This window comes from Delphinapterus leucas, chromosome X (assembly GCF_059928025.1).
Source record: "Delphinapterus leucas isolate spDelLeu-1000000601 "Yukka" chromosome X, BTC_Dleu_Yukka2, whole genome shotgun sequence".
NCBI classification, from domain to species: Eukaryota; Metazoa; Chordata; class Mammalia; order Artiodactyla; family Monodontidae; genus Delphinapterus; species Delphinapterus leucas.
In genome coordinates, this window is record NC_143150.1 from 73288198 (window position 1) to 73359817 (window position 71620).

Genomic DNA, 71620 nt, shown 5'->3' on the forward strand with positions numbered 1-71620 from the left:
TCTCTCTATACCTTCTCCCTAGCTAGCTTCATACCAAGGAGTCCTCAAACTCTCAGTCCAGTCAAGCCTCTCGGCTGAGCTCTAGACCTATATATCCAGTTGTCTGTTGGATCTCGCTTCTTCCTCCTCCTAGTATTTTATATGTCCCAAACAAGCTCTTTACTTTCCTGAATCCTCTTCCATCAAACTATGAAACCAGAGCCCACTGTTTCTCACCTTTATTGGTGACGCTATTACCCATTAAGTCTCCCACAACAGAAACCCTGGTGTAGCTATCTAGACTGTCCTCTCTCCCTCAATGCTCACATCCAATTAAACATCAAGTCCTATCGATTCTACTTCCTAAATAGCTGTCCAATGTGTCTACTGCTCTCCACTGCTACCGTCTTCATTCAGGTCTCTATATCTCGCCATAACTAGTGATACAGCTTCCTAACTTGTCCCCTTGTCTATAGCCTTGGTCCTCAGTGATTGCTTCACCCAGCAGCCAGAGCGATTAGATATTCAGTAAAGTTTTGTTGAATGAATGGAGGTCCAAATTCTCTCCAAAGTGATATACAAAGCCTATTCCTACTTTCCAGCCTCATTTCCTCTCTTGCAATTTAGGTTCTAGCTAGTGAGTGCAAGGACAGATCTCACCACAGGACTTCTGATTCCGAGTTTGAGTGCTCTTTCAACTACAGCCCAGCTGCTTCCCTTTCAGCCTTGGAAGTCCTAAAAAACCCTCTACTTCAGAGCATTTGGATACAGTCCCAAGTGGAGGCAAGAGGACAGACAATATATGTCCCCTTGTCACTTCCTGTGAGGGAATGCTATGATGTTAGACATTCAAGGGAAGGAAGGAGGTAGATTCTGTCGAGGTGTAAAGCATGGAAGAATTCAGACCATAATTACTACATTCATTAACTCATTCACATTCATTTATTCAACAGACATTTACTTTGTGCCAGGCTCTGAGGGTATGATGTGGGTTCTCCTGCCTTCAGGGGTATTGATGGACATGATGGGAAGTTTTTGACATAGTGGGAGGCACAAGGGGATGAGCCAGCGGAGCATGACCTTGGTGGTGGTGGGGAGTGAGCACCTCCCATGTCGAGGGGAGAATGGCCAAAGGGCTGCTCCAGGATGTGTCCTGGCCCACTGCAGTACCACGACAGTGTGACATCATGAGATGGCGGGCAGAGAGGGAGTCATGAGTGTGGAGCAAAACATTACTGTTTTAGCTCCTCAATCCTTGCTGTAACCACCTCTTAGAGCAACAATGACCCCCATCTCCCTGGATACCTTGGATGTGGCCAAGTCAACCTTCCAAGATAGGCGGCAGCATCAACTTCCCTGGGGAGGTGTTATTGTATGGAATGGAGCATGTCCACCGAGGGACAAGTTGCCCAGAATTCTCAGTCTGAGTTTCCTCCTATAAGCTTCTAGCTCTTCACTGGTGACTCACTCAGGTGTCCCCCAAGGAGGGTCTTTTATCCAGAGTTTTAGAACTTCTTGGACAGTGTTTGAAAAACCATTTTATATACCAGACAACTGCTGCCAACATCGTTGGTGGAGAAGGGTTGGCCCATCACACAGTCACTGGCCTGGGAGGACTAGGGCAGGCAGCGGGGATTGAGGCTGCAAAGCTTAGCGGGTGGAGGAATGTCTGCACTGTGACCCTCTGCTTTCTCCTCAGGGGTCTGAGCCAGACCCCTAGGCTGGTCTGCTCTGTGCTCCTCCCCTCGGCCCCCACCCTTTCTGGGCATGGCCTGTACCAGACCCAGAAGACACCGCCCCAGGGGCTCATAACCTGAGCGAGACAGTCCAATTACCTTCAATTTATGGAGCTCAGTTGGAGTGAGTTCAGAAAAGAGCAACCGGAACAATTAAGGGACCAGAGGGCTCAGCTTCTGGGGCAAGATAGATAAAAGGCAGGAGGTCTGAGGCAGCAGTAGTGGTTTCAGGGCGAGTGGTGACTAAGGGGGAGGGCCCACAGGAATGTCTACCAGCAAGTGAGAATTGAAGGGGTCCAACACCTGGGAGGAAGGGGGTGGAACGAGCAGGAAAAAGACAAGGGCTGCGAGTCCCCAGGAAGGGTAGGCAAAAAGCTCAGAGCTCAGATCCAGTCTTTGGGAGTCAAGCCATGTTGAGCAGGTAATAAATCTCAGCTTTCCTAGCCCAGGCTCTGGCTTGAGGGACTCTCAGGCTGCCCCAGAAAACAGAGCAAGCAGGAGGGTGGTGCCTCTGACAGAAAGAAGCCTAGACCTGGGGCCTGTTGAACACTCAGGCCCCATAAGCAAGTCATATGGTGGAGAAAATGGTGGTTTGCTAGGCTGGTTGAGCTCCAAAGTATCCTGGAGCCAGGATCTGTTCTAGCCATGTTAAGATCCCATAGGGAAGGATGCTCTTAATCCAACTCAATTCTTAAATCAGATTTTGTATTCAATACTTAAGAGGTATAGTGGGCATGGCCTAGTACTGGTTGACAGGGGGCCCTGCTTCTGGACCAGACTCTGCTCCTGCCAGGCTGTGTGACCTTAGGTAAGTCTTTTCCTTACTCTTGGTCTGTTTCCTTTTCTGCCAAACAAGGAGACCCTTCTAAGGCAGCTGAACCCTCCCCCTTTTCATGAAATCTTAACAGAACCGTACTAAATAAAACAGATCAAAGCAGTGCTCTGTGAATAGAAATGTGTTTACCGAGTTCAAATTTATCTCATTTGCCTTATTAGAAAGTAAATCAAGCAGAATTATGGGGCGATTTTGATCAAATTAGTGATTTGCAATGAAGGGTTATGGCTCTTGGTTGCTGTCTGATAGCTACCAACACATCCAATGTTTGCAGAACACCCGAAGCTCATCTCTAAAGCCCGAGGCCTCCACAGAACTCTGGGCAAAAGCCATCACCTCAGTTATCTCTCCAGATTCTTTCCAACTCAGACTTTTTCAGAATCTATACTGTGAGTCTCTAGAAGGCAGGTGCTCTGTCTCCTTTACTTTGCTTTCCCCGTACCTCAGGACCTTTACACCAGTCCAGGGCTTCACACAGACTTTTAAAAAACAAAAAGGAAAAAGAAAGAAGTCTGTTGGGTCAAACTGGGGACCTTTGGTCAGGTAAAGGAAGGGGGCCTTGGTAAGGAGGGTGCCCTACTCAGATGTAGGCGCTCTGCTCCCTCCCAGATGACTGGGAGAAACGCTTTCGGAGAAGGAGGGTTTAAGTCCTGGTCTTCTGGTGCATTTCTCTTGCCAACCCTTTTTCACTTCAGCCGAAATCCCCAGAAGGCTTCACCTCTAGGTGCCAAGGAGGCAGCCCAAACCTGGACTTCGTAGAGGTCTAGTAAAGCCAAGCAGACCAGAGTAGACCAGGTGGCCTGGGCAGGAAGGAGCAGAGTGAAACTGACTTAATTACACTTGGACGTGGATGACTGTGGTAGCGGCTTCTCCAAGTAGCTTACTAAGCAATGGTGCACTCCATCTGAAGAGGGAAGATTCTGTTCCAGCAGGCAATGGGGGTCCAGTAATGTCAGAACTGCTGAATTTTTAAGAAGATAGAAATCTGGATTTTATGTGAACTCTCCCTAATCTATATACAATAAAAATAGTAATAGTAACAGCAAGTATGTCTATAGCACTTACTACATGTCAGGCACTGTTCTAGGTGCTTTAGACATCCTAACTCAATACTCGCTGTAACTCTATGAGGTAGAGGACTATTGTGTAGCTCCATTTCACAGATGAGCAAAGTGAGGCACAGAGAGTTTAAGTAACCTTCCCAGAGTCACACAGAACAAGTGGCACAGTCAGGATGCAAACCCGGGCCATGCTCTTAATGACTATACTCTTACTGAACTTTTGTTTAACACTCTTATTAAACCTCTTATCGAGGAAACTGAGGTCAAATTTAAGCACTGCCCAGACCAACACTGCCAAGCCAGACAAAATGCTTCTGGAAGCCTCCGGTTGGAGACCTCAGCTTTAGAGGCTACCTGGCAAGAAGCTGGCTCTTGCTCTGTTGATCCTGCAAAGCTCAATATTGACTGAGTTCCCCTGCCATCATTCAGACCCAGGCAGGGTGTCAGCACAGCCCAGGATCCAGGTGAAAGCCCTTTCCTCTGTTTCACTAACGCTACCTGTGTTTTCAACTGCTCTCGAGAACAGAGCGATGGTACAGGGCCTGGGCCAGTTGGCTTACCTCTGGGTCCTAAACAGGTCACCAAACTGTGGGTGAAAGGGTGCTGGCACTGCTCTTGGAGTTGGAATCTTGGCTTCTAGTCCTGGCCTTTTGCTCTGCGTTTTATTTATGGTTTTCTTTCTCTGGTTTTTTTGGTGGTGGGGACGAAGGTGGGGCTTTTAGCCTCTCTGAGCCTCAGTTTCTTCATCTGTAAACTCAAACTGATAGTCCCTATTGCACAGGGTTATGGTGAGGAGCACCAGACACTGTGTGTACATGTGCATAGCAAATGGAAGAGGATATTCTTAGCAGTAGAGCTTGTTTGGGGGACAGGAAGCTGTCATTTCCCCGGGGAAGCTACCCTGAGATGGAGTCAGGGAAGATGAGCTGTCTCCTCTTATCCCACCCTTCTCAGGGTTATGTTTTTGATCCCGAGTTCTTTCTTCTATCAGGCCACTCCTAAGACCATGAATGAGCCATATCTAACTCTGGGCACGGATTTCAAGGGTGCAAGGCAGCCTGAAATTAACCATCAGTGCTTTATTCGCCAATACATCTGCCTTTGCCAATTTTCCTGTTCACTTGTATGCTTTTCCACGTTAATTTCCATGTTTATGTGCTGGGTTCAACAAGGCTAAATTCAATATAGGAGTCTAGCTACCTATAGTCTTAGCATCTGTGAACATTGTTGCTCAAGAAAAAACTGCTGAAAGTGAGACTCAGCATCACAGAGAAACCTGGTCATGCATGTCATCAATCACTTTGTGAAAGGATGGTGTGCCTTTGATGAGTAAAAGCCTCACAGACCAGCAGGAGGGGCATAAAGGCGTGGGCAACGTGGATGGGAAAGGGGACAGGGAGATGGCAGGAGAGCAAAACGGATCCAGGGGACAGAGGAGACAAAGGGAGGGGGCAAAGGAATAAACATGGATATGCTCCCATGCTCTAGGGGAGGCAGGTGCTGTGTTCTCTGCGTATCTCCGGCTGTGACAGTGTGATCATGAGTTAACACTGTTCAAACAGATGCCTATGGAGCCCTGTACAGAGTCCCACAGAGCCTCCCGCTGTGTTCACTTCCCCTTCCAGCTCCTCTTCTACTCAGGGCAGCCGACCGGCGGTAGGCCTTTTACTCTAGATGTAAGTTGAGCAGAGGCCAAAATAGTGAGGTCAGTGGAGGGTCTTGAATGCCAGCTTCCCATTTTTCCAAACAATGGGAGCCATTACAGGGGCAAGAGGTCAGGCCGGTGGTCCAGGAGGCTCCTGGTCCTGTGCAAGGAAGTCTGGGCTGCAAGGGCAGGAGGCTGGAGGCAGGGAGGCCTGTTGGGAGGTAATGAGGAACTGGGCAGGCAACAGCAGTGAGGATGGAGGGATCAGTTTAGGATATAGAATATGCATAGAGATATCGGATACCTGGGCTAACAGCAGTGGAGTAGAAGCGACCAAAGGAGGAGTCCCAGACGACTGGCTTCTTGTTTGCTCCAGGGGCCGAGAGGAAAAGCAGAGCTGTTAACACAAAAGGGGAATTGGCCCCTTCATGGCTGGGGCCCCTTCTCACCAAAAGGCTATCCCTGAATCCCTGACATCCCTTTAGTTCGGGCCTGGCTGCACCGGGTGGCCGAGCGGCTCAGGGCGGCGGCCGCGGGAGCTCTCTCTCGTCCCTGGGGTCCAGGGAGGCCTGAGGCCTGAATGGGCTGAAAAGGGAGGGCGCCCCTGGGCCCCACCCGTCCCTGCGCTCCGCCCGACCTCACTTTGGCCTGGCGGGTCGGAAAGCCAAGGAGAGCCACAGGGGGAGGAAAGCGGGTCCCACTGGCTGGGGTGGGGGCGGGGACGGGAAGGGCCGGGACGCGGGGCAGCGCGGAGGAGGGAGAACGAGGCGGACTAGGAAGAGCCCACGGGGCAGGCGCCGGCGGACCCCCGCGCCAAGGCCCGGCTCGGCTGTTGCGCCTCCGCCTCCCTGGCGCCTCCTGCCCGGGTAGGAGGAGCCACAGCGCCACCCAGCGGCCGGTGGCGGGGAACGGCAGTCAGGGCTCTTGCGTGGTCCCAGAAGAGTGAGGGAGTTGAGTGGACCAGGTACGCGGAGGAAGGCTTAGAGGGTAGCGAGTGCGACGGTGGGGCACATAGTGGTTGATGGACTCTTAAACCAGACCCTACGTTCGCTTCGCCCACCAACCCATACGGCACGTGGCACTAGATGACTCTTCCTCCGGGTCAGCTGATAATACTCCTGTTAAGCTCAACCATCTTCCATGGCTTCCCACGGGCCTCGCTGTAAAGCTCAAATTTCCCACCTTGACCTTCAAGACCTTCCATGTTTTGACCTCAGGCTGTCTTTCAGGCTTCACCTTTTGCCACGCATCCGACCACCACTCACGCCTGCCCAAGTGAACCACTGATCCGCATCCGCATCCATTCACTTAGTGAAACTTTACAAAGGCACTGGGGAAACAGGGAGCAGACAGAAAGCGCTTGTCTACTCAGAGCTTACATTCAAGTGAAGAGATAGGCAATGAACAAGAAAAACGATGTGTAAACAAGATCATTTCAAATAGTTACCAGCACTAGATCATATAGAAACAAGTGGTATGATAGAGCATCTGCAGGCAAGAAGGGCACTACCATACCCAGAATAGTCAGGAAAGGACTTTCGGAGAAAGTGGCATGTAAGCTGACATCTGATAATAAGAAGGAGTCAGTCTTGCAAAAATCTAGGGGAAGAACATTTCAGGCTGAGGAAGGGCAGGTACAAAGGTCTTGAGACAGGGGTCAGCTGAGTGTATCAGAGGAAAAGAAATAAGGCCGGGTGGCTGAAGGAAACTAAAGGGAGTGTACTGGGCGATTGGAGGTAGGCAAGTGACAGGTCATGTAGGGCCCTGTGGGCCATGGTAAGGGGTTTGGATTTTATTCCGATTAAGCTGAGAAACTATTGGAGGGTTTTGGCAGGGGAGAGACATGATCTGATTTGCATTTTTGAAAGATCACTGTGGGTGGACTATGTGTGTGTGTGTGTGTGTGTGTGTGTGTGTGTGTGTGTGTGTATGCAAAATTGGAAGCAGGGAGACCAGTTAGAGTGCCATTGCAGTGGTCCAGGAGAGAGCTGATGGTGGCGTGGTCTACGTGGTGACAATGGAGGTGGGAGAAATTGTCAGACTCTAGAGGTATTTTGGAGCAATTTCTGTTCATGTGTCCAAAACATCTAAGAATGTTTTTGGAGGGAAGGAAAAGCAAGGATTATGAATTCCTCCTCTGTGTTAAGAACTGTGCTCAACGCTATCACATATACTACTTCGTTTAAGTTAATTTATTTAATTTTTATAACGACATCTAACCCTATCCTTTTATGTTAGAGATAAGTACACTAACCCGAAAAGGAAACGGGACTTTATGAAAGGCAAAGTCGTCACAGCACCAAATAATTCACTATTTTGAGTCCTACATGTAAGTCCCTCCCCACCCCCCATTTCACAGCCTAATACAGTTTATCCAAACCCATTATGCTAAGGTCTTTTTCAGCCTCTTGTTAATTGCTAGTATTACACAATGCAAATATATTTCAGAGTGAAACTGAAGGTCTTGAAAAAGATATAGGGTTTCATGAAGTCAATGAAAGTGACGTAGAAGACCATCTCTAACTTGTAATGTGGAGTCATTCATAAATGGAATTTGGCAGGGAGAGACCAGTTACCACCAGCAGGGGAGAAAATTGACTTGGGTAATGACAGGATCAAGGCTTCAAAGAGAATGATTCAACTCTCAAAGGATTACACGAGGTCCTTGGGATAATTGAAGAAGCTCTCTAATTTTGGAAAAATAAAACAAAACTCTGTTTATGATTGCGTGGCAAAAGTCAATATTGTGTTGTCATGCACGTCAGTCAGGAAACTCGTTATCCCCCAGTGCTTGATTCATTCTTTGTTCATTCTAAGAATTAGTGCATATTTGCCATTATTCACACATTTTAAATTTAAACAAAAATGTTTTCACCTTTCCAATTTTATTTTCCAAGATAAAGTCCCAGTCAAACCCTTTCCTCCTTTTCCCCCACTCTATTGTGAAATGTTGGTCCCCACTTCAAACGGACTCATTGTTAAGTGGCCCTTCTCTAGCACCACTTATCTGAGGATAACAAGGGCTTCACACAGCCCCAGCCATCGCTTCATCCCGTGATTGGCAAGCCCGGCTGCACGTTAGAATCTCCTGTGGAGTTTGTTAAACAATACTGAAGCTGGGATCCCAACCCGTGCTAATTCGATCCAAATCTCTGCTGGTGGGACCAGAGCGGAAACTCTCCAGGTGATTCTGTTGCATGGCCAGGGGTGTGAGTCACTGCCGCCGCCCCTCCTGCACATGCTGAGGCTGGAAGAGACTGAGGCTGCCTGCAGCTGGACTGCCCTGAAGGGAGAGCACCAGGGCCTAGGCCCAGCGCGTGAAGGGGTCGCTCAGAGGAGCAGCTGCAGGGCAAAATCCAGGAGTCAAAGGGCAACGTGTGGCTGGTAGGGTCACTTCCTTGGCACAGCCATTGTGCCCTTTACTCCCTTAGCACTGTGGGTATATAGCCTCCTCCAGTCCCTTGCCTCTCTTTCCTACGCTCAAGGCCAAGAGAGCCTGGCTCCCTCATGGACATGTGGTGAGACAAAAACTTGAACATTATATAGTAAGCATATGATGGTTGCTGAACACATGACATCATGTTATCTTGTGGATCTATAACGTGTCTGTATTTTACTGCTATTCCCAGCACCCAGCATAGTGCTTGACTTATAGTAATTGCTCGATAGGTATGTTTTGAATGAGTGAATAAGCCGAATACAGGCAGGATGTGGTAAGTACCATGATTAAGGTACAAGGTGTTACAGAAGTACTGAAGAGGACAAGAGGGTGTTCGGCTTGGGAGAGGGGGAATGTGCAAGTCTTCACAGCAGAGGTGGCATTTGAGCTGGACTTTGAAAGGCAGTGATGGGCAGAGATGGAGAGAGGACATCCCGGGGAAAAGAAACCATGTGAGCCAAGGGCAGGAGGTGAGAAGGTGCAGAGCTCATTCAGTGAAAGGTGGGATGGGAGCGTGTGACAGCCTCAGACTGGTAGGATGGGATCGGAATCCGAAGAGCCTTGAAAGTCATGCTGGGAAGTTTACACTTGATTCTACAGGCAATGTGGAACCATCTGATGTTTTTGCTCACGGGTGTAATATGTTCTCTTTGGGAAGATTAGATGTGTGCTTTACAGCAGCAGTTCTTTCACAAAATATTTATGGCGTGCCTCCTAAGTGCCGAAGTGTGCGGTGCTGGGGAAGATGGATCGAAATTGGAGTAATTGAAGAAGAGATTAGTTGGGGGGTATTGTAGTAGTCCAGGCAAAAGCTGCTGAGGGTCTGAAGCGGCTGAGAGGGAGCGGGTGGAAAGGAGGGGAAGGAGTTGACGCATGTTACACAGGGAGAATCGACGGAACTTGGTGACTGTTTTAGGTGGAGGTCAAGGAAAGAGAAGAAAGACCGGGTGACCGGTGACAATAATAATGATCAATAGTTGAGCGGCTCCTTCATGCCAGCTGTTGTGCGAAGCGCTTTATGTCCATCATCTAAGTCTCACAATAACCCTCTTGCTAGATGAGGACACTAAGGCTCAAGAAAGTCAAGGAACTCACGCCAAGTCGTGAACTCATACACTCGGGCTCCAGAGACCACGCCCTAAACTCCGTGCTCTGCTGCTTTCTGGGGAGTTGAGGGACTTGGGTTTTCTCCGTGAAGGAGTTCAGCAGCTCAGTGAGGACACCAGATTCCCTCCCAACTAACTCATGCTCTCCCCTCTCCTGGGTATGGGAGAAGGTGGCAGTGGTGGAGGGCTCTGTCTGTCACCTCTCCTGCGCTCCCCAAGCGCCTTCCTGCCTGGGATAGGAAGATGGGCCTGGTGAGGCAGAGTGCAAGAGATGAGACTGGGAGACTGGAAGCAAAGGCCGTGACGAAGGTGAAAAACTGCTAATCCCCAGGCCATGTGGGGCCTGCAGACAAATTTAGCCCACACAGAGGTATATGGGATTTTTTTAGACTTGAGCCAACATTTTGAAATTAGAGGCTTCACGTAAAATTCTCGAGTCCTGATGTCCCTTGAAGAATGAGAAGACCTGGCAACGCTGGGCCCACATTCCCACAAGTCAGCCCTGGGCTTGAGCTGCCCCTGTAGACACCCACACCCTGCACTTGTCACCACTTCCAGCCTTGGCGCCCATACTTCAGCCCAGCCCAGCCCACTTCCTTCACTCACACTTACCTGCCTGATCCCTGCAGGGGGTTGAGTTTGGACTTCCTTCTTTAGGGTGGCCGACTACAGAGTTTCCCCTTTTTTTCCCTGAGACTTGAGCCAACAAGCGGTGGCACAGAGGCTCAGCATCCTCTGGTCCCGCCTCCTCCCCAAGCCATAGACTTTTTCCTTGGGCAATTTTTGACACCACAGAACAAAACCATGAAGGGAAGGTTATCAAGTCTTACCATTTATTTCTTTATGGGGTTAAACAAGAGCAGAGAGGCTTCTGCCCCACAATGCAACAAAACAGAAAGCGGTACACATACAGAGACTCTCACCGAAACACAGAGGCAGGGGAAGGGCGACAACTGAACCATAGCCAGGTGAGGGAGGAAGGGACAGGGACTACTAGGAATCCAGCTTGGAGACTCAGTCATAGGAACTAGTGCAAGAAAGTCCTACTCATGAAGCACAGTGTAGAAAATGGCGTAAGAAAGCTGCCCAGCTCTGCTGCCTGTGACGAACGGCAGGGGCAGCTGGAGGGGTGGTGGAAGATCTGGGCAGTGGGGTGGATGGGGACAGTCAAATGACTTCGAGGTGGAGTGAGGTGCCCCTTTCCCCTGCCACTGGGCAAGGCCCTGGGCTGGTCTGAGCCAGGGGTCTCCTGGGCACTTGGTGAGGGGGAAGAGGGGATGGGAGTCTCCAAGGGTCTATTCCCTGGGGTCCTAAGGTCCCCCTTTACTTCCCGGTCCCTTTTCCCCTCCTGAGGATGCAGGAGTTACAAGGCAGTGCGTAGAGTCTCTCACATCTACAGAAGCATCTCTGGAAAGGAGCCAGCACCTCTTCCCCTCCCCAGCTGAAAAGAGCACTCTAGGGATGGGGTATGTGGCTAGGCCTGAAATGCTGAAGGCCAAACATGGAGTGTGTGGGCAGGGCACAGGGCTGGGCAGGGGGAGGGGAACACGCTGTGAGAAATGAGAAAACTGGCAGGGAAGGACTCCCTGGTCTCACAAAGCCTATTTGGGGACCCAGCTGAGGCCCTTGAATGATTCCCTCTCTACTAGTGAGGTTTCCCATTTATCCCCCAGCCAGCTGATTCCAGCTGTTCCCTCCCCCTCCCCCTTTTGGTTTCCCCTAATGCAGCCCCAGGCCCACCCCTCCCCTTAACTCACTGGCATTGCATCCCAGGACACAGGCCCTTCTGGCACTGAAAGCCGCTTGGCCTGTCCCAGGAACACAGTTGTGGCTTCCTTTCTCGTCTGCTCCTATTGGCTTGTAGATGTCCCAGGCCATGTGGCCTCCCACCCCTAGGAGATCAGCACAAGGCTAATGGCCCCCAAGGGGCTCTCCAGGCCTCTTCTCTAGCCTGCAGCTCTCTAGCCTGACTAAACACTTCAAGTCTCTCAACCAAGGGACCACAGCACATCGTCTTTATTTAGCAGGTCCTCTTGCCAGTTTCTGGACTTTCTCCAGCTAGGGGCAGGGGTGGCTGGATTAGGGGACCTGCTACAGGGTGAGGAGCAGTGTAGTGGCTCCACAATTGGGATAGTAACCCATGGGGTCAGGGATGAGAAGGGATGAATACTCTTTGGTAGGCTGGGGACGGGGACAGGCTGGGGATGGGGGAGGCTCATCTCTGGAAAGCTCTGGGGGCAACGCCACCAGGGTTTCCGTCATGGAGGCCTGGGCTAGGACGAGATGGGGGAGTCTGGGGACCCAGGCCAGGCCTGACCCTCTTGGGCTTAAGTCCCTCCTCCCCATGGAGATCAGAAATGGAAACGTCTTTGGCCCCAAGGCCAAGATCTCCAGGGCAAGAGTGGCCCTTGGGAGTATGTGCACCTTCGGTAAGATATGGCCCTTCAGACAGCGGCAGTCTGACCATGTGCCCTCAGCCCTCTGTTTCAAGGCCCAAGAACCCAGTCCCTGTGCTCCTGTGCTCCTTCTCCAGAGGGCTCCTTACGCAACCCTTTCTGATTTGGGGACGCTGCCCACCTCTTCCCTATCTCCGCTCTCTCCCGCCACTCATTCTGCACCCCCTTCCTATACCTCATGGCCTAGGGTGCTGGGGCACAGCTTCACTGGGGCCCTGACCTAGCCGCAACTGCGTACACCTCATGTCCCAGCTGGGCCCTTCCCTGTGGCGGCCCCACGTGGGATAAGGTGCGCTGGAGCGGGAGGAGGGCCGCTGCGTCGTCTGCCGTTGCCTGCAGGGGTGTGGGCAGGAGGGAATTAAGGATCGTGGCAACAAAAGGAATGCGGAGGGGGGAAAGAGCTTCTCCCCTCTGTGCCCCCCAACATTCCCTGAAGAGCCAAGGCTGGGTGAGCAGCCTCCTTCCTTGGGGTCAGGGCTCTCAGTGGTGGTGGGCATTTCCACCCCCCACTACCCCCCTTTTTTTTTGGCTAAGCCCCATAGATGGGGGCCTGGGAGGGGGGCACCTGCTGCTCCTGCCTTTTTCTCCTGGATGAGTTTTGCAGCTCCCTGGGGCCCTCTGGCGGTTCTGTTGGAGCTGCTTTTGGAGTGGGGGTTGGTAGGGGGCGATGTGTGATTGCCCCATTTCCCCCACCCCCCACCTGGTCCTACACCTCCCATGGGAGGGGCCCCCTCCCCCTCCCCCTGGGGGGGGCGCTGGAGCTGATGTCGGTGTGTGGTGGAGGTCTGATCTCCCTCCTTGCTGTCACTCTTCCCGAGTCAGGCCCTCGTCTAGGGCAGGCAGTGCCTCCAGGCCCGGTCCCCCGCCACCCTGGCCGCTGGAGAAGGACACCATGGTATGGAGGAGCATGAGAACAAGGACGTAGAGCCGGATCCTGCTGGGACTGAGGCGGGAGCCCCCAGAGACCGGCAGCAGGGAGGGATTGTGGCTGAGGTGGCCTGGGGGGTCGTGGCGGGGGTGGTAGTGGGGGTACTGTTGGTGGTAGTGGTGGAAGTAAGAGTGGTGGAATTGCTGGTGGTGGGTTTTAGGGGCTTCAGACTCCTTGAACTTCTTCTTCTCCGACTCACAGGAGACCCACTGCACGTCACAGCACTTGGTTTCCGGCCGCTTTGGCGAAGTATCCAGCAACCCTGCCAATGGATAAGCAAGGCGGGGTGGGGTGCTAAGGGGGCTGCTGGCTATGTCTTTCTGAGAGAGGTGATTGTCAAAGCTGGGGCTGCTCTGGTAGTCTTGCCCAAGACTCTTCCCCCTGCCCCTTAGCACCGTCCCCTTCTGGACACATCTTCCAGGGACCCCAGACAGTTTTTCTGGGGTAACTCCCTGGCCAGGTATGTTTCGGATACAGATGGCCACTCTGCTCTCTCCCCCTATTCCACTTTGCCCCATCCCAACCTGGGGCCTCACTACCTACTCCTGCAGCCACTAACCTTCTCCTGACCCAACTTCCCTGTTGCCCTCCCTGCCCCCACAGCCCCGACCTGGTGCCTGCTCTGGGACCCTGGCCTCCTCCCTCCTCCCAGGGCCCTGCCTTTACCTGTACAGATAAAGCCAGGGAGCCCTCCGTACACCATTTCCTCGTTGTCAGGGAGGATAAAGGGGCACCGGGTCTGCACCTCCAGGCAGTATTGCTTGCAGGGCACCCAGCGCTGGCATTCCTGCTGGGTCACGCTGAAGTATTCTGAGCACAGCCAGGCCTTGTAGACAGCCTGTAGGGAGAGGAAAAAGCATCAGCCCAGGCGCCAGCCCCTTTCCGCTTCAGAGGAGAGGGATGAGGAGGGGTGTACCTGTGCTCTATAGGGGGAGGGCACGGTGTGCTCGCCAACCCACCCTCAGGATCCAGGGGGTGGGGAAGAAGGGTTTGGGTCAAGACCACTACCTCCTACCCTAAAATCTCCCATTTCATAGCCAGAACTCCCAAGTCCCCAATCCGCAGTCATCCAAGACTTTGAATTTGTTCATTGGTAAAATCACAAAATGACTCCTATATCAGAGCTGGAAGAGGCCCATCCAACCATACCATTTTATAGCTGGTCCCGCGAGATGTCCTGACTTGTCTGAGGTCACCTATATTGAGGTAAATTTCACTTCCATTCAATTCAGCAAACATTTCTTTGGCTGACGGTGTTAAGTTTCTAAACTCAAGAAGAGAGATGGAGAGGATAATCTTTGCTTTACCTCATTAGGGTGTTGTGTAGATCAAATAATATGACGCATATGAAAATGTTCTGTAAATTCTATAGTGCAATACAAATGTGAGGGGTTATTTTTAATAAAAACAGGAATCTGCCTTACCAAGCACCACATGTGCCTTCAAGCTCTACTTAACCCATGCTCTGTCCTGTTGGCGTCCGCCCTGGAGTGGAGCAGACACCACATTTCATTTGGAAACTTTGCTTGGCCGTTTCACTTCGTGGGTATACTTCCTGCCCCTCATCTAGCCCATTTCCACCAGGCACTTGGTCCTGGCTAAGAAAGGTTCCCTGCTCTATACTCTTTGGCTATCATCAAGACCAGAGTTCCTCAATGGCGACACTACCGACATTTTGGACTGGATGATTCTTTGTAGTGGGGGCTGTCCTGTGCATTATAGAATATTGAGAAGCATTTCTTGCCTCTACCCAGTAGTTGCCAGTTGCATCCTCCCCCTCCTCATTGTGACAACCAAGAAATGTCTCTGGCCATTGCCAAATATCCCCTGGGTGGGGGGCAAAATCATCTCCCATTGAGAACCAGTGATCTAACTCCTTGCTACTGAAAGTGTGGACCTGGACCAGCAGCATCACCATCACTTGGAGCTTGTGAAAAGTGCATAATCCCAGGCCCTGCCCCAGACTTGACAAGTCACACCTGCATTTTAACAGGGTGCCCAGAGCCCTGTCCACATCCATTCTTCATATTTTCAGGGGCACCTTCCCATAGTTGCTCCTTGTAGCGATGGTTCTCCGACTTCAGTGTGCCTCAGAATCCCCTGGGACACTTGTTAAAAAGGCAGATGGCCCCCTCCAATTCAGCTTCAAGAGGACTGAGGTGGGCTCAGGAATCTGCCTTTGGAACAAGGGTCCAGGGCATTCTGCGGCCAGAGTCCTTTCAACCACACTCTGAGCAACGTGGTCAGAGCTTCTTACACAGACTTTAAACATTTACACTCAAATACAAATAACTCCACGGTGAACATGGACTTGGGCAATGTAATCCCACACTGGCCTTTTCCAAAGTGGGGGCAGGGGCGTGGTGATGGGTGGTAGTGGGTTGTGGTGCAAGTTACCCCCCTGAGGAACACAGATTTGATACCTCACTGGCTTCTCAAATTTAACATGCTCTAAATCTTAAAATTCAGTTCTTGTTTTTACTCCAAATCTGCCCACACCCCTGAGTCTTGACCACTTCGGTTAAGTGCCATGACCATCCACCTGGGTATTCAATCCAGAAACTTAGGTGTCAGCCATCACGCCTCTCTTTGCCAGCATCCCCACACGCAGTTCATCAGCAAGGCATGCCCATTCTCCCTCTACTTTCACGACTCTGTGCAGGCACTGTCATTTGTCACCTGGACAACAGTCTCCTATGTGGCCTCCCCACCTCCGCTCTTGCTCTTTCCAATGCACTGTTTACACAGGAGTAAGAGCAATCTCAAAATGACATTCGATCATGTTACTCCCTTGCTTCAAACCCTTCAATGCATTTAGAATAAAACCCAAACTTTCGACCACAGACTTCAAACCCCTGCATAACTTGGCCCCTGTCTGTCTCTCCAACCTCATTTTCTACCTCTCCCATACGGCTCGTAATGCTCCACACGCTGAGGTTTTCTTTCTTTTCCTTGAACATGCCCTACTTCTTCCCACCTTGGGGCCTTGGCACACACTGTTCTCTTGGCCTGATATGCTCTTCCCCCTGCCCCCCACCACTTTTGGCCTGGCTAGGTCCTTCTCAACTTCGAAGCCTCAGTTCAAAAGTCACCTCCTCAGAGAGGGTCTCCCTGACCACTCTAGTTAGAGAATGCCCCCTCATTATTCTTTTTCTTAAATGTTTCTTCACCACAAGTGTGAGTTTGTCTGCATCCTTGTTTTGTTTTTCTCTGTCAACCTCACTAAAACGTAAGACACATAAAAGCAGACGTGGGTCGGTCTTATTGACCATATTGAGTACTCAGCACAATATATGTAAAAAAACAAGTCTTGCTGATGGAATGAACCAGATGAGTAAATGAGGACATGTCCCTACTCTCAAAGAAATTTCAGTTTCATGGATAGACAGATCTCACTTGAAACGATGGCACATTTTCTATATTATAAGAGAAGTTAAACCACTGGCCACTGGAGTGAAGCAAATAGAAAAGCCGGAAAAGATTTCAGTGAGGGTATGAGTTGAGCTGGGGGAGTTCCCTGGTGGTCCAGCGGTTAGGAATCCACCTTCCAATGCAGGGGGCGTAGGTTCGATTCCTGGTCGGGGAACTAAGATCCCACACGCTGTGGGGCAACTAAGCCTGAGGGCCACAACTACCAAGCCCACGTGCTCTGGAGCCCACGCGCCACAACTAGAGAGAAGCCTGCATGCTGCAACGAAGAGCCCGCACACCACAACGAAAGATCCCGCGTGCCACAACTAAGACCCGAGACAGCCAAAAATAAATAAATAAATATTTTTAAAAAAAGAGTTGAGTTGGGACTCAAGGTAGGATTTTAGATGGCATGGGCAGAGATGAGACAAAAGGGCATTCTGGACTGAGGCAACAGCTTAAGCAAAGGTACAGATGTGAGCACATGCATGGTGTGCTAAAAGAATGGAGAACGGTTTCATATGAATGAAGTGCAAAGGATACCAATCTCCCGTGGATGGATGGACATTTAAGTTATTTCCAGGTTCCCACTATCACGAACAATGCTTTGCTGAGCAGGTCTGTACACACCTCTCTTGAACACTTGTGTTACATTTTATTTATATAAACTCAAGAGTGAAATTATTGGGATAAAAGGTATGTGCAATGGAGTGAGAAGGGAGTGGAAGGAGGTGGAAAGGAACAAGTAAAGGTAAGAGGCAGGGGAAGAGGGAGCTAGAGGGGTAGGAGAGGGGCTCAGGGGTTGGATAGAGTGGCAGTGGAGTCCAGGGGCACAAGGGAGGAGGGGAGGAAGAAAGAGAGGGTAAGAAAGAGTAGGGAGTTGGAAGGTAAGAAATGGTGGTTATAGCGGGGGTAGGAAAAAACAGCACTGGGGAGGAAGCAGGGGAATAAGAGATGGAGGGTGTAAGGGAGGTAAAGAGGTACAGTGAGGGTGAGAGAAGATGAAGGGTAAGAAAGAGTAGGGGATAACAGGGTGGGGGACAGGAGACGTGGAAGATGGGCTGTGAAGAGGAGGGGTAAGGAAGACGGAGGAAGAAAGAGGAGGGTTCAAGAGCCAGCAGGGGAGTAAAGGGGGGTAAAGAAGATGGGAACAGAGGAAGGCCAAGATAAGAAAGAGGGATAAGACAGCAGAAGGAGATGGGGGAGACAGAAAGAAAAGTAAGACAGGAAACAAAAGGACATCCCTAACGCTAAGGGCCCCAGTACCTTGGAGACTCCCCCCGCCCTCCATCTTGTGGGTCCCAGGGTGCCAAGAGGCAGCTCTGTCCACAGCCTCTGCCCCAACCTCTGCAGCCTGGACCCAGAGTCCACCTCCACCCTCACCCTGAATTGTGTGGAACAGCCCAGTCCTCCACTGCTGGGGTTCAGAGGCCCCTGCGCGATTCTCCCTGGGCTCTTTCGGTTTAATATTCCTGCTCCCAGGTGAGGCTCCAGTGGAGGGCCAGCTCTCCTCCTCCCAGGCAACTGCAATTAGCCTAATAGCAGGCGCTGGTGGCCGGGCACTCCCCGCCTCTGCTCTGGGAGAGAGAGAGGGAGCTGAGGGAGGCAGGGCTGGGAGAGGGGTGGCCTGACAGTGGGAGGGAGGCCTTTCTCCTTAGCTAGACGACCCTCCCTCAAGCCCCAGGCCCCAGAGTCACCATGGCGAGCAGGTTGCCTGAGGAGGACACCAGGCCTGTGGGTGGCAAGACAGGAAAAGGCAAGGAACTAGTGAGAGGAATGGAGGAAGTAGAGTGACACGGGGCTGAGAGGTAATCCAGTTCCTTAGCCCCACACATGGCCAGCTGAGGTCATTGCTGGCCCATGTGCTTTAAAAAGGGGCTGGGGTCCTTCTCAGATGAAAAGTCTGGCTCTCAGGGCTACCACCTGGACAGCAAGCCTGCCTTAGTCTCCGTAGCCCTCTTCCCTAGGCAGGCCTAAGTCACTTGCCCCATCTCATCAGTGTTAGGACTGAGCCAGAGGGGACCGGGTTGCTTGGGCAGTTGCAGGGGACGTGGGCACTCATCCACAAGGATGGGGAAGAGCCAGGAGAGCTGCGTTCGGAGAGCTGTGGGGCTTGCTGGAGGCGGGGCATGCAGGGCAAAGGAAGAAATGTCTCAGAACCAGACAACAGTCAGTTGGGAGACCCTCGGAGGTCTTTTGCTCTAGTTCCTCAATTCTGGCTGCATATTAGAATCACTCAGAGAGTCTTTTTTTTTTTTTCCCCAGGTATCTTGCTATTTTATTTTTAACTAGTTTTTTTTAACATCTTTATTGAAGTATAATTGCTTTACAATGGTGTGTTAGTTTCTGCTTTATAACAAAGTGAATCAGTTATACATATACATATGTTCCCCTATCTCTGCCCTCTTGCGTCTCCCTCCCTCCCACCCTCCCTATCCCACCCCCCTAGGTGGTCACAAAGCACCGAGTTGATCTCCCTGTGCTATGTGGCTGCTTCCCACTAGCTATCTATTTTACATTTGGTAGTGTATATATGTCCATGCCACTCTCTCAGTTCATCCCAGCTTACCCTTCCCCCTCCCCATATCCTCAAGTCCATTCTCTAGTAGGTCTGTGTCTTTATTCTTGTCTTACCCCTAGGTTCTTCATGACATTTTTTTTCTTAAATTCCATACATATGTGTTAGCATACGGTATTTGTCTTTCTCTTTCTGACTTACTTCACTCTGTATGACAGACTCTGGGTCCATCCACCTCACTACAAATAGCTCAATTTCGTTTCTTTTTATGGCTGAGTAATATTCCACTGTACATATGTGCCACATCTTCTTTATCCATTCATCCGATGATGGACACTTAGGTTGCTTCCATATCCTGGCTATTGTAAATAGAGCTGCAATGAACATTTTGGTCCATGACTCTTTTTGAATTATGGTTTTCAGAGAATCTTTTAAAAATGCTTCTGCTTGGCCCACACTGCACTCCAGACCAAGTCAGTCAGAATCCTTGTGGGTGGGGCCCACACATCTAGAGTTTTTCAAAACACCTCAGTTAATTTTAATATGCAGAGAACTTAGCCCTGCTTCATTTTATAGCTGAGGAAACTGAAGCCCAGAAAAGGCGGGGTGGGGGGGGGGAAGGACTTCTCTACAGTCACATAAAGTAGTGGCAGAGGGAGGAACTTGAAACCCAGTTTCTCGACTCTAACTCCAGGGTTCTTCCTACTGGACCATCCTACCAGTGACTGCATTCCAAACTCAGGGGGCAGGACACAGTAGCGTGGGGAGGGGAGGAGAGCTGAGGAGAACCAGGCCTGCTCTTGGCTTTCAGGCTCTTCAAACTCCAGCCCTGGCAGGAAAGCCTTCTTCATCATGCCCTGTCCTCTGAGCTTAACCATCCCGGACCCTCAAGGTAGCAGCAGATGGGTGGGGTGAAAAGCCTTGACCTGACAGTGCCCTCCTTTCCCGACAGAATCCCCTTCCCCACCTCCAGCAGGCCACCGCTGGGCTCAATCAAGTTCTGGCTGCTACAGCCAAGTTGCTATGGGAACTGGGAGGGGAAGGAAGCAGGGAGTAACTAGAGGGAACACCAATTAACCCAAAAAGGAAGCTGAGAAGGCTATCCCACCCCTCCTCCCGGCTGGGCTGTTAAACCACTCCTTTTTTTTGTTTTTGTATAATGTCTTTTTAAAAAAAAATATTTACTGGGGCTTCCCTGGTGGCGCAGTGGTTGAGAGTCCGCCTGCCGATGCAGGGGACACGGGTTCGTGCCCCGGTCCGGGAAGATCCCACATGCCGCGGAGCGGCTGGGCCCGTGAGCCATGGCCGCTGAGCCTGCGCGTCCGGAGCCTGTGCTCCGCAACGGGAGAGGCCACAGCAGTGAGAGGCCCGCGTACCGCAAAAAAAAAAAAAAAAAAAAAAAAAATTACTGATTGATTTTGGCTGCATCAGGTCTCAGTTGCGGCACGCGGGATCTTTAGTTGCGGTATGTGGGCTTCTTAGTTGCAGCATGCCTGCGGGATCTAGTTCCCCGACCAGGGATCGAACCCGGGCCTCCTGCACTGGGAGCAGGGAGTCTTACCCACTGGACCACTAGGGAAGTCCCTTAAACCACTCTTGAAACGGGAGCAGGTAAGACGAGGGGGATCCCCACCCATCCTGGGCTCTGCAGCTGCTAGTTTAGGGAGGAGTGGGAGGACCTGGAGAGCCTTACCTTCCTGCTCCCTGGCTTGCAGCCCTGGCGGGCATTCTCATCCCTACGCTCCTCTGGGAAGAAGCATGTGACTTCTCCTGGCCCCCAGGGTGCTACGGGAATGCATACAAGTGCGTACCTACAAACACAGCCCACAGCCAAGACTCAGGGCCAGAGGGTTTAGGAAGAGGAGGCCATCCTGGGCTCCTCGGTTAGGGGGCGGGAAAACCCTCCAGAGAGGAGAGCTTCAGTTCCTGCCAACCAGGAAGTCGGCAGTTTCCTTCTTGGATGCCAGCTTGCTTCCCTCCCTAGGGCCTATTTCCCCATCCAAATCCTCCCTACAGACCTCTTCATCGCTCTTTGCTTTCCTAATGCACTCCTGGGACACTTGGCCAGGAGCTGCAGCTGCAGAGACCGTGGAGGCAGAGTGGCAATCTGGGCTGGGCTTGGGAATGAAACCCACTGTCCACAGCACATAAATAACCACCCTGCCCCTGGAATTCACCTAGGTGGAAACTGAGGCTCAGAAAAGGGATTTGGTTCAGCCAAGTCAGAAACATGCAAGAAATCAACTATAAAGCCAGGATTAGAAGGGAGGTACTCGGGTGACTAATCCCATGTCTCTCCGTGCTGCATCCATCAATACACATAGCATTGTGTGAAGGACCTCCTTGGGCAGGTCTGAAAAGAGCCACACGCCCCTATTCCTGATTCTGGGCTTTCAGAAAGTTGGGTCAGAACAGGGTAAGGTCAAGGTCAATCTCTCCAACCCAGGGGAGGGAGATCTTGGACATATCTCTGGGAGTAGTTCCTTGGGATTGGCAGAGTCAGACTGAGATGAGAGGCATTACAGGGCAAATGCAGGTGGATGACATGGCTTTACTTTAAGTGGCTGTAAAAATAAGCAACAGCTTTCCTGCTGCTGAGAATGGGCAGTCATGAGTCAGAGTGGCCTGGCCTGGCCTGGAGGAAAGGCGGGGGAGATGGCTTGAGAGGTGGGTAAGAACCCAGAGCCACTGCAGTTCCAGAGGGTCCAGTCACCTCCAAGTCTCTTAGGCCACCTGCTCCAAGGCCAGGGGCAGCCTGGTTAGTGGAGGAGTGGTGTCCCTAGTGCAGGAGCAGTTCTCTGAAGGAGCCTAGATGACCCATATCAATCAGGTGAGCAGAGGAGGCAGGTTCATGACCACTCGAGAATAGGAAGGACTGTGAGAATCACAACTCCACCTCCCTATCTGCTGCTGGAATTTCCACTCCAACGTCACTGCCACAAGCTATCCAGCTACTGACTGCACACCTCTTGTCACAGGGCGCACGCTCTCTCCTAGGGCAGCCCATATCTTCAGACAAGTCTCGCAGTTAAAGAGGTTCTTTCTCCTTCTGAGCTGAGATAAGGCCTCTCTGTGGCATTGCTCATGGCTCCTCCTAGCTCTCCTGGGACCATAAACTTCCTGTCCCCATGCCAGCCCTGCAGTAGGTATTTGTAAACTTCCCTGAATCAGGTCAGGTCTTCCCATTCATTTTTTCCTGCAATGATCAATTTCTGAACATGTTCAAGTGCCTGGCACTGTGCTGGGGAACTACATATGATAGAGATAGGGAAGACAAGATTGCTATCTTTAAGGAGCAGGAGAGACAACCTTGTGCGTCAATCATTAGAAGTCACTGTGATAAGCAGTATGTACTTGGTGCAATGATAGCATAAAGGGAGGAAGGATCAACGGTGTTTTGAGGGCTGAAGCACAGGAAAATACCTCCATGTGGGAGAGGCTAGAGTTGGGGCTTGGAAAAAATGGGTAGAAGTTCACTGGGTGGAATAGGGCAGGAATAAGTGCACTTAAAGCGAAGGAATAAGTAGGTATAAAGGCCTGGAGGTGTGAAACAGTGCCGGCTTCAGGCACTGTCGGTAGTTTAGCATAGTTAGAGGGTACAAAGGGGGCCATGATGGGAGATGAGGCTACGGAGGAAGGCCATGCCCATATTATGATATGTTCTGCATGCTGAGGAGGAGCCAGGCTTCATCCTATAGGCAATGGACAGCCTTTAGTGGATTTTAAATACCTGCTTTTTAAAAGATTGCTTATCACTTTTAGGTCAGTGATAAGTTAGTCTTATCACTGACTAACTTTTCAGACTTAGGTTCTGAAAGTGTGGATGATGGCGCATAGGCATCAAGACTGGAGGTAGGGAGACCAGTTAGGAGCCTATTGCAACAATCTGAATGAGAGATGATGGGGATACCAGGTTTCTGGCTTGGGTGGCAGGATGAATAGTAGTTTCATTCATTAAAGAAGGGAAACCAGGAGGAGGAGTAGATTTGGGGGTGAAGAAGATGAATTCAGTTTTTGGTCATGCTGCCTTTGAAATATAGGTCAGTATATACTAGGCGAGGTAGAAATGTCAAGGAGGCAGTTGGACACAATGGTCTGAGCTCAGAAGGAGGGTCTGGACTAGAAATAAAGGTCTGGGAGTCATCAAGGGTTAAGGAGTTAATCATCAGGAACATAGTAGGACTATACTTTCCCACACCCTTTGACATTAGGTATGGCCATAAGACTTACTTTGGCCAATGAAATGTGAGTTGAAGTGACATGGATCCCTTCTGGGGAAAAGCTTTAAGAGCTGGAGTACGATTTGCCTCTGCTGCTGACTGTGGAAGCGGCGTTGTAATGGACCTTTTGCTAGCCTGGGTCTCTTGGTGACTATCATGAACAGATGCTCCATGCTGACCTATTTTGGACATGTATTATGAGCAAGAAATAACTGTTTGTCGTGTTAAGCCTCTGATATTTGGGAATTGTTTGCTACTACAGCGTAACCTGGCTCACTCTGACTGATAAAGCAATAGTGGAAGCCAAGGAAGTAGAGGATATTGCCTAGGGAAAATTAACGCACAGAGAAAAGGACCAACAATGGATCCCTGGAAAACACTAACATTTAAGGGGCAGGTAGAAGAAGGGAATCTGATGAAGATGGGGGAGTGGTTTAAGAGCTTGGAGAAGAAACAGAAGAGAGTGGCATTCTATAAATCAGGGGAGGAGAGTTTCAAAGAATAAGAGTGGTCAGCAGAGGAGGACATGCTGGCAGTCGCATCATGGTGAGATCAGTTTCAGTGGAGCAGTGGGGGCAGAAACCAAATTGAAGCCAATTTAAAAGGGAATGTGAGGGAAGAAAAATTGAGAGAGCTATGTGTAGACTACCCTTCCAAGAAGCCAAACTAGTTTTTCAGCTCTTTTTTGGGATGTGGTTTCCAGTTCTCTGTTCTACCCTGGTTGTTCCTATTCAGACAAGTTCCTAAATATTTTTCTATGTCCCTTGCAACTGAATGCAATCCCCAGACAGAGTTTATCAACACAGAGTCAAGTAGAAGTATCAGCCCTCCTATCCTAGAAGCTCTGTTTCTGTTAATGCAGCCTAAGACCACATTTGCTCTCTGGGAGACTGTATTGTATTCTTTTGGTAATTCAGTGGAGATGGAGAGGGGAATTTCTGCCTGGAGTGTGGGATCAAAGACACAGCCTAGGTCAAAGTCCCTGGAAGGAGCTCAAGCCTTCTGGCAAGACATCTGAATGAATTAAAACATCCTTGAGACGGTAGGCTCCCTGAGGACAGGGACTGTGTCTTATCTGTGTATTTCCCTCAGGACTTCACATGGAATTAGGTATACAGAAGAGATGCCTGCTAAGTATTTGAAATCCAAGCGCTTGTAAACCAAGCCTCCAGCAACTAGCCCAGACTGGAGTAAGGTGGAGATCTCCAAGAAAAGGGTGAAAGTAATGGGTTATGTAATGTGTTGCATGAATCTTACAGCTTTGATGGAGAAACTGGGGATGCATTAGCAAAAAAACAAAAAAGAAAAAAATCATAGAAAGCTAAGCAAATAGAAAAAAGAGAGGCAATTATTAACTCCAGGAAAACAAGTTGGCCAAGGAAGAAAATGTAATCACAGTATTCTACATGACTCAGCTGTGAGCAATATTTATAATCCCTATAATGTAAATATGGTTAACACCAGAAATTGTGATATGACAATATTGGATATATGAGGGGAGTGCACATACGGTGCTGCTGGTAGTAAGAGAGCTAAGTCCCACTCTAAAAAAATAAAAAGGCAGTACATATTTAAATCAGAAAAAAAAAAAAAAAGAAATGACAGTATTGGTATATCATTTAGAGATGTGGAGGTAAATATTAGAAGAAACAGCTAAGAGGTTTAGAAGTATTTGACTCTGAAGAGTGAAGCTTAGGGTTGGAGCAGAGGGCTTCTGTTTTAATTATAAGCAATGAGCTCTATATTTATCATTTAGAAGACATTACATTATATATCATTTAAAAGACAGATGCTACAAGAATATATATCTATATATGGAATAGATATACGTATGTGATTACATGTATATATATGTATATGTGTGTATCTTTGTGTGCACAAAGATATTTCAAACAGAAGAGTCAAGAAATAGCAGTATCGGCACACCATTAAAAATGTGACAATAAATACCAGAAGAAAAAGCTAACAGAGCTTCAAGTGTTTAACTCTGAAGAGTGACTATATATATGTAGCTTATATGTCTTTTAAAATTATGAACATATATTACTTTGATAAAATGAAAATAAAATAAATATATAAACTGATATGCAGCCATGAACCTCAAAAACAACAAAACAAAATCCCTAAGACTTGACCTGACCAACCTTGCCAGACTCAGCCAAAAAACCCCAGGCCCTATTGCGCAGTCATGGATCGTCTACTTCATCACCACTGTCTGGGGCATGGGCTTAGGTCCGGTCAGCTTAACAGGCCAGCGGAATTAATGAGTGGCCCCATAGCCAAAGAGAACTCATATGAGAGGAGGGGAACTTTGAGGGCCTCTGTGCCCAACAGCTGTGCAGGCCACCCACCATAGAAATGGTGCCAGTGTGACATGACAACCATGGCTTCATTTGAGTTGCACACAAATGTGTCTGGCATAAAATCCCGCTGCCCCCTCCCAGGGGGCACACACTGTTAGTCTGGGCCCAGGCCCAGGTAGAAATCTCCAGCTCCCTGCAGGGATCATTGTGAAACCAGCTCCTTGCCCCTACCTTACTTCTGTCCCCAAACACAGTACCTTGCTAAACAGATGAGAGGCTGGGGAGAGACCTAATAAAAGGACCTGTTAGCTGTGCTTGGTCTCTGGGGGTGAGGTAAATCAAGGCTTTGGAGTCCTTCCATCTCTGGCTCTTCCCTCCCCTACCTGAGCATATCTCTGTGCCCTCATTCACTAGAATCTCTCCAGTTGCCTTCTGGCTCCTAACCTTCCACCTCCACACTAGACACTTCACCTGCTTCTCCCAAATTACCTTTCCCTTCTCCTAAGGGAAAGTGTTGTCAATCTCAATTGAGTATTAAGCAGTCATTTAGATTAAACACATCTAATTAAGGTGACCATAATTATAGCTACCATTTTTTAGGTGCTTAACATACGCCAGGCTCTGTTCTAAGCAGCTGACCTTTATTAACTCATTGAATCCTCACAACCACCCCCTGAGACGGAGAAACATTTACAGGTGAGGACAGGAAGGACCAGAGTTAAAATAGCTTGTCCAGGACTTTCCTGGTGGCACGGTGGTTAAGAATTCGCCTGCCAATGCAGGGTACATGGGTTCGAGCCCTGGTCCGGGAAGATCCCACATGCCGTGTAGCAACTAAGTCCGTGCGCCACAACTACTGAGCCTGCGCTCTAGAGCCTGTGAGCTACAACTACTGAGCCCACGCACCACAACAACTGAAGCCTGTGCACTGTAGGGCACGCATGCTGCAACTACTGAGGCTGCATGCTGCAACTACTGAAACCCATGTGCCTAGAGCCTGTGCTCCGCAACAAGAGAAGCCACTGCAATGAGAAGCCTGTGCACCGCAACAAAGAGTAGCCCCCACTCGCCACAACTGGAGAAAGCCCACGTGCAGCAACGAAAACCCAATGCAGCCAAAAATAAATTTAATTAAAAAAAAAAGCTCGTCCAGGGCCACACAGCCAATAATAATATATGGTGGCTACCATTTCCCGAGCACTTTCCATCTCACAGGCACTGTGCTCTTAAGAGATTAGCATGTTATATGTCACTGAAGCCTAATAATGACCCTATTTCTTAGTTTTGAATTCAAAGAAAATGAGGTTCCAAGGGAGATGAAAGGTCTCAACAACTGTTTTATGGAGAACACAGATTTCAAGCTGGAATGTGAAGTCAAGTTTACCTGGGCTTCAGTTCCCAAGCTTATACACCATATTGCCCCTAGGATGGTCCCTCCATTTCACTATCACCACTGAAGTAATTAGCTTGTTACTTAAACAAATCTTTTTGATGGAATTTCAAGTCAAGTTGGGGAGAGGTTTCTAGGACTGGATGGGAGAGTGATTTTCTAAAATCAGTGTATTCAGCTCATTCCCAATATGAGTAAAGTTTTCTTTGTAAGGGAGTGTCGGGGGAAGAATACTTGGGTACTAGGGGCTACAAATGACCACTTCCATTCCCCCATCAAAGCACTCCCTTTCCTCTTTCCTCTAAATGCATGCACGTGCGCATGCATGGGAGCACAAACACACACACACACCCTGGGAGTGTTGAAAAGAGGCAACTGTTCCTGCTCTGATCTTTGGCAACCTGTGATGGGAAGGCAGCTCTCTCCTTGTACAAAGGTCTTCTCGCCTTTGGACATGAATTCTCCTGTTCTAGGTCTTGTCACGTAGGGGCTCCTGGAACTGCCTTGCCCTGGAAGACTCCAATACCGGAGTCCATTCCTTCAGAAAGGTTTCAGGGCAGCCACAACACTCTACCTAATTGCTCCTTCTCCCCAGCTTGCTCCATAAATGTTCTTCATCGAAAAGCCTTTGCTCCAGTCAGGTGGAGAGTTAGCCAGAGCTGGGTTCAGATTCTGGCTCTGCCACTAACTGGCTGTATGAACTTGGACAAGTCATCTGTAAGGAGGTAGGGACTCAGTCACTAATTTGCTATGTGACTGTAAGCAAAGTACTCTCCCTCTCTGAGTCTCAATTTGGATCCAAGAAGATGGTCCCTAGGGAGGCAGCATGCATGGGGAGAAGACAGGCTCAAACATCTTTAACCTCAAACATTTCTGTGGTCAAATCCCAGGTTTGCTCTCACCAGTTATGAAAACTCAAACAAGTTACTTAAATTCCCTGATCTATACTTTCCTTATCTGCAAAATGGAGATAATAAAAGCACATATCCATAACCTTTCTGTAAATGATGTCTGTAAAGCAACTAGCACAAAGCTTTACCTATAGTAAAATTACACTGGTACAGATTGGGTACCCTGGATTTGACCTAGATTCAAATCCCAGCTCCAACTCTTATTAGCTGGATGACCTTGAGCCAGTTACTTAACCTCTCTGAGCCTGTTTTCCCCTAAGTAAAATGGGGATAAATATATATACACTTCACAAGACAGATGTAAGAACTAAGTGAGATAAAGTATATAAAAAGTGCCTGGGATAATTCCTTTCCTTCCCATGCCCTCCTTTCAAGCTCTAAGATGCAAATAATAAATGGAAAAAAACACAACTGCCACAAATGTAATCAGAAAAAAATCATTAATACATACAAATCAATAACAAAAACACAAGACATGGACAGACAATTCATAAAACAGGCAGTACAAATGACCCATAAACAAGAAAAGCAAAATTTGACCTAAGGAATGCAAATTACAAGCCAATGCTATAACACTTTTCAGCTACAAATTAGTAAAGTTTAAAAAATATGATAATCAATATTAGACAAGGGTGGTAAATTAGTCTCACATTTTTGGCGAGGGTATAAACTAGAAGCAGCCTTCTGGAAAGAAATCTGGTAAGAAAGAAATTTGTATGTCAAAAGCCTTAGAAAGGTTAATACTCTGATTCTGTAAGACTAGTTCCAAATGTTCGTCCTGAAGAATTAATGTATATGCTTCCATTTGTATGCAAAACAAGGGAAAGAAAAAGTCATTTTGTGTGCAAATGTTGATGTAAGCTCAGAGAGGGATGGAAGGATACACACCAAATCGTTAACATCAGTGACCTCAGGGCAGTGGGACTGTGGGGGGAGGGAACAGGAAGATTACTAAGTGGAATACAGAGGTTTCTTTATAAACCTCTGTATTGTTAGATTTGGTACAATGAAGGTGCATTATTTTGTGATTTAAGAAACTCAGCAAAGTAGAGAAATAAGAAAAAAATGATTGAGATACTATTTATTAAAAAAAAGGAATCGCAGATCTGACAAAGATTTATGGACAAAGATATCCATCACAGCTTTATTTACAGTAGTAAAAGTTGAAAGTAAATATCCAACAACAGGGTACTAGGTAACTAAATTGCACTAAGTTCATGGGATGGGATATTGCATGCTCATCAGGAATGATGTTTGTGGGAATTCCCTGGCGGTCCAGTGGTTAGAACTCCACGCTTTCACTACCAAGGGCCCAGGTTCAATCCCTGCTAGGGGAGCTAATTCTGCAAGCCATGCGGCACAGCCAAAAAAAAAAGAGGTTTGTGAATACCTAATTACGTGGAAAGATATTCAGTATAACTTTAGCAATAAGTTAAAAAGAGCAGGGTAAAAAACCTGGATGATTTCAACTATGTAAAAATATATAGTCGCATCTATTAGGGTGGCTATTATCAAAAAAAAAAAGGAAAAGTATAAATGTTGATGAGAATGTGGAGAAACTGGAACCCTGTGCATTGCTCATGAGAATATAAAATGGTGCAGCACGGAAGAGGACACTATGGAGGTTCCTCAGAAAGTTAAATATACAATTACCACATGATCCAGCAAGTCCGTATCCGGGTATCTAACCAAAAGAACTGAAAGCAGGGATTCAAACAGATACTTGTATACCAATGTTCATAACAACATTATTCACAATGGCCAAAATGTGGAAGGAAATGAAAATATAGGTCCACACAAAAACCTGTCTATGAACGTTCAGAGCAGCTTTATTCATAACTGTTCAAAGGTGGAACCAACCCAAGTGTCCATAGAGATGAATGAATTTAAAAAATGTGGTAGATCCAGACAACGGAATATTATTCAACCATAAAAAAGAATGAAGTACTCACACATGCCACAACATGGATGAACCTTGAAAACATTATGTTTAATGAAATAAGCCAGACACGGAAGGACAAAAAGTGTATGATTCCACTTATATGAATTACTCAGAATAGTCAAATTCATAGAGATGGGAAATAGAATAGAGGTTACCAGGGGCTGGGGGGAGGGAGGAATGGAGAGTTATTGTTTAATGGGTAAAGAGTTTCTGTTTAGGAGAATAAAAACATTTTAGGGATGAATAGTGGAGATGGTTGTATAACGCTGCAAATATACTTAACGCCACTGAATTGTACACCTAAAAACGGTTAGAACGGTAAATTTGATGTTATGTATATTTTACCACAATAAAAAACTAGGCTACAAAAAGACATATTAGGAGGAAATACACTATAACATTAAGAGCATCTCTGGGACCTTTTTCCTGTTATATTTCTATTTTCCAAAATTTCTCAGAGACCACCTTTTTGGCAATTGGAAAAAAAGGTATTTTTAAAAGATTCTGAGTCTCAAATAGCTCTGAAAGATTAACCTGGTTGGAAGTTTTAGTTGAGTTCGACACTAAGCAGATATGCTCACCTTTCACAGATCAGCCAGGTAGCCATGCTATCTGCTGGAAACCAAATACAAAGACTGGAAACAATGGTAACACCCACCACCACCACTCGTCCTTCTCCGGGCAGAGCTTGGTGAGTTGGCACTTTCTTCTACCTCCAAGAGAAGCCTCGCCATCCCAGGCCAGGGCTCACCAAAAGCCTGGCATGGGAACTGGGTGTCCAAAGGCCAAGCCAGGCCTTCACAGGCTCTGGGGTGATAAGGTCTCACGGTTTCCCCTCCCAGCTCTCCCAGCAGCTGCTGGGCAGGGCTCAGGCCTGCACCAGGTCTGTCTAGGAGACCTACTCCTCTCCTGCCCCGGTTGATCCTTCCAGCAGATTGGGGCTGAGAATCTAACAGATACCCTCCTTCCAGGCAAGAGGAGCCCAGCTCCTCCCATCTCCTTGGTAGAGCCTGTAGAAAAAGGAGGGAGCAAACACCTCCTTTCCTCACGCCCATCCTCTGTCACAATCTCAAGAGGATACTGGTGATTATCACTGGGGCTCAAGGACAAGAGACTGGGGTATTGAACGAGGAGGATGTTGGTGGGTCCCCACTTCGGATCTGAGCTACTCCAGGGGGTCCCTACAAGTTGCCAGTAGGTGCTGCTGGATTTCCCTTGCAGTTCATCAGCTTCTCACTCCAGCCTCTCAAGAGCCAGCTGGGCATTGCCTCTGACAGCTGGGGGAGTTTATTAAGATTTTCTTTATACATGTGTGCACTGGGGAAAGAACAGACAGACCTGGGTTTGTGTGGCAGTCCTCCCACCTTTTAGCTATGTGTCCTGGATGGGTCGGTCACTTTCCTTCACTGAACCTCAGTTGTCACATTTGTAAAAAGGGAATAATGAGAGTACCTGCCTGCTAGGATGACTATCAGGATTAAATGAGTTCATGGACACACATAAAGCCCCTGGCATCTCCCAGGCACTTGGAGGCTGGCAGTTTTCTTTTCCCCTTTCCCCTTTGTTCTTTGGCACCAGCCTGCCTTCACCTTCTGGCCCAGAGACTTGTGGCTCAGGCTCCAGCTCCTTTTTCCAGAATCCATTCAAACAGGAGCTTTGCTCCTGGCAGCTCCTGTCACTCCATGGCAACCCCTTCCTTCACCAGGACCAGCTGCAACTCACCTGGTGCCCTTGCTCTCCTCTCTAAGCATGGCTGCTTGGCTCGAGGTATCAAAAATTCAGGCTTTTCTGAACACCCTCATATACCCAGGGAGAAAAGTCTGGTCCAGCATCCCTGCACACACCCTGGTCTGTGCGCCTGTAACCACAGGAACACAACATACCTATTCCCCAGAGGCCTCCCGGCTCAGCATTGGAGAATGGTGCTCCTGGAGGCCCACATTTGTCTAAATCCCCTCAGAAGCTGCCCCTGGTTTTCCAGCAAACACCTGCAGCTGGAATCCACATGTGGCTGAGACGTGAGCTGGGGATGGGGGAGTAGGGGTGGGGGCAGGTCTGATGCCCAGTCTGCAAGGGCACAGGGCAGATAAACAGCCTCACAGGGTGGGAACATACAAGAATTGCCCATAAAAGAACTGCCCTGAGGGAGAAGTTTTTCTAGGGCAAACTCCCACCCTCGAGCCTAAGGTGTCGTCCTACATATGCACCCACACACCGAAGGGTGGGTGTGCCCTTTCCCTGAGACACCGATGCCTGGGGAGGAGACCAACACGCACCCACATGGCTTAGAGGCACCCTCTCACGCTTGTAATGTGTTCGGAGGTCCCCGTGCTCAGCATACTCTTCCAGTCGGACCATGAGGGTGGGTGGAAGGCTGCTGGGCTCCCTTCCTCCACCTAACTCCCCTCCGCCCCCACCTTCAGGAGACACCAGTTTATCCTTCATGGAGGTTCCCGTTGCTATGGTGACTATAGTAGTCAGGCACCAGCCTGTGGGAAGGATGGGAAGTCGCCATGAAGAAGATTGTGCCTTGTGTGTGTGTCTATGTGTCTAAGCATGTGTGCATTCACACACACACACACGTCCACACTGAGTGGGGAGGAGAGAAGGCAGGAAGGAGAAAAAGAGCAGAGAGGGAGAAAGGGGACAGGAGAAGAGGGGACCAGAAGATGAAAGGGGGGCAGGAGGAGGGATGGGGATCAGAGAGGCGAAGTGTGAGAGGGGTGTGAGGGATGCGAGGGGTGAGGGGGCATGCAGGAGACAAGGGCAAGAGGTGCAGTGCCGGGACGGGGGTTAGGGATGAGGCCAGAAGATGGTCAGGACGCGGGGTAAAGGTTGGTGGAGTATGAGGTAGAGGTGAGAGATGAGGGGAGTGGAGCTGGATGGGAGATGGGAGAGGGCTGGCCGTTAGAAGGGAGCAGGGAGGGGCGTGGGGGGAAGGGGAGGGGTGGGAGCAGGTGGGGGCAACTGTGGGGAGAAGTGGGCGTTGGAGGAGTGAGGTGTGGGTGCGGTTTGGGAAGGGTCTAGCAGAAGGTTGGGAAGGTTGTGGGGTCATTGGTATGTGGGGGTGTTGGCTGTGGGCCAAAATTGGGAGGAATATGGGGATTGGTAGTGGGGTGGGTCAGGGTGGGGGTGAGGGGATCCGGAGAGGTGTGGGCAGCATGGGGCCACTTTCCCACTCTCACGTTTAAGCCCCTATACCCTGTCTGAGCTACAAACATTGCCTTTTCCGTCCCCGGCCCTTCCCAGAAGCCCGGTGCTCACGTTCATGGCCAGTGAACTTCGGTGGATCTGGACACCCCTCCTCAGGGGAGCCTTTGCCATGGTCCTGGGAGGCTGCTTCTTGACTGCCTCCCCCTTCCTCCACCCCCAAATGGGGACAAGGGTACTCTCTCTGCCCTCACGAACCCTGGGTCAGGGAGGCTGACTGTGGGGCACTGCTCCGTGCCTGAAAGCTTGGGTGACAACAGGGACCACTTGCCAACTTGGGGCTCCTTCCCTTTGCCCAGTGCCCCGAGCTTCCTGCTCTCGGCACCAGCGTTAGCCTGGGAATCCTGCTTGGCAGGAAAACTGTGGCAGGTGGGAGGAGAGAGGAAGGCAGCGAGGCAGAAACAGCTGCCAGCCGGAGTGGAGGAAGAGGTCCCCAACGGGTAAGGGCAGAAGGCGAGGTGCTGGCTCTGGCTGGGTGTGGGTGTTAGGCCTCCTTCCCTGGCCTTGCCCATCCAGTGCTGCTGTTGCGGCAGCAGGCTCTGCTCACTGGCCTGAACTCTGAGCTGACACCGACCTCAGAGGTCAGCTGATCCAACCCGCTCTAGACTCCGGAGTCAGAGTCATCTCCACAGCATTTCCCCCAGGGTCTGTCTGAATCAGGCTAGACCTTTCCCCTGGGAGCAGGAACTCACCTCCTCTCAAGGCACTCTGTTCCCTCTTTGGAAGGAAAAAACTGTTAACTGAACAACTCTGATATGCCAGGCCTAGGTACTGTGCAGACTTCTCATTAATAATGAGCTCATAGGGCTGTTCTGATGAATTACCTCCATTTTACAGATGAGAAAAGTGAGGCTGAGAGAGCTGAAGTCCCTAGCTCAAGGTCACACAGGTAATACATTAAAAAGCTGGGCTTGAACCCAGGACTTTCTAACCATGAAGTCCCTCGAAGGTTAAGCAGGACATGCCTCTTGTTTTGCATCCTGACAACTCTTCTGAGGTCTGAAGTTGGAGACCACACCTTCCTGAGTCTCCTCTTCGTCAGGTGAAACAGCTCCTTCAACTCTGTCCAGGAGAGCTTGAGTTTTAGCCTCCTCCTAAACTGCTCAGTGTGAGACCCAGAACCAAACACACAATATGCCAGGTGGGTGTGGGCCAGTCCCGAAGATAACAGAACTATCGCATCCTTCCTTGGCATTAACCTTTATGGTTGTGGCCCTATGGCTAGTGAGAACTGAGAACTGGCCTTCTATCCCTTCTTGGATCAGAGCTATGAGAGAAGAGGCCAGGGTTTTGTTCCCATCTCCACCACTGCCCCCCCCACCCCCCATCAGACTATCCTCAATTTAGAGTAGGGAAGGGGCAGAGGTGGAGGAAGAGGCAATCAGAACCAGGCGGGGTGTGGCAGGGCTGGGAGATGGAGAGGGCTGGGGGAGCGAGGGGGTGGTCCAGTAACCACAGTCAGGGCCAGAAGGGCTAAGCAGAGCAGGAGGCAAGGGCTGAGGGGACGTGCACAGGGAGGTAAGGGAGGGGTGGAGCGGGGCCCCAGGGGTTGGGAGAGGCCAGCGTGGGAACGGGCATTGGCCTCCCTAAGTTATCATCGCCCTGCTGTGTGAGAGGAAGTCAGTCACACTTTAAGGAAATGTCACAGCTGGTACTAAATTGGGAGGTGTCACAGGCAGCAGTGAGGACAGGTATGATGTGTGGGGCCCTGTGTGGCCCGAAACAGGGGCAGATGTTGCAAAGGGAGAGAACAGGGTTTCTGGGGCTGCCCGGGAAAGATCTAACTGAAATACTGGGGACAGGCCCCCGGGGATGGGGTCACCTGGCCTTGGAGCAAAGGCTCCAGGTTTGGTTTCCAGCAACAGAGGAAGCCACCTCACCCTAGCCTGGGGCGGTGTGCTCTCCACCCTGGAGAAGCTTGGAGGATGTGGCATTATCTCCAAGGGATCCCATTTGGGGGAGGGGCTGGACAGCAGGGCTTGAAACTGGGGGGCAGGCTTGGGGATCTGCAAAAAAGGCCTGGGATAGAGGTGGGGCACTGGGGTGAAGACAGAGGGGCTGCAGGAAGGAGGAGAGCAGGGCTGTCTTTTCCTGTAGGGCCTGTAATACAGCTGGAATCCAGAGGCCTGTGGGTGTAGGCCTCAGTGAAGGGAGAGCATGTTGGAGAGGGTGGGAAAGACAGGAAGAAAGCTGTGGAGCTGACACTGCCCTTCTCCCAGCACAGCAGGCAGCAAGAGAGCAGGCGGAGTTCACTTGAGAGGGAGAGAGAGAGTGAGAGTGTGAAAGCGGCAAGGAGACAAAGGAGGGCAGGGAGGGCCCTGGCCATTGCAAACCTGATGAGAGGCCATGGCCAAAGCGTGAGCTTAGCATCGACGCCATGCGGGTTGGAGTCCTGGCACTCCTGCTCCTTAGCCGACTGGCCTTCGGGCAAACTGCTTGAGCCCCCTGCACCTCAGTTTCCCCATCTGTAAAATGGGGCCCATGATGCTGGTATTACCAGCCTCCCCTGGCAGTTGTGATCTCATAATACACGTGAAAGAGGCTACAAACCCTAAGCAGGACATCACTGCCAGGTGTTCTGTTATTCTTACAAAATACTATCAGCTACCTTTTCCCACTTCAATCTCACAAAAGACTCAGGATGTGGGCAGAGCCAGGATTATTATCCTTGTTTTACGAATGAGGAAACAAAAGCTTAGAGAAGTGAAGTGACGTGCCCAAGGTCACACTACGAACAAGTGGTAGAGATGATCAGGCCTCCTGAATCCAAGATATCAGTCGTCTTTCTCCTCCAACAAACTGCTTGGTAAAAATAATCAACATGAGGGATTATCATTTAGTGCCGGATCAGACAGAGCCTGAAGCCAACTATGACCTGGAGAAAACCCCATGGGAAAGTTGTAGCATGGTCTCTTTTTCATCCTGGAGATTGTGGGAAAGAAAAAGTCGGGGCCACGGGGTTGGAGGGAAGGCCACAAAAGGCAGACATCCTTTATTCCGTCTGCTAGTGGCCCGTGTCCCTCTGCTCGCACTGACATCAAGGGTGTGTGTCTCTATCTCTATATGACAAAATGTGTCCTTTTTCATGTGACAGTACTTCTGCCTGTGTGTCTCTGACATCCCGGGGAGATGTGCATATGTATGACACCTTGTCTGCTTCTGTGGCACCGTTTGTGGGTGTTGACGACCTCTCTCTACCTCTGTGTGACTTTGCCCGGGGTGGTGGTGGTGCTGTTTGGCAGTGTGTGTGTGTCTATCTGTCTGTACACCTTTAAGAAGTGGAATATCTCATTTGGTAGTGTGAGTGAGGCAGTGAGTCAGCTGAGGCTGAGGGAGGCGGGAGGGAGACTGCTAGGTTACGAGAACAGGAAAAAGGAGAACGAGAAAGTGAAGTCAGGAGCAAGGAGCTACCCGTTTCCTCCCCAACCCCCTGCCCCAATCCCTAAGGAGCCCACCAAGAGCGTGGAACCCAGCAGAAGTCCGCAGGGGTCACGTCAGATGGAAAGGGGCACTTTCTGTCCCTCCCCAAAGCCTCGGAGGGAGACAAGCTAGGCTATGAGGCAACTGTCTCCCTCTCCAGCTCTCAGCCCCCAGCTTGAGGATGGGTGAGACCAGCACCCCACCTGGTCTCCTCTTCACTTGACCCTTTGACCTTGCTGTTCTCTTTCCTCTCAGAGGCAGGCCACCTGGCCAGGCTGCACAAACAGAGCAGTAGCACCGTGTCCCAAATGTTTACAGCCCCCATACACCCACTGTCCAGAACGACCCTGCTCAGGGTCAAGAAGTTTCTCAACACTCAGCTCTGCCCTAGGCAGGCCCATTCTGCAGGGGCCCCGCCTCTCCTCTGGATGCCTGTCCCCAACAGCCAGTAAGCCAGCTTTCCCTCCACTGCCACCCCAGGGCACTGGGAAAGCACTGGAACTTCTGTAGTGCACCAGCCTCCAGTAGTCCTCCCACAAGCTGCTGTGCCCTGCTCCCAGCTCCTTCTCTTGTCAGGGGAGAGGAGCTGGCAGGTACATCCTTGGGAGAAAACAGGCACCCTGGGGCTCCACCTGCTTAGACTCTGACTAGCCACCTCAGGTCATATAAGGTCACCAGTGTGCTGTGCCCCATAACCAGGTGCCCCTCCTCTCACCCACTGGCAGGGGCCAAAGGGTCAGGGTTAGGTGGCCAAATAGTCTTCCCCCACCTTTGGCCTTCCCCCTGCACCAGCCAGTCCCAGGACTTTCCATTCCAGCCAAGGAAAGGAAAGGGGCACCGCTAGGTGAGGACGGGGGCTGGGGGAGCCAGAGCCCTCTTTCCATCCCTTTGCCAACCGAGGGAGCCCCCGGACCCCTCCCTCCTCATGCGGGGGGCGGGGCGCGAGAAAGCCCCAGTCAGATGGTGCCCAAAGCCAGAATCAATAGAAGTTGGCCAGGTGGTTACCTGACTTGAATCCCTGAGGCCCTGCTTCCCGGGAGGGTCCCAAGGTAGCACTACCCGTGCCCCACTGAGAACGGTGGGGGTGATGGGGGGAGGTGAGGTGGGTAGAGGGGGAAACCTCCTTTTTTCTCCCGGTCCCACCGCCACGGCTCCCGCCGCCGAAGCGGCAGCCGTTGTGGCCGCGGACGCCAGTCCCTACCTTACAGCCTTTCGTGCAGGACCGGATTGAGTACTCTTCTGCCTGTAAGTATTTATGCAGCACGAGGTCGAACTCGTCATATTTTTCCTGAGCATGTCGGTCGAGCCGCTGGTACGCCTCGATACAGTTGCTACACACCTCCCAGGCCCCGGAGCCCGGGCTAGCCACCAGGGCCAGCAGGTCCCCCAGCAGGGTGTCCAGGCTGCAGTCCAGGCTGTCGGGGCGGTCCATGCCCAGCAGCAAGTCCCAGACCGTGTAGGTGTCGCAAAAGGAAAGAGTGAAGTTCCGAAAGTGGCCTTTGAGCAAGTTTTTTTTGGCGGTGGGGAACTCGGCCGGGGCACGGGAAGGGGAGTCGGGGGGCCGTAGAGGGGGCGCTGGGGTGGTCGGTTCGAAAAGTCTCTGCAAAGATCGCAATTTGGTGCAAGCTGCGTCCAGCCCCGTGGGTTCTGGGACGCCGCCGCAGTCCGGCCCGGGACCGGCGGCGGGGGCGGCTTTGGTCAGGTTGCTGTATCGCGGGCCGCAGGTGCCTGGGGGCGCGCTGGGCTGGTCGGGCGGCTGCGGCGGCGGCGGCAGCACCGCGCGAGGAGGCACCGGCTGCAGCTCCCGGCCGGCCCCCCAGGGCGGCCGCATGGCGCTGCTCAGCTCCCTGGCCCGGGGCCGGGCCCCCGCGCACAGCCACAGATGGTCAGCGAGCAGCACGGTGAAGAAGAGCAGGGACGCCAGGGACAGTCGCCATCGCTGCGCCCGCTCGGAGTCGGCGCAAGGTTTGTCGCTCGGCCTGGGAGCCCAGCAGCAGCAGCAGCAGATAGTCAGCGCGGCGGCGTCTTTCCCGGGCCACATCCAAGCGCCCCTGAACATATTTCAGGGGGGTCCGGGCTGGAGGAAAAAGGCGGGCGCGAGGCCGGACGGCCGTCTCGGGCTGGCGGGCGGGCAAGCCGGCTGCGCGCCGCTCCGCGCTCCTCGGCGCCGTCCAGGCTCTACCTCGGGGGCTGCATGGCGAGGCAGGCCGGCCGGCCCGGGGCCCCGCTCAGGCCGGAGTGGCGGGGCGCTCTCGCGCCGTCCCCGCGCCCCTCCCGCGCTCCCTCGCTCGCCGCCCGGGCGCGGCCGCCCGGCCCGCTAGGCGCTGCCCGGCGTCCCGGCGGGGGGCGGTGCGGGGCACTGGGGCGGTGGCGGCTGCGGCGGCGGCGCCGCACTCCTCATAGTGTCGGGCCGCTCAGCTGCCCCGGGCTCAGCGCCACTTCACTCCGCGCCGGCTGCCGCCCGGCTAGCACTCCGCTCCGGCCGTCTCGGCTCGGCGCAGCTCTGCGCCCCTCAGCGCCGCCGTGCGGGCCCGGCCGCCGCGCTCCGCTCCGCTCGCTCGCCCCGCGCCGCGCTGCTCAGCTCCCGCCCGCCCGTCCGCCCGCCCGCCGGCCGCCCGCTCTGCGCCGCTCCCAGCCTCGCTCGCGCCCTCCTAGGCCCGCCGGCCGGCCCTCTGCTCGGCCCTTCGGGCTTCGCTCGCGCTCTGGCCGTTGGCCGGGGCCGGTCCCGGGCCAGCTCCGCTCCGGCTCCGCGCCCGCCGCTCCCGGAGTTCCGGCTCGGGCGGGCCACCTGGCTCCCGGCGGCGCCACAGGCGCCGGACGCCGACGCGGGGCTTTACTTAGTGCGCCTCTCGCTTCCGCCTCGCGTTCGCACCGCCGTGGCGGCCGCCGAGCGGCACGGCCCCTTGGCTCCTGCTGGCCATGCCCCTCAGTCTGTCGCCATCTTCCGCTGTGCAGAGAACACCTTGAGAGCCCGTGTGCGAGTGTGTTTGGGGGGGAGTGGGGGCGGAGAAAGAGCCACGAAGAGGAGGAGGGAGCGGGACTGGGGCCCCGACTGCGCCTGCGCCTCAGGACTCCCCCCCCCACCCCCCCCAGCCGGCCGCAGCCTGTGCTGTTTGGGGATGTTTCCAGTCCACCCCCAACTCCATTCACTTCAGCGCCTCCGTTCATCCGCCCGCTCCCCGCGTGCGCTCGCCGCACGCTGAGTCCCAGGCCCGGCGCTCCCCCTCCCCCGCTGACCCGGGAGCCCGCCTCCCTCCCTGAAGCAGCCGGTCGCTCCCCCTGAGGGCTAGGGGACTTCTGAGGGTGATTGTTAGAGGCAGAAGGAGGCACCTCCGTAGCGTCTCGCTGCCACCCTGGGTCGCCGCCCCCGTCCCCGTGACTAGGCGACGCTGGAGCCGGCTGCGGATCGGACCAGTCCAGTGTCCCTAACTCCGCTGTCGCCCTCACTGTCCTGCCCCAGGCCAAGGCGGCCCCTGGTGCTGAAGGACAGCTCCCGGCTTAGCTGCTGCAGAGGACAGAGCTTAGAGAGAGTCCTGGAGGGGGCAAGACAGTGGGCTAAGATGGGTAGTAGCGATGGGGTGTTGTTTCTGCCCTTAGTAAGATTTCTACCAGCCTCTCCCCCGTCCTAGCTTCCTGGCTCCCCCTACAGGCTGCTGAGAATAGCTGAGCGAGAGTTAGGGAAGCTGCGCCGCCAGGATGGAACCATGTGCTTGGGGCCCTCACAGAGTCACATGGCACTAGGAACTCAGATGTACAAACGTCCTGCTGCACCACTAACCTTGTTTGGATTCCACCAAATCTCAGACTGATCCGATCGCTTGTTTCCTTTTCTCATTCCCTCCCACCCCAGTAACTCCCACCTCTAATTTTTGTTAATATTAAGAATACCAACAATAAAGTAGCCTTTGTTGAGCATTTACTAGGTGCTAGATACTGCTCTAGGCACTTTACATTCATTATTTCATTTAATCTTCACAACAGTCTAATTACGTAGGCACTGCTGTTATCTTCATTTACATATGAGGAAGCTGAGGTTTAGGGTGGTTAGGTTGCCTAAAGTCACACAGCTAGTAACCAATGAGGCCAAAAGAGAAACGCAGGCAGTCTGGCTCTAGAGCTTTCCACACTCCAGTCAAGCCCTGGGAAGATGAATGGGTGGAAGATAGTCCTGCCTTCTAGGAAACTGTAGTCTTCATGAGGAATATACAGATGAGGCACATATGTTGGCTACTGGGAGAACTCGTGGACTGGAGACTTGGGTTCAGGTAATAGTTCTACCACTGCACATCCTTTGTGCCCTTGAGAGAGTCCTTTCTCTGAGTCTTGGTTTTCCCCTGAGTAACACGAGGGGATGCCCAGGGCTGTATGAGATGGGTGGGCATTGTTAGCATTACTCAGAGGTGGGCTGGGGTGGATGCATGAAAGCTCTCTGGAAGAAGGAGAATTTGAGCTGGTTCCTAAAGAAGTAGCAGAATTTGAGTGGGTGGGTGGGTGGGAAGGGCATTTCAGGTAATAGGAATGCAGGTGAAAAGTTTCAGGGATGAGGAGGAGCTTTGTATGGTTGCAAAGTCATGAGTGTGACAGTTTGGCTGTATTGGTGGTGAGAATTTGTGGGGAAGAGTAGAGGGATTTGAGACAAGGGACAAAACTGTCAGGCATTTGGGAGGCTTATTCATTATATTCCAAGCACTATGCTGGGGACTAGGTAGGAGCCTGAGGTGGATCAGACATGGCGCTGCCCTTCAGATGCTCACAGTTGAATTAGGGAGGCAGATATTTTAGAGAAGGAATTGTAACCCAGTATAGTAAGGATGATACGCAAGGGAGGAGAGGTCTCCCTCCATAGAGAGAGGGACTGATCAACTCTGCCAGCGTCCCTCAGAGATGATTTTGCACATAGCCAACTGAGTTGGGGGCATTCATTCATTCATTTATTTAGCAAACATCTACTGAGGACCTGTTATGTTCCAGACACTGTACTAGGCATCAGAGATATAGACATGAGTGAAATACATGTCTTGGGCTGCGGGAGTTTAGTCGAAGTCTTAAGGAATGAGTAAGAATTGGTTAGACAGATGGGAGAGAAGGTGGTGTGTGAAGGATGTCCCAGGCAGAGGGAATGTCATGTGTAAAGTCCCAGGAGCAAAGCCAAGAATGGCATGCTCAGAAACCTGCAAAGTAGTTCATTGTGACTACGTGTGAAATGGGAGCACTGCCAAAAATGAGGCTGACGATTTGGCAGGAGCCAAGTCATGAAGGGCCCTGGGTGTCATGCTAAGTAGTTTGGACTTTATCCCAAGGGTACTAAGAGCCATGGGAGAGGTTGAAAGGTTTTCAGTAGGAGGTGACACAATCAGATTTGTATTTTTAGAAGATTGATTTGGCTTCAGGGATGGAGATTGTGTTGGGTGGGGCAGGGGGTGGGTCCGGGGGACTCCAGGCAGGGAAACTGGTTAGGAGACTGGTTAGTAGTCCAGGTAAGAGTTGTTGAGGGCTGAACAAGGCAGCAGCAGCAGGGGAGGAGAGAAGAAATGCACATGGGAGGGAAATAACAGGGGTAGAACTGAAAGAACCTAGGACGGGCCTAGATGTAAGGAATCAAGTAGAGACAGGGCCTGACGAAGGAGGATGAAACTAAAGGGTTCAAATTAGTGACATGGGCACGACTGCCCCTGTGCACCTAGGAACCGTCTTTCCAGAGCCATTCTTTGTTTAGTCCTTGGAGGGTTCAGTGTTCTGTTTAACAAAGAAGGCTAATCACCTACAGATACCTAGTTCACAGCTGATTGGCAGGACCACAATGATTGACACCCTTGAGTGCCAATGAAAGAGCAGCCTGCCAGGCCTAGGCTATCAGCTCTGAGCACCTCTGGAGCTTTCTGTGAGAAGTCACTCAGGCAAGACTCCCTTCTACCCAGCACAGACAGGGTGAAAAAGTGTCTCACAAAGGTCCATTTATCACAGGAGCACAATATAACAATAACTTACCCACACAGTACCCACTGCGCACAAAGGAGAAGTGGTAGCACACCAGGGGTCAGAGGAAGTTCTCCTTCTCCCGCTCTAGATGACACAAGAAATTGGGATGGGGGAAGGGAAGGCACTGGCCTCTAATTGGGCCCCTGGAACAGAATAGCCAGGTGGGGAGGGGGCTGCTTCTCCCCAGAGCTGGTGGGCCCTGACCAGCCTTCTTCCCAGCCTTTTCTCTCTACCTGCTCCCAGGTCAGCAGGGGCTAAGGCCAGAGGGTAAAGGTGGGTCACTTCTGAGGGGACCCAGACTGCCCAAGAAGAGTGAGAGAGTGCTCTCAAACCAGGCAGCGGGGAAGACGAGTTGGAGTAGAGGGAGGGAAAGGGTTTTTCCACAGTGAAATTCCGACAATTAGGCAGAAGTAAAAGTGGGATCCATTTAAAGAGACCAATGTGGTGACACAGGGAGCCTTCTGTTAAGCTCAGATCTTAAAAGGTCATGGGCAAAGATGGAAATGAGAGCCCGTAATTAAGGGTGAATTTACATACCCGTAAGAAGAGTGTCAGGATGGCTGATGCACAGCTTGAGCTGAAGCTTGTCAGGTTTTGCCTGATCCCACCCTCTGTCCCTTTCCTCCCTCCATAGTTGGAGTAATTTTCCTCCCACCTGCAGGCTATATCTGTCCTAAGGCGGGAAGGGTTGAAGTCATCCCACCCTGCACGCTAGAACTCAGGATCAAGTAGTCCCTTTGCCACAGGTCTGAGTCTGATCTCAGGTTTCCACTGAGGCAGTCTCCTTGTTCAGTTCTGATCCCTGGCCTTGTCTCATGTTCTGTGTCTGAGTCCCCCAGTCAGAGACCCGGCCTGACCACCAGTCGCCTGTCAAGGCCTAGGCCCAGTCATGCTCTTTTAGTACACCATCTAGGGAGAGAGTCCTGAGCCCAAGCCCTGACCCAGTGGCTAAGACCTGATGTCTTACTGATGGACTCCTCTGATCCTGCTGCCCACTTGTATTTATAAATGTTTAGATGCCTCTAGTCATGTTTGCCCTCCATTTGGATCCCCGGTTTTCCTATATTATAACCCTATGTCAGTTAGGTGTGCTTTGGGCTGCAAATAATAGACAACTCTACAACCACAGCTTAAATAGATAGATGTTTCTTTGTCTTAGGCAACAAAAGTTCCCTGAGTACGTGGTCCAGGGATGGAAGAGCAGTTCAACAATGCCATCAAGACCCTGGCTTATCATCTCCACCATCCTTAGGCTCAGCTTTCATCTATTTGCTTTTTGCCTCATGTTCACAAGATGGCTGCTGCGGCTCTGGGCCTCCTGTCTGTATTATAGACAGAAAGAAGGGGAAACAGCCACAGGGCAAGATGGCTAAGGACAATGGACCTTCTAGAGAGGCTTTGCTTTTTTAGTCAGAATGGAACACTTTCCCCAGTGATATCTACCTGCACCTCTTTGACTAGAACTGTGTCATATGGACACTCCTAGCTACAGAGGAAGCTGGGAAATCCAATACTTTTAGCTGGCACATTGCTGCTCTGAGCAAAGTTGGGATTCTGTAAGTGAGCAAGAAAGAGAAATCCTTACTAAGCAGGCAACTGGAAGCATCTGCCGTGAACCCCAACCACCAGCTGGTTGCCTGGACTACATTTCCTTTATTACTAAACCCTGCAGATACTGGGCTTTGACTGCTGGACTTGACTTCCTCACAGCAACTACAGCTGGTTGGTTCCACTAGCACAGGATAGAAGAGACCTGCCTGGTTTAACAACAGCACATGTGAAAAAGACCTTGATTTGATTGTAAAGTCAGTGCGAGCCAACAGAGTGATGATGCTGCCAAAAGAGGTAATTCGATTTTAGGCTGCATTAATAGAAGTATAGAACCAGAACAAGAGAAAAGATGGTTCTGCCCTTCTCTACACTTGTCACATCCCACCTGGAGCACTGTGCTCCATCCTGGACATCCCATTTAAATAAGGATACAATGACAAAGTGCACGGTGTCCGAAGGTGAGTCACTAGGCTTGTGCATTAGCAGCCACATCATGTGAGGAACACTTGAAAGACCTGGGCTTATTTGGTCTAGAGGTAAACAGGCCTAGAGAAGGAAGGGTCAGAAGTAATTATTCAAGTTAGGGTTCAGAGCCAGGGGTATTACAGCAAGCAGGGTAGTATCAAGTGATTAAGTGGAAGAGAGAATCAATAACAATAAAAACAAACATTTATATAGTGCTTGGTATGTACCAGGTACTGTTCTAAGCGTTTGAATGTATTAAGTCATTTAATCCTCTAAGACAACGAGATAGGAACTGTTATTGTCTCCATTTTTCCAGATGAAGACAGACAAGTTAAGTCACTTGCCTAAGGTCACACAGCAAGTGGCTGAATTTGAACACAGGTGTTCATGCTCACCTTACCTCCTCTTGGAAGAGGGTTGGCGATTCTGGGTAATTGCCTAGATTTGAACACCAGAGAGCATTTGCAGCTTGCTTGATTGTTCAGCTGTGGTGAGTAAGTTGGCACAGATGGGGCAGAGAGATATAGGGCCCCATTTTAAGACCTCTAACTCAGGGGATTCCTCTTAGATACTTTGATACCTTCTCAGTCCAAACCAAGAGAAGTAAATGTCCACATCTTAGCCCACCTTGGGCTTTCCCTCTCTTCCAATTTCTAGCGTGAGGAATCCAACCTCAATCCTAGGTAATTGACAGAGTGACCTCACCCTAGACTCTTCCACTCTAGGCTGAAAAGGTAGAGATGGTCAGCCGCCTCTGGGGTCACCACTACCCTAGGGCCTGCAGCTCTTGCGGCTGCTACCAACCCAGGCCAAGAGAGCTGGTTTTCTGGCCACCAGGCCCAGAGTCTGATAACTCCTCAAAGATACTAGGACTAAATCCACCCTGACCCACATTTCCCAAAGTCATCAGTTCACTCCCACAGTGTAAGCCTCACTTCCACCCTCCCACTGATTTTCACATTACTATCAGAGTAGTGATAATACTACTATCCAATCCATCCTTCCAGTTTTTCTCCACCTTCCCGAGTCTTCCACCAGAGCCCTCTTGACCAGCTGCTCCCTAATCAGCATTCTCAACTTCTTTTACCTAACAGAAACCCAGTTCTACCCAGAGGGCTCTGTTCCCCCTGCTGCCTTCTATGTGAAGGCTGCTTGTTGTCTTGTCCAGTATTTTAGGGTCAGGAGGTAGGGTAGGTGTCTTCCTTGCTCCCCACTACTACTTCTAGACCATTTGTTTTCCTCCCTCTTGCAAAAACTACAGCTCTTTTGAGACTCACATCATGTTGATATATCACTCAATCCTGTTCATTGCTGTCACGTACAGACCTCCTGGTCATATCCTCCATAGTGAGTTGAAGTCCTAACCCCCATTACCTGTGAAGGTGACCTTATTTGGAAATAGGACCTTTGTAAATGTAATAAAGTTAAGAGAAGGTCATACTGGATTAGGGTGGGTCCCTGACTGGTGTCCTTATAAGACAAGGGAAATTTGGACACAGAGGCAGGCAAAGAGGGAAGACAGACGGCCGTGTGGCGACAGAGGCAGATACTGGAGTGATGGGTCTACAGCGCAAGTCAAAGGATGCCAAGGATTGTTGACAATCACCAGAAACTAGGAGAGGTGCATGGGATAGATCCCCCTTAGGGCCCCTAGAAGGAATCAACTCTTCTAACACCTTGATTTAGCACTTCTGGCCTCCAGAACTATTAGAGAATAAATTTCTGTTGTTTTAAGCAAACCATTTTGTGGTAGATGCTCTTTGTTGAACTGCTCTTCCATCCCTGGACCACGTACTCAGGGAACTTTTGTTGCCTAAGACAAAGAAACACCTATCTATTTAAGCTGTGGTTGTAGAGTTGTCTATTATTTGCAGCCCAAAGCACACCTAACTGACATAGGGTTATAATATAGGAAAACTGGGGATCCAAATGGAGGGCAAACATGACTAGAGGCATCTAAACATTTATAAACATTTTGTTAGAGCAGCCCTAGGAAATGAATACATGCTCTTTCTCAATGAAGACTTTGGTTTCTGTCTCACTGGCTTTCATTCTCCCCACTGCAAGTCCTGCCATCATCCTAAGAGACTTCAGTGTCCATGTCGATGATTCAGCCATTACTTGGACCTCCTGCTTCCTAAACATCCTCATCTCTTTCACTCCACCTGAGCCACCTACCTCCATTGTCACAAACTGGATCTGATCCACTATAAATCAGCAATCTCAACTGAGCCCTCAATACTGTTTCATAATCCTACTAGGTACTAAATTGTTTTAGTATCTCTCACTCTCCAGAATGACAATTTCAAATCTTCTCCACTCTTTTCTTAAACCTCCAACCCCCGTGTCTCCTCTCTCTCTCTCCCATAGCAGATGACTATGAGAGATAACCTCATCATTTACTTTATCAAAAGATTGAAGCATCAGGCAGGGCCTCTACTTCCCACATTACCTCATCAACATCCTCTGTAGGACTTTCCTCCTGTAATGGTGGGGGAGGTGTCTCTTTTTCTCAGAGGGCCATTCCTTCCACTGGTGTTTTTAGCCTATCCCCTCCCTCCTTCTCACACTATTAACAATACCTTTTCTCTCCTATGTATTCAACCTCTTTCTCTCAACTGCACCCTTATCAGTAGCAGGTAAAACAGTCTCTACCATCTTAAAAATAATGTCACCCTCAACTCCACACCCTCATGCAATTATCAGTCATTCTTCTCCCCTGCCAGAATAAACTCAAAAGAGTCGTCTACATTAACTCCTCAGTCTACTCCAAACATGCTTCCTCCCCATCACTACCCTGAAAGTGCTTTCACTCAGGTCACCAATGACCTTCATACCATTAAATTCAAAGAATTCTTTCAATCATTATCTTACTTGGCATCTCAGTGGTATTTGACATTATTGACTGCTTCCTCTTTATTGAGACACTTTCTTCCATTAGCCTCTTTGTTCTTCTCCTACCTCTCTGAGAATGCCTTATTGGTTTCCTTTGGGGGCTCATTTTTCTCTAACTGGCTTTTCAATGTTGGAGTTCCTCAAATCTGCATTATATTCTCCCCTTATACTCTTTCACTAGGAAATCTTGTCTATGATCATGTTATGTATCCCATATTTATATCTCTACTGAGATGACTGAAACACAACTCAAGTTCAATACACCCAAGACCAAACCTAGGATCTCCTCCTTGAGATCTGGTTCTTTACCAGTGTCCCCTTTTTTGCAGTGAATGGAATCTCCAACTACCCAGTTATGCAATTCAGAAACCTAGGAGTTATTCTCAGCAATCCCTCTCCCTCATATCCAATCCATCACTAAGTTCTGTTTTACCTCTTAAAGAGTTTCTTAGTCCATCCACATCTTTCCAATGACACTGCCAGCCACCACCCTTGTCTACTTTCCTGTCATCTCTCATTTTATCTATTACAGTAGACTGTTCTCCACATATCCATGCTGCCTTCTCTCCAACCCAGAGTGATGTTTTCAAAAGTTAAATCTGCTTGTGTTATCATCTCGTATAACAATCCTCCAATAATTTCCTATGACTCCTGAAAGAATAAAGAACTATTAATATGGCCTATGAGATCCTGTAAGATCTTGTCAAACTTACATCTCTAGCCTCAGCTCACATCACTTTCTCCCTCATGCTCTATGCTCCAGCCATGCTGGCCTTCTTTTAGTTCCAAATATACCATTCATTGTTGGCCACAGGGCCTTTGCACATGCTTTTTCCACTTACTGGAACACTCTCTCCACTTCCCACCCCCATCTGTTTTGCTTGGCTAATCCTACTTAATACTCAGATCTTAGCTCTAGCATTACTTCCTCAAGGAAGGTTTCCTAGACCAGTCCATCTAGGATAGGTCAGGTTCCTTTGTTATATCTCTCAAAGAAATGTCTTCCTTTCTTCACAGTACTTATCTCAGTTGGGCTTCACCCTTATTTGTGTGATTCCTTGGTTTATTACTGTCTCAACCACTACACTCCAAACTTCATCAGAGCAGGAGCCATGTCTGTTTTTGTTTCTCCCTGTTTATCTAGCAGCAAGTATAGTGCTTAACACATAGATGGTCAGTATTTGTTGGATGAATGAATGAATGAATGAATGAGTAAGCAAGTGGATGAATAGACACTTCAAGTGAAGCCATCCCCTCCCCATTACAGGGATGTGGCTTTGCTCTAACAGATCTGCTAGCATGACTGTGTTTTAATACCAAACATGAACCACACAATGTAGAAACAGAGGGTCTTTCCCTCGTAGTTGCCTCCGGAGGTACTAAATTCTCCTCAGTGAAGGTATCTAAGCAGAAATTGAATGACTTTCTTGTAGTTAAATATCGATAAGAAGAAACTTTTGCCATCCAAGGTTTTATGATTCTAGGGTTTGGTACACAGAAAGTGTAGCTTGAACAAAGAGGATTCAGACACCCTCTGGGATAGAAAAAGGAAAAGACATGGAAGAAACCACTTTAGGATCCTAGCCCCATTGACACCACATTCATTTCCTTCCCTCTCCAAAGAAGTTCTCTTCTAGTCCATATTTGGGAGGACCAGCATTTTTTCTACATTGAGGATTGCTATGGGCGGTGGTTAGAGATTCTTTAACTTCCAAGTCTCTCCCAGTTCTGTCATTCGCTGGCAACCTTGCTTCCAATTTTCAACTTTCCTGCTTAAATTTAAAGCTATTTCCTCTTGCTTCTCATAGTAAGGATGGAAGTACACTGCTCCAGCTATATCCAAAGAGTTCTTAATAAAGGTTATTGTTTTGGGCTGGATATAAGTCCCCACATTTCACAGTACAGAGAATTGAGGTGCCATCTGTTATACTGTATGTGGGCCACTCTTGTTATTCGGATGTTAAGGGCCTTGTAAGGTTGAGCTGTTGTTAGACTGTAGGGGTCAAAGCCATGCCTCTCAGTGTAAGGGACTGGCTCTCACCTAAACTGTGGGTTAATAAATGGTATCAATCATAACCTTGAGGATCACCTGAGAAAACAGTATATTTGTCAGAGAGGGAACCAGGGCTGAGGAGGAGGTCTCTAGGACGTCTGGGAATCAGGTTTCTGTAATATTGGCTGGGAGGGAACCTAGCCCTCAAATACTTCCTCACTGAAGTTGCAGGTGAGAGGTGACCACCCTGTGAACACAGGCCAGGGACAGAGAGGGAAGGGGCCAGGCCTCTGACCCTTTGGAGCCTGGATGTAGTACAGACAGTGTGTCAGTCCCAGAGAAGGGTTAGCCATGGTTGGCTCAGAGATGTTGCTGTGGAAGCTGAGCTGTTTGGGTTTCTGTCATTGCCCCATGCTTCCCCCAGAGTGCTTCAGGAAGCTCTTTGTGCACATGCTTCCTGCTGCCTCTGCCGTGCCCAGGAAAAACCAAAGATTGGCTTCGTTGCCCTCACAGGCCAGAGTGTTAAAAAGAGAGTGGCACATGCCTGGAGCTGGATATGTGGCAGTAGAGTCAATGAGAAGGAAGCAGAGCCCTACCATGGGGCCCACTATAAGGGTCCTGGGAGTGAGAACTTCCTTCCTGCATACCCTCCTTCCCAAGGTCTTCTTTGCTCCAGTCTGAGAGACTCCATGTTCTGTTTTGCTAAAGGAGTGACAGTGGTAAGGTCAGAGTGAGACCTAGGGCCCTAAGGAGAAAGGGGAGATGTAATAGACCAGCGTTGGGAGGCAACCACAGCCTCTTCCCCATGGAGATTCTCTTTTCAGTGCAATGGGTGTCCCATAATGAGGGAAGTGGTTTCTTTATTCACTGGGTAGTTTCTCATGGTTCGACAAGAGACCTATCTATAGAGACAGAAGTAGATTTTCCAGTTGGCATTGGGCAGATGGGGTCCGTCCAGCACTGCTCTTTAGATCCTCTCTGGAGCCAGCCCCCTAGGCTGGGCAAGGCCTTGGTCAAAAGGCTCCTGGTCTGGGATCTGGTGTAGATTGCTTGTGAAGGCCAGAAAGCCCCTCTTTGCAGCTTCCTGCCTCATCAAGCCATAGGGAGCTGCCTAGTGAAGGTGATGAAAGGCAGGACCAAGGGGCAAGGAAGGGCCTCCATCCTCCACAACTCAATACCAAGTTACTGTCTGCCTCACCTTCTGCCACCAGCAGAGCTGAATATAGAAGGGAGCTCAGTGGAGGTCATAAAGCAGCAGAACTGGGCTGAGCAGTAGAGTCCAAGTTACCCTGGATGCTGGTCCATCCGTAATCTGGAACTCTGATGGAAGGAAGACCTGGGTTTCCTAGACTTGGGCTTCTCCCTCAGTCCCTCCCACAACCTGCTCCTGTACCGCTTCTGGCTAGGGGCCCACACCCTGGCATATGCTGCACTTTGGCTCTGTAGCTGTCCTGTCCCCTGGAGGGTCTGTGATTCTCCTCCTTAGTTTTGGGGCATGGTACAGTGATCTAAAAGTTGCCTCTTTCAGCTGGCCTTGTGGTCTCTAGTCTATGGCTCCCACCCTCTTTGGGAAGCAGCACTTTGGCAGTAAAAACAGTACAGACACTGGAGTCAGGCAGGCCTGGTTTTGCCTCCCAGCCCAGCACAAGCCATCACAGCCTATCAGTTTCCCTATCAGCAAAATGGGAAAAATAGCTACTTCATAAGGTTGTTGTGTAGATAAAATGTCATGATGGCTCTAAAGTGTCTGCTACATGGCCCTTAGTATGTATTAGTCCACCCTGAACTGTTCCTTGTAGGACAAGGTAGGCGTTCCCTTTTCGTCTCTCATGGTGTCTTTATTCTGTTGCTTGAGACACATTCCCTAGCAGGTTATTAAGTCTGGCTCTCAGCTAACAAGAAATTCTCAGAGGGAACAATTTCTGTGTATAGCAGAGGCTTGTGGGCTGGGTGCTTGTCTTCATGCCCCTCAGGACAAACATCCTCCGAGATCCAGAGAAAGGGAGTCTCTGTGCCCTTGCTGCTCAGGTATGAGTGGGACAAATGTGTGTGAGGGAGTGTTAGGGGGAAGTGATTCCCACCCTCAGGATAAAGAATGCAGAGGGAGAAAGCCCCACAGACCTTCTAGTGGCTATCTCAGAAAGGAGTCAGGAGATAGAGCCCAACATCTTCATTCTCAATCTCCTCAATCTGGGAACTTTGGAAGATGGAAGCTTTGCCATTTTATGTTCATTCCACTGTAACAATTCACCAAACCTAGTACGTGCAACGTGTTGCTTTTGTTACTTCTGTTTTGCCTTGGTGGTAGTCGACAGAGCTCTCTACCTGAGGGTTATCTTTGGATTTATTTTGGAGGGAGTGCCAGGATGACTTTATCTCACTCTTTAGCCAGCCCAAAGGAGAGTTGTGCTGCACCTAAAAGGATGAGTGCCAATGGCAGCTTTACAGAGGAAAGGAAAGGAGGCTGAATCCCTAGGTCTTCAGGAAGGAAGCCAGTGGATCTCTCAGAGTTGTTATGAACTTCACACATGGTCTGGGAGCTTAGGAGGAAAAGCAGGTGAGGTTCTGCAAGATATCCCTCAGGGAAGCTCAGCGCTTTCAAAGGTTGATCTAAACTCACATCTGGGCCTGTTTGTTGTATCAGCTATGTGGCCTCTTGAGTGGATGCCCTTTGAGGCTCTGATATGTCAGTTATCAGTCTCTCTCTTCCTGTTCTGAAGTCTGAGCTCAGCTCTAGACTATTCCAATAAGGACCTATTTTTCAAGGAGTGCTTCTGGCTTTCAGCTCATTTGTGGGATGTGGATGGCCAATGTCTTCTGAGTTTAGTAACTAATTAAGACTCACCCTCTTCCCCAAGGAATCACTGATGATTCACCCTTTTGGTGTACCCAAGGGGAGGGTGAAACTCTTCTCAGAGTCCCTAAATTGCCTTCGTATAATATCTGGGTACCTTAAATTTATGGACCATAAAAGTAAAAAGGTGGCTTTTCCAAGCCAGAGAAACCAACGTGGTAGACATGGAGAAAAGCCATTGCTACAGTGATCTGGGGGTGAAGTTGAGACAGCTGTTCTGAGCAGGAGTTCTTCTAGGCTGGCACAGCTCAGGCTAGAATATCAAAAGTGGGAGAATGTTTCTATGTGAGAGTCAGTTAGGGAGGGAAAGATTTCTATGCACAGACATAGTAAGGACTGAAATAAATTATATGCAAAGAACTGTCCTCCTCCTTTACTATGCTTTGAACTTCTCTACTGTGGTATTTTGGGTCCCCAAGCCTGTTCTGGTGTTCTGGAGCCTTTCATCTTCTCTGACTTCTCTGGCTGCTCTTTGGACCGCCTCCACCCTCTACATTGGGTTTCATATGATTTGGGCTTCAGGGAGGTGATGCTGCCTAGGACTGAGCTGCCTCGGATTGAGCTGACCCAGCATGACTCTGTGCACAGGAGCAAACAGATTCTAACCCGGGAGTTCTGAGTCTAGGCTAAGGGCTCTGTAAATTAGCCTCTGCTGCCCACCCCCCCATGGTAACTGAGGTTACTTTTTCTCACCTGAGGTGACTTGTGAAAAAAGGCTGTCAGACCTCCAAATTACTGGTCACTTTCCCCAGCCCCTTATAGCTACCTCGACCCTCTCTGCAGTGCTGCCATGAACATAGCTCTCTCTTGGGACAGGGGAAAGACACAACTTGGTCAAGTCCTGAGACTGGTAAGGTTCAGGCCATCACTGAGAGGGGCTGCTGCCCACTTTGGCCTGTATCCAGACCCCCCCCCCCACATCAGGGCTCTTTTAAGGATGTAGGGAGTGAATGGAGAAAGAAGGTGTTCAAGACACTGGGAATGGGATACTTTCTCTCAGAGCATGCTCAGTCTCAAAGTCACCAGCCTGAAGGCCCCTGAGATCCCTGAGCACCCATCTCAAAGTCTAAGAGCATGAGCCTTCCCAAGTATGCCTTGAAGTTAACTCAGGAGCCATGACTTAGCTTCTATTGTTCTTTGCCAGGTAGCTCTGGCAGGGCAGACATGGCCCAGAGCCCAGCTGGCCCACCTTTCACCCTCTGGGCTCTGCACACCTTTGGAAATTAGGGCGTGGATGGAAGAGGAAGCAGGCTCTTGATCTGATGCAAAAGATGTAGGCTTCTCTGTGGACCTCAGGGAAACGTCCCATTGCTCTCAGAGAGAGTACTACTCTACCTACTGAGCTAGAAAATGAGTTCAAGGCCAAGCCTGACCACCCAGACAAGTTTGGAGGGTTTATGCCTCTCTGATTATGAGCTGGCAGAGTAAGGATACCAGTGGCATCCCACCTCCCAGCTTAAGAATTAGGTGGGGAGAGGGCTCCTAGAAATAGATCTAGCAACTTTCATCCTGGGCTCTAAGGCCATCCCTCAGCATGCTGGGAAACCGCTGCTCATTTTCACTTCTGGCTCCTTCCTTCAGGTATTCCTTATATAAATCCTTCCTGTATCCAAGACCCCTACCCCATCCCAGAGGCAGAGCTTGACCTATCTAGGGGCAAAGTTAGAAATCTGAAGTCATAATAATAAAGACCTCTAGATGCTTTATATGTATTATTTCATTAATCCTCATAAAAACCTTGTGAAAGAGGGATCATAATTCTTTTTTACAGATGCATAAACCAAGGCTCAGAGAGGTGAGATTGCCAGAGTCTCACAGACAGGTCGTGGAGGACTATCTGGCTTTTAAGCCAGGATTCTTATAGAATATCACTCTGCCACCTTTTGTTATTTTAGATCCCTTCCTCTTCCTTACTCTTTATATCCTACTAAATGCCAAATTTATAGATTCTACTTTATAAATAGCTTCTATGTCTGCTCCCTCCCCTCTTCCTTTCTCTCCCTCCTCTCTTCCTTTCTCTTGTCTCCTATATTCTCTCTTGTAATTGAAATAAAATTTGCATACAGTGAAATGCACATATCTCAAATGTTATAACTCAGTGAGTTTTTATGAATGTGTACATTGTATTTTTACCACTTTAAATCAAAATATAAAACATTTTTATCACACTTGAAAGTTCTCTCATTTGCACTTTCAGTTAATCCTTGGCCCCCACAGGCAACCATGGATATATTTTCTGTTAGTATTCTAGAATTTCATATAATGGAATAACACAGTATACACTTTTTAGGATTCTACTTATTTTGATCATATAATGTTTTTATATTCTACACGTTGTGTGTATCAGATATTGATACTTTACGCCCCCCCCCTTTTTTTGGTAACAGCTTTATTGAGCTATAATTCACATACTATACAGCTTACCCATAGAAGTGTTCACTGGTTTTTAGTATATTCACAGTCATGCAACCATCACCACATCGATATTAGGACATTTTCATTAATCCAAAAAGAAACTCCAAACCCCTTTGCCATCACCCTTCAGCTCCCCCCACCCGTGCCCCCAGCCCTAAACAACCATTAATCTATTCTGTACCTCTATAGATTTGCCTATTATGAACATTTCATACAAATGGAGTAATATGTTTTTATTGTGACTGACATCTTTCACTTAGCATAATGTTTTCAAGGCTCATTCATGTTTAGCATGTATCAGTAAGTACTTCGTTTCTTTTTATGGCCAAATAATATTTCATTGTATGGATATACAACATTTTGTGCATCCTTTCTTCAACTGATGGACATTGGGTTTGTTCCCACCCTTTGGCTAACATGAATAATGCTGCTATGAATATGCATGTACAAGTCTTTGTGTGGACATGTTTTCATTTTTCTTGTTTCATATGGTTACCCCATGTTTACATTTAGAGTAACTGCCAAACTGGGAATGTCTTAATTTTTCCTTCATTTTTGAAAAATAGTTTTGCCATATATGTTTCTTGGTTGATAATTTTTACTTCTTTCAGCACTTTGAATATGTCATCCCCACTGCCTTATAGTCTTCATTGTTGTTGATTAGAAGTTAGCTGCTAATCTTATTAGGGCCCCTAGCATGTGATGATATGTTTTTCTCTTGCTGCTTTCAAGATTTTCTCCTTGTCTTTGTCATTCAACATTTTGACTATGATGTATCTGGGTGTGGCTCTCTTTGTCTTTATTGTACTTGGAGTTTATCAAGCTTTTCAGTGTGTGAGTTAATGTTTTTCATCAAATTTGGGAATTTTTCAGTCATTACCTCTTTGAGGATTTTTCTGCGCTTTTCTCTCTGTCCTTTCCTTCTGGTACTCCCATTACCTGTATGTTGCTGTATTTAATGATGTCTCACACTTCTCTGAGGCTCTGTTAATTTTTTCTTCTTCCTTTTTTCTCTCTGTTTTTCAGATTGTGTAATCTCTAATGATTTATCTTCAAGTTCACAGATTTTTTCTACCAGCTCTAATTACTCTTAAACCCCTCTAGTGAATCTTAAAGTTCCAGTTATTATATTTTTAGCTCCAGGATTTCCATTTGGTTCTCTTAAAAAATAATTCCTATCTCTTTATTGATATTTTCTATTTGATGAGACATTGCCATCATAGCTTACTTTACTTTTTAAATCTTAGTTTCCTTTAGTTCTTTGAACATATCCATAATAGCTGTTTTGAAATCTGTCTACTAAGTCTGACATCTGTGCTTCTCTACAGGCAGTTCATATTGCCTACTTTATTTCCTGTTTATGGGTCACACTTTCCTGTTGTTTGCACATCTTGTAATTTTTTTGAAAACTGAATATTTTAGATAATATATTGTAGCAACCCTGGATACTGATTCCCCTGGTCCCTTGGGGGCTTGTTTTTATTGTTGTTTGCTTGTTTTCTTGGTTATGGTTTAGTGACTTGGCTGGACTATTTCAGTGATATCTGTTTCACCTACAGTATGCTGCCTATTCTGTCACTCCTCAGAGGCACAGCCTTGGGCAAGTGCATAGTCTCCTTGAATGCCTGGGCTGGTCTTCCTCTGGTATCCCACCCAGTTGTTAGCCTCAACTAATTGCTAGCTGATTTGTCTGTTGTTTGTAATGATGGCCTGGGGATATGAATCACTCCATGGTCTAATCTGATTAAAGTAGATTCCCTTTGTAGAAGCAGAGTGTTAACCAGTGTTTGGGGCCGCTCAGATCCCACATAGGCTCTGTGTCTTTCTGTTAAACTTCTAGGTGGTATACCATTTTGCTTGTTGCTTTGAGTATTCTGGAGCTACTAACCTCCTTTTAATTGTTCACCATCAAGGTCTCCATTGTTTTGAACAACACTCTCAGGCATGAACTTCCCCACACTCTATTCCAAATAATGTCAGTTCCTTTGAAGAGGGCTACAGAGCTCTCTGTTTAAAAATATTTTTTTTCTCTCAGTTTTAGTGAGATATAATTGACATGCAGCACTATATAAGTTTAAGGTATACAACATAACACTTTGATTTACATGCATCATAAAATTATTGCCACAATAAGTTTAGTGAACATTCATCACCTCATATAGATACAAAAATAAGAAATAAAAAAAGATGTTTTACTTGTGATTAGAACTGTTAGGATTAACAACTTTCAACTATAATATACAGCAGTGCTAATTATATTTATCATATTGTACACTACATCCCTAGTACCTATTTATCTTATAACTAGGAGTTTGTACCTTTGGACTGCCTTCATCCAATTTCCTGTCTCCCCACTCCCTGCCTCTGGTAACCACAAATCTGATCTCTTTTTCTATGAGTTTGTTTGTTTGTTTTTGAAGTATAATTGACCTACAACATTGTTTGTTCCTGTTATGCAGCATAGTTATTTGATATTTCTGTACATTTCAAAATGATCACCATGATAAATCTAGTTACCATATATCATTATACAAAGATATTACATATTTATTGACTATATTCCCACACTATATATTTCATACCTGTGACTCATTTATTTTGCATTTGGAAGTTTGTACCTCTTAATCTCCCTCACTTTTTTCTCTCCTCTTCTCACTGCCCTCCCCTCTAGCAACCACCAGTTTGTTCTCTGAATCTATGACTCTGTCTCTGTTTTGTTATGTTTGTTCATTTGTTTTGTTTTTTAGATTCCACATTTAAGTGAAATCATGCAGTATTTGTCTTTGATTTATTTAACTTAGCATAATACCCTTTAGGTCCATCCATGTTGTTGAAAATGGCAAGATTTCATTTTTTTGTGACTGAGTAATATTCCACTGTGTGTACATCTACCTATCTATTTATCTATCTCACATCTTTATCCATTCATCTATTGATGGGCACTTAGGTTTCTTCCCGTATCTTGGCTATTATAAATAATGCTGTAATGAGCATAGGGGTGCGTATATCTTTTCTAATTAGTGGTTTCATTTTCTTCAGATAAATACCCAGGAATGGAATTACTGGATTGTATGGTAGTTATATTTTTAATTTTTTGAGGAACCTTCATACTATTTTCCATGGTGGCTGCACCAATTTACATTCCCACAAACAGTGTATGAAGGTTCCCTTTTCTCCACATTCTTGCCAACGTTTGTTATTTGTTGTCTTTTTGATGATAGCCATTCTGACAGGTATGACATGATATCTCATTGCATTTTTTTTTGTTGTTGTTGTTGTTTTTTTTGTGGTATGCGGGCCTCTCACTGTTGTGCCCTCTCCCGTTGCAGAGCACAGGCTCTGGACACGCAGGCTCAGCGGCCATGGCTCATGGGCCCAGCCGCTCCGCGGCATGTGGGATCTTCCCGGACTGGGGCACAATCCTGTGTCCCCTGCATCGGCAGGCGGACTCTCAACCACTGAGCCACCAGGGAAGCCCCTCATTGCGGTTTTGATTTGCACTTCCCTGATGATTAGTGATGTTGAGCATCTTTTCATGTGCCTGTTGGCTAGCTATATGAATTCTTTGGGTTTTCTTCCTTTGCATTTTTTTTAAAAAATGTATAGTTTATTTTTTAAAAAATGTATTTATTTTATTTTTATGGCTGTGTTGGGTCTTAGTTGCGGCACATGGGATCTTCGTTGTGGCATGTGGGATCTTTCATTGTGGTGCGCGGGCAAGCTTCTCTCTAGTGGCATGCAGGCTTAGTTGCCCCGCGGCATGTGGGATCTTAGTTCCCCAACAAGGGATCAAACCCACGTCCTCTGCATTGGAAGGCGGATTCTTAACCACCGGACCACCAGGGAAGTCCCCCTATGAATTCTTTGGAAAAATATCTATTCAGGTCTTCTGTCCATTTTTTAATCAGATTGTTTGCTTCTTTGACGTTGAGTTGTTGTATGAGATCTTTGTATATTTTGGATATTAACCCCTTATCAGATTTATCATTTGAAATGATTTTCTCCCATTCAGTAGGTGGCCTTTTCATTTCGTTGATAGTTTTCTTCACTGTGCAAAAGCTTTTTAGTTTGATATAGTCCCATTTGTTTATTTTTGCTTTTGTTTCCCTCCCCTGAGGAGACATATGCCCCAAAATATTACTAAGACCAGTGTCAAAGAGCATACTGCCTATGTTTTCTTCTAGAAGTTTTATGGTTTCAGGTCTTACAGTTAAGTCCTTAATCCATTTTGAGTTTATTTTTGTGCATAGTGTGAGAGAGTAGTCCAGTTTGATTCTTTTGCATTTAGCTGTCCAGTTTTCCCAACACCATTTATTGAAGAGGCTGTCTTTTCCCCATTGTATATTCTTGACTGCTTTGTTGTAGATTAATTGCCCATGTAAGTGTGAGTTCTCTGTTCTTATGGTCTGTCTCTCTCTTGGGCAGAAACTCTGTGCCCTTATACAGGAGTTGGGGGAGTGGGCAGTGGCCTGATTCTTCTGCTACTGTGACACTACTACTCTATGAGCAGCGCTCATAGCTGAGGCAGTAGTCACTTTTGAACTTGCCCCTTTACCCTGTAAACAAGCTGGAACAAGGGCATTTGAGACCAAACTTTCTCAGCCTGTCATGCCTGGAGTCAAGCTTCTGCCTTATCAATGGAGATTGGGTTGGGGAAAGGAGACTGGTCCTCTTGGCAGTGTTTGCCCAAAGTAGAGCTTCTGAAATATGAATCTTGGAGGAATGAGAGATGCTGTTGGCTTGCCCCTCCAAAGATGAAACCATAGTGCCAGACTGGGAGCTAGACGAAGAGAGAGGCTTGTCTTCTTGGACACACATGACTGGTGTAGGAGCTGGGGTGTTGATAAGGAAGTGTGTAATGACTCAAAGGCCACAGACTCTGTCACACCTTTTTTCGAATAGATGTTTCTCCATTTGGTGTATACCTTTAGAACAGTTTCCAGAGACTTTAAATGGCTGTTTTAAAAATAATTTTCATCATTGAGATTGTTGTTTCTCTGGGGAGAGGGCTCGCAGCATTCCTCACACTGCAATTCTGGAAGTTAATATCCTTTATTCCTTTTTATTGCTGAGTAATATTCCATAATATTATCATGTACCCTCTACCCAGTTTCCCCCAAGGGTGACAGCTTGCTAAACTATAGTACAACATCATAACCATGGTATTAACATTGTTATAACCCACCAATTTTATTCAGCTTTCCTCAGTTTTGCTTGTATTCATGTGTGTGTGTGTCTGTCTGTCTCTCTGTCTGTATGTGTATGTGTTTAATTCTATGCCGTTTTATCACACATGTAGGTTCATGTATCCACCTCCAAAGTTAAGACATGGAACAGTTCCTTTACCATGAGGATCTCTTATGTTTCCCTTTAATAAACATACCCACCACCCTTCTACCTCCATGCCTCTCCCTAATTCCTGGTGACCACTAATCTGTTTTTTAACTCAATAATTTCATCATTTCAAAAGTGCTATATAGGGCTTCCCTGGTGGCACAGTGGTTGAGAGTCCGCCTGCCGATGCAGGGGACACGGGTTCGTGCCCCGGTCTGGGAAGATCCTGCATGCCGTGGAGCGGCTAGGCCCGTGAGCCATGGCTGCTGAGCCTGCACGTCCGGAGCCTGTGCTCCACAACGGGAGAGGCCACAACAGTGAGAGGCCCGCGTACCGCAAAAAAAAAAAAAAAAGTGCTATATAGATGGAATCCTACAGTAAGTAACCTTGCAGGGTTAACTTTCTTTTCACTCAACATAATTCCTGCAGATTTATCTAAGTAGTTGTTTTTATCAATAGTTTGTTTCTTTTTATTGTTCCACAATATGGGTGTACCACAGTCTGTTTACCCATTCACCTGACGAAGGATATCTAGATTGTTTCTAGTTTTTGGCTACTATGATATTATGAACATTCGTGTACAGGTTTTTGTGTAAACATAAGTTTTCATTTCTCTTGGATTAATGCCCAAGAGTGCAATTGCTGGGTCATGTGGTCACTGTATGCTTAATTTAAGAAAGAAACTACCAGTCTACTTTCCAGGGTGGTTTTACTGTCTTACATTTCCATCAGCAATATATGAGTAATCCAGTTTCTCTGCATCCTTGCTAGCATTTGGTGTTGTCACTATTTTTTATTTTAGCCATTCTGATAGGTATGTTGTAATAACTCACTATGGTTTTAATTACCATTTCTCTAATGATGTGCTTATTTGCCCTTGTATACAATCTTTAGTAAAATGTCTATTCATGTTTGTTGCACATGTTCTAATTGGATGGTTTGCTTTTTTAATTATCGAGTTTTGAAAGTTCTTTATACGTTCTAGATAGGAATCCTTTGTTGGCTATGTGCTTTGCAAATAACATTCCCAGTCTTTGATTTTTAACCCTCTTAAAAGTCTTATGCAGAGCAATAATTTTTAATTTTAATGAAATTCAATTTATCAACTTTTCCTTTTATATACTGGGCTTTTGGTGTTTATTCGTGATGTGCCTTGGTTTGGATTTTTTGTGTTTATACTTTGTGGTGTTCACTCAGCTCCTTGCATGGGTAAATTTATGTATTTTACCAATTTTAGGAAGTCCCAAACATTACTTTTTTAAATACTCTTTCAGTTGCATTCTCATTCTCTTCTCATTTTGGGACTGTGATGAAAAGAATGTTGGATTTTTGTTATTATTTCTCAGTACCTGAGATTCTCTTCATTTTGTTTTTAATCCTTTTTGTCTCTGTTGTTCAGATATGGTAAATTCTACTGACCAGTCCTCAAATTTACTGATTTTATCCTCTGTCATCTCCACTCTACTATTGAGCCTATGAGGCAAGTTTTAAATTTCTGTATTGTATTTTCCAGTTCCATAATTTCCAGTTTTTTGTAACTTCCATTTATTTTCTGGGATTTTTTATTTTTTTTTTGTGGTACGTGGGCCTCTCACTGTTGTGGCCTCTCCCATTGTGGAGCACAGGCTCCGGACGTGCAGGCTCAGCGGCCATGGCTCACAGGCCCAGCCGCTCCGCGGCATGTGGGATCCTCCCAGACCGGGGCACGAACCCACGTCCCCTGCATTGGCAGACAGACTCTCAACCACTGCGCCACCAGGGAAACCCGGTTTTCTATTTTTTTACTTGTTTCCAGTGAATGTGTAACTGCTTGTTGAAGCATTTTTATGATGGCTGTTTTATGATCCTTGACAGATAGTTCCAACATCTGATTCATCTTGGTGTTGGTGTTATTTGATTGTTTTTTTCTCTTCACATTGTGATTTTTCTGGCTCTGATTCTTTTTATGAAGATCCAGATGATTTTTTATTGTATCTTGAACATTTTGGCTATTATGTTGAAAGACTCTGGGTCCTATTTAAATCTTTTATTTTAGCAGGCAGTTCATCCTGTTTAGGTATAGCACACTGGTCGTGGCCTGCTTTTGTAGGCTCTGGTTCCAATGATAATTTAATTTTCATAGCCTTTGCTATTCTCTCTTCATCTGCTTGGTTTATCTGGTGCTGCTTGTGTTCCCATTGTTCTCTGATGGGGCGGAAGCTCTTTTCCCAGTTCAGGCTGCCTAATGCGTGTATTATAGGTGGGAAAAGGGATTCTCTACTCAGAGGGAAGAAGAATGCTTCCTGGTCCAAGCCACTTGTGGTCCCTCTTGCCACTGGCCTTGCTTCTCACCTATTTTGGAGGGAAGTCTCTGGCTCTGTGGCAGAGGGGGATTGCTTTCTGGTCAGGTGCTTCTTGTGGCAGGATTGCCCCCCATCTGTGGGACACTGAGTGGTTTCAGGCACAGACAGCTTGCTGCAATGGGATTTTCCTTGTTGGTACCCCTGAGAGGCCATGTTTCATGTCCCTGCTTGGAGCAGAGGAGTCTCAGGCCCATGGGTACAAATAAGTTTCCAGGTCTAGGTCATTTGTTATGGTGGGGTACCCCTTGCTGATGCTCTCTGGCCACATATTGTCTCTCTGTGGGGGAGGAGATTCTTGGACCTGGCGTGGAAGGAGAAGCTTGCTCTGGCCACTTATTGCCAGAGTTGATCCCCATTAATCCCCCTTGCCAGTGCTGCTAAGATCACTTGGGGTTATTACTGGGGCTCTCGTTCCATCTGGGAAAGAAATGAACCTACCTGGCTTCCTTGTATTGCTAGGTTGGGGGTCAGTTATAATAGGCCTGGGTCAACGTCTGTTGAGTAGGAGATCGTTAGGTGCCCTGCTGATGTGCCTTTCTTCAAGTCCTTGGCTCTCTAAACAGTTCACTGTCCTCTTTCCACCTTTCATAGTTCTCTCTTTATTGCCTCACATGTTGTTTCTAGGATTACTAATTGCAGCAAAGAGAACAGGGATGAATTAGTCTACATCATCATGTCTGGTGTCATGGAAATCTAGGTAACTTTTAAAGAGAACCAAATACATTTTTCAGAATGAAAAATGTAATTGTTAATTTAAAATATTCAATGGATAGGTTAAATAGCAGGTTAGACAAATAAAGAGACCTTTAGTGATCAGAAAAGTAGATCTGAAGAAATTGTTCAGAATGCAGCAGAGAGAGAGAAAGTGATAGTAATTATAAGTGAGAAATTAAAAGATATGGATGATAGAATGAGAAAATCTAACATAAATCTAGTTGCATTTCTAGATGGAGAGAATGCAGAAAATGAGAGAGAAACAAAATTCAAAGAAAAATTGCTAATTTCCCTTTATTGATGAAAGACATGGATACTTAGATTTGGTAATTACAACAAATCCCAGGCAGAACAAATACAAAGAAAGCTATGCAGAGACACATTGTGGTAAAAAGATAGAGAATGTCTGAAAAGGGACCAAACAGAAATAAGGAATTATTTCCAAAGGAATGACTATTAAACTGAGAGAAGATTTCTCAAAAGCAACAAAGTCAGAAGATAGAGGGATAATACTTTCAAAGTGTCAAGGGAAAGTATCTGTCAATCTAGAATATTCATCCTTGAAAAGCTAATATTGATGAATAAGTGCTAAATAAAGACTTTTTCAGATATGTAAAATCAGATGCTCACTAAAGGATCTTCTCAAACAAATTTCCAGAAAAAAGAATGAGATGCAAAAAAGAATAATGAGCAAAGAAACTTAGATAAATATAAACAACTATTACCTATGTGAAACAATGTAGTGACTGAGTTGGGGAGTTTTGAAAAGGGTGGGATTAAATTACTGGACAACAATAAGCTGAGGGGGTGATCAACATTAAAGCATTAGAAGATCCTTGTATCATTTGGGAGAAAGGTAGAGATACTGATTGAATTTAGACTTGGTTCATTTAAGTATGAATACTGAAATTTAAGTGTAACTACTAAAAGAATAGAAATGGAGCATACAACATACCATCCAGTAGAGGGAAAAATTGAGCAAGAAAACCTCAATTACTTGTAAATAAGACAGAAAAGGAGAAAAAAGAAGCATAAAAAAAGAGTAAATATAAAACATTAAATTAGATGGTATGAATAAATAAAAAGTATGTCAGTGATCAAAACAAATGTAATTAGCTGAAATCCACCAAAGTACTGAAATTTCAAATTGATAATTATTTTTTTTCAAAATCCAGTTGTATATTGTTACAAAGACATACCTAAAACATAAAGACCATATACTCTGGTCACAGTGCAATTAAGTTAGAAGTCAATAGTGAAAAAGTAACTTTAAAAAATATAATTTTCTTAACATGTTTATTGTAGTATAATTGCTTTACAATAGTGTGTTAGTTTCTGCTTTATAACAAAATGAATCAGTTATACATATACATATGTCCCCATATCTCTTCCCTCTTGCATCTCCCTCCCTCCCACCATCCCTATCCCACCCCTCTAGGTGGTCACAAAGCACCGAGCTGATCTCCCTGTGCTATGCAGCTGCTTCCCACTAGCTATCTATTTTACATTTGGTCGTGTGTATATTTCCATGACACTCTCTCACTTCATCCCAGCTTACCCTTCCCCCTCCCTGTATCCTCAAGTCCATTCTCTACACCTGCACCTTTATTGCTGTCCTGCCCCTAGGTTCTTCAGAACCATTAAGAAATATATAGAAATTTTTAAAAAGATGTTTGATTAACTCATGGATCAAAGAAGGAGCCATAATGTAAATTAGAATATATTTATAACTGAATGGTAATAAAAATACCTCACATCAGAATCTGCAGAATTCAGCAAAGGAACAGTGTACTTAGAGACAGATTTATAGCCTAAAGTACCTTTATACAGAAATAAGAAAGAATGAGCATTTATACATTAAGTGCCCAACTTAGGAAATTAGAAAGGAAAAAATGAAATAAAGCCAAAGAAAGTAGAAGGAAGGAAATAACAAAGATAAGAGCAGGAATTAATAAAATTGAAAATGAAGCTATAATAGGATTTAACTACCAAATTGATAATTGAAAAGATTAGTTCTTTGGAAATAGATAAACCTTTGACAATGCCAGTCAATTAATAAAGAAATAAGGGGGAAAAAAATGAAAGAAGGAGGACTTCCCTGGTGGTCCAGGGGTTGAGAGTTTGTCTTGCAATACAAAGGATGCCTGGTTGGGGAACTAAGATCCCACATGCTGCAGGGCAACTAAGTCCATGCCCCGCAACTACAGAGCCCATTTGCTCTGGAACACGAGTGCCACAACTAGAGAGAAGCCCACACACCACAACAAAAGATCCTGTGTGCCGAAACAAAGACTTGACACAGCCAAAAATTAAATAAATATTTTTTAAAAATGAAAGAAGATTCACAACTAGAAATACAGAAAACATTAAAAATAATGTTATTACCATGATCTATTTTATTACAATAATCTGAAATCTTAAACAAAATGGACAATATCCTGGGCAAATATAACTTAACAAAAATGACTGCAGAAGAAATAGAAAACCTGAATAGACCTATAAGCCTTAAAGCAATGAGTCAAAGGTAGAATTCTACCATACTCCTCACTCCAAATCTCACAACCCAGACGATTTCACAGGTGAGTTCTCTCCACATTCAAGAAACAGATGAATCCAATCTCATACAAAACTTATTCAGGGAATAGAAAAATAAGAAAAATTCTCCCCCAGTTCATTTTATGGGGCTTTATAGCCTTGGTAACAAAATTGACAAGGACATTAAAAAAATGGAAAAATAATAGGTCAATCTCTCATATGATCATAACAAAAATCCTATACAAAATATTAGTATCTCTGTGGAGAAAATGTTAAAACTTTGTTGAAAAATATTAAAGAGATCTAAATGAATAGAGAGGTATGCCATATTCATAGATAGAAACACACAATATTGTAAATGTCTGTTATCTCCCAAATTAATCTATAAATCCAATACTATTCCAGTCAGAATCCCAACCAGGTTTTTCTTGGTGTAACTTAAAAAGCTGATTATAAATGTTATGTCAAAAGGCAAAGGGCCAAGATTAGCAATAATCCTTTAAGATAGGTAGGTTTTGTGCCTATTTCATATATGAGAAAACTGAAGCACAGAATGGTTAAGTAATTTGGTCAGGGTCACATAGCCAGTAAGCAGCAGGACCAGAACTTAAACCCAGGAAATTTGGCTCCAGATTCCACACTTTTAAAATCCACACTAGGGAATTCCCTGGCAGTCCAGTGGTTAGGACTCTTCACTTTCACTGTTGAGGGTGCAAGTTCAAGCCCTGATCGGGGAACTAAGTTACTGCAAGCCATGCAGCCAATAAATAAATAAATAAATAAATAATTTTTAAAAAAGAAAAAAAAAATCCACACTAGATAATTTTGAAGAACAATTTGGGGGGGTTCACTCTGCCTCATATTAAGACTGACATAGAGCTATAGTGATTTAGAGAGTGGTATTGGTACAAGAGAAGACAAAGTGGCCAATGGAACAGAATAGAGAATCTAGAAATAGATACAAAAGACCAGTGCTAACAAGGAAGCTGTAATTAAAATTCATTCATTCAACAGATGTTTATGAAGCATCAGCTATGTGGTAGGCACTAGAAATATAGCAATGAATAAGAGACAAGTCTCTTCTCTCATGGAGTTTACATTTTAGTGGAGGAAGACTGAAAAGAAATATGTAAAGCTTTAGAATATCCTAAGTAGTTTGCCATAGTGAAGTGGGTGCTATTGTGGCAGCAGGAAACAGTGAAATCAGCAGAAGCCCATGAGCCCTGTGGAACATATTGCTGTAGGTAATGTTGAGGCAGTGGGAGGAGTGGTTAATAATTTCAGAGATCTGGCATGGGGCCAGTAGTAGCTTCTCTATTTTAGATTAGGATTGGTTGGGCAGGTGGGGCAGGAGGAGAGCCAGGCCAGGTTTCCTAAATGTTCAGCACCCCCATCGTGATGAGCAGTGTTTGGCAACAGAGATGCTTCCTTCAGGGTGTCGTCGGCAGCCTGGACCTTTCCCAAGGCATTGACCGAGTGGTGACAGGTAGTGCAGGGAAGTGACAGCAATGGCATTCTCATTATTGAGGCCATGGGATTTTGGGTGAAGCATAATGGTCATACAGGACATTTGGGTCAGCCTTTGAATGAAGGCGCTAGGATATCATGTGGTACAAGCAGGGGAGTGTCCTGTTAGATTTAGATATGAAGCCACCAAACGTCCCTGTGGATTATATTCAGAATTTCTACTGTCCACAGAAATGAACTTCTGGAATAGCATTGTGGCAAGAATTTCTTTTTGTTCTTTTTTAAGACTTGGAGATAATTTTTAAAAATTGAGGTATAGTTGATTTACAATGTTGTGTTAGTTTCAGGTGTACAGCACAGTGATTCAGTTATATATATATATATTTTTTTTCAGATTCTTTTCCATTATAGACTATTACAAGATATTGAATATAGTTCCCTGTGCTATACAGTAGGTCTTTGTTGTTTATCTATTTTATATATAGTAGTGTGTATCTGTTAATCCCAATTCCCAATTTATCCCTCCCACCTTTCCCCTTCATAACCATAAATTTGTTGTCTATGTCTGTGAGTCTGTTTTATAAATAAGTTTATTTGTATAATTTTTTTACATTCAACATGTAAGTGATATCATATATTTGTCTTTCTCTGTCTGACTTACTTCACTTAGTATGATAATCTCAAGGTCCATCCATGTTGCTGCAAATGACATTCTTTCTTTTTTATGGCTGAGTTATATTCTATTGTGTATATGTACCACATCTTCTTTATCCATTCCTCTGTCAATGGACATCTAGGTTGCTTCCATGTCCTGGCTATTGTGAATAGTGTGGCAGGAATTTCAACCATACTGACCTCTTTGTTTTTTCAAACATACTTTATCATTTTTACCTCAAGGCCTTTGTGCTTGCTGTAATAATCTTCTTTCATACATCTTCGGTATTTCAACTCAAATATCTCCTCTTTAAGATAGGCCTTCTCTGACTACCCTATGTAAAGTGAACCCTCCGTCACTCTCTATCACATCCCATTGCTTAATAATCTTCTTAACACTTACCACTATCTAAAGTTATCTTGTATATTTGTTTACTAGTTTACTTTTCTATTTTCTACTCATATGTAACCTCTGGGAAGAGAGAAACCACTTCTTTTTGGATCACTGCTTTATCCCCATATAGTAAATGCTCAATAAATATTTGTTGAGGAAAGAAGGAAATGTATCTGCCAGGGGAGCAAAAGATAACTTGTTCTAGTGGAACAAGAATTTGAAGCCCTCTCAGTTGATCCTTTGGATAGATTTCAGCCTAATGTCCGTTCTTGATTGTTGCCATTAGCTGAAACCAGAAAGCAAGGCCTCAAAGCTTTCTGGTCATAGAATTTACCAGGGTGAACCTGTAACATTGCCTCCACAACTCTGGTTTCTGAGAGAGGGTATTTCTCCCCATCCCCCCTCATCTCCATCACCTCCACTCCCTGCTTGTGGTTCTGGTTGTCTGGCTGCCTAGGAAGACATCATACTGCTGGCATGAACTGAATTTCTCTTTTTCCTTAGGTGTTTTCAATTGCCATGATTTAAAAACTATGTAATGTGATTAACACTTTTAATGATTTGTCTTGATGGGATGATTGTTTATTATATAAAACTGGGCAAAGGGGCAACTGAGTTCCATTAGTCCTTTTTTTACATTGAATATTTCATTAAATACATTTTATTTCTTCCTCTTTCTTTCTTTTCTTTTCTTTTCTTTTCTTCTTTCTTTCTTTCTCAGTATTGTGTTTGTAGTAACAAAATGGTAAGATTATATGTAAAATCTAAACTACATGCTCTGGAAACATTTTTTTTCACATGCATTTGGCTTAAAAGTGTAGGTGTATGAATATTTTCTGAATACAATACAGCCAAAAGTTTTGTAAATCCATTTATTTTCCACTTTCATATTTGTGCTATATAGCCAAATAACATTTTAGATAAAATTGATTGACTCAGTATAAACTGTTAGTGCATACTGATTGTATATAAAAACCTTATATATGACAAGTTAAAAAAAAAGAAAAACAGTGATGTTCTATGGTGTGAATGGTAGAGGATTGAGAAAGGGGATGCTCAAGGTAATTTTTGTAATAGGTAGTGTTGACTATTGCAAGTCACTGTTTTGAATACTTTGTATTAATTCATCTAAATGTTGAACAATCCTATGAAGTACGTACTATTGTTATCATTGTCATTTTACATGTGGGGGAATGGTAGCATAGACGTATCAAGTTACTTGTCCAATGTCACACAGTTGGGAAATGGTGGAGCTAGAATTTGATCCCAGGCAGTCTGACCCCAGAGACCTTTCTCTAAGCCACTGCACTGGTAGTCTTCATTGCTAATAGTTCTCCTTCCCACTTGGGATAATTGCCCTCAGCTGGAGACAGACGCTCAGGGGAGAAAGTAATGGGAACTTGGATCCTCTAGGGCCAAAGAAGTCTCCAACCCTCGGAAGTCTCTGTTTCAATGAATGTGTGGGGGAGGTGTATGTATTAATGCATATATACATATTTATGCAAACTCATTTATTTATTTAATTTTTTTTTGCGGTATGCGGGCCTCTCACTGTTGTGGCCTCTCCCGTTGTGGAGCACAGGCTCTGGACGCGCAGGCTCAGTGGCCACGGCTCATGGGCCCAGCTGCTCCGTGGCATGTGGGATCTTCCCGTACCGGGGCACAAACCCGTGTCCCTTGCATCGGCAGGTGGGCTCTCAACCACTGCGCCACAAGGGAAGCCGACAAACTCATTTATTAATCCCTGCCTCAGTAGCTACTTATACATCAATAATATAGATTAGAAAATGTAATGGTGAAAAAATTCAATTGCCAATAGCAATAGCAAGCATAGAATGCCTAGGAATATAAATTTTACAAAAGTTTAAGACATGTATATGAAAAGTATAACTACCTAGGAATATAAATTTAACAAAAAAGTGCAAGACCCATATGAAGAAAAGTGTAAAATTCTACGGAGAAATACAAAAGACTTTGATAAATAGTGAAACATACCTTGATCTTAGATAGGAAGACTCAATATTGTAAGAGTTGCCCATTCTCTCATAATTAAACTATACATTCTCCCAATGAAAATTCCAAGAGTCTTGAGGACTGTTTTGATTTTTTTGAAATTTAAAAAATTATTCTGAAGTTTATCAGGAAGAATAAATATTAAGGAGTAGCAAGGAAATTCTGATAAATAAAACTAAGAGAGGATTTACCCAACTAGATATTAAAATTTATTACAAAGTTACAATAATTAAGGTACTGTAGCATTATCCTAGGAATAGAGAGATACATCAGTGGAATCAAAATAGAAAATCCAGGGAGGAGATTCAGGATGGCAGAAGAGTAAGACGTGGAGATCACCTTCCTCCCCACAAATACATCAGAAATACATCTACAGGTGGAACAACTCCAACAGAACACTTACTGAATGCCAGCAGAAGACCTCAGACCTTCCAAAAGCCGTGTGCATGACAGGCTCTTGGTGTTTCAGCCAGGCATCAGGGCTGTGCCTCAGAGGTGGGAGAGCCAAGTTCAGGACATTGGTCCACAAGAGACCTCCCAGCTCCACGTAATATCAAATGGCAAAAATCTCCCAGAGATCTCCACCTCAATGCCAAGACCCAGCTCCACTCAATGACCAGCAAGCTACAATGCCAGACACCCTATGCCAAACAACTAGCAAGGCAGGAACACAACGCCACCATTAGCAGAGAGGCTGCCTAAAATCATAATAAGTCCACAGACACCCCAAAACACACCACCAGACGTGGACCTGCTCACCAGAAAGACAAGATCCAGCCTCATCCACCAGAACACAGGCACTAGTCCCCTCCACCAGGAAGCCTACACAACCCACTGAACCAAACTTAGCCACTGGGGGCAGACACCAATAACAACGGGAAATACGAACCTGCAGCCTGAGAAAAGGAGACCACAGACACAGTAAGTTAAGCAATATAAGAAGACAGAGAAACACACAGCAGATGAAGGAGCAAGGTAAAAACCCACGAGACCTAACAAATGAAGATGAAATATGCAGTCTACCTGAAAAAGAATTCAGAATAATGATAGTAAAGATGACCCAAAATCTTGGAAATAGAATGGAGAAAATACAAGAAACGTTTAACAAGGACCTAGAAGAACGAAAGAGCAAACAAACAGTGATGAACAACACAGTATATGAAATTAAAAATTCTCTAGAAAGGATCAATAGCAGAATAACTGGGGTAGAAGAACGGATAAGGGACCTGGAAGATAAAATAGTGGAAAAAACTACTGCAGAGCAGAATAAAGAAAAAAGAATGAAAAGAATTGAGGACAGTCTCAGAGATCTCTGGGACAACATTAAATGCACCAACATTCGAATTATAGGGATCCCAGAAGAAGAAGAGAAAATAAAGGGACTGAGAAAATATTTGAAGAGATTATAGTTGAAAAATTCTGTAATATGGGAAAGGAAATAATCAAGTCCAGGAAGTTCAGAGAGTCCCATACAGGATAAATCCAAGGAGAAACACATCAAGACA

General features: G+C 47.2%; 1 protein-coding gene across 1 annotated transcript; it reads right to left on the reverse strand.

Annotated features, from left to right (window-relative positions):
• Positions 1-10617: 10617 nt before the first annotated feature.
• On the reverse strand, positions 10618-39511 carry NALF2 (NALCN channel auxiliary factor 2). The gene is made up of 3 exons (XM_022561038.3): positions 37712-39511; positions 13852-14023; positions 10618-13447 (listed from the first exon to the last, which is right to left on the reverse strand). Exons 1-3 carry the CDS (start codon positions 38567-38569, stop codon positions 13062-13064), a joined length of 1416 nt encoding a protein of 471 aa, XP_022416746.1. The 5' UTR covers positions 38570-39511; the 3' UTR covers positions 10618-13061.
• Between the last annotated feature and the right edge of the window lie 32109 nt (positions 39512-71620).

Coding starts and splice junctions, on each gene's coding strand:
- NALF2 (XM_022561038.3), bottom strand. CDS start 38,569: ATGTTCAGGGGCGCTTGGATGTGGCCCGGGAAAGACGCCGCCGCGCTG. Junction 14,024..37,711: donor CCTGCACGAAAGGCTGTAAG/GTAGGGACTGGC, acceptor CTCTCCCTACAG/GCTGTCTACAAGGCCTGGCT. Junction 13,448..13,851: donor CCCTGGCTTTATCTGTACAG/GTAAAGGCAGGG, acceptor ATCCATTGGCAG/GGTTGCTGGATACTTCGCCA.